We start from the raw sequence: 60,191 nt of genomic DNA, 5'->3' as shown, positions 1-60,191 counted from the left end.
AGCTTTAAAATTTCATGAAACGTAGTGCAGGTGGCAAAATCAGAAATTAGGGATTATAATCACGGGCTGGAGAGGCGGCCCCGGCTCCACCGGCCCGGGAGGAGAGACGCCAGGAGCGCTCCTGGGATTTAAACCCCTCTGCTGAGCAAATCACAGGTTTGGTTTTTTTCCTCCCATTTTCCCGAAGGCTGCGGGGATTTTTATATCCTCACTGCTCTGGGGTGGATGTTAAGTGAGGGGAACATCTCACACTCGCTGCTCCTCAGGTTTCGTCTCTCTGTGGTTGCTGCCACAGAATTCCTGCGGCTGGGGGGTTGTTTCTGAGGGGGGATGTGTCCCCAGGTCCTGCTTTCACCACGGAACCATAACCCTCTAAACCACATCGGTCCTCCGCAGCGGTTCCCCCTGTTTGTAGCAAATCAAGAGAGCTTTGGAGAGAAAATATTTGCTTTAGCAATTCCTCTTTCATCCGTTAACCCAGTTCCCATCACTGGTGTGGAGCAGGGACAGAAGAGCAGGAGGGAGGGCGGGGGGCTGGCAGGGGAAAGGGGAGGTTGGATCTGTGCCTCAGGATCCGGCGCTGCTGATGCTGAAGAGCTTTGTGATGCAGTGATTTCTGAGCCATCAGACATCCCACCCCACAGAGGAGGAGAGAGGGCTCCTACTCCTCTTCCCAAACGTAAAGAGGAAGACCAAAGGGATTATCCAGCGCTCGTGTGTGCTTTGATGCCTGGGAAGCTCCTGGAGTACGGGGGGTTTTAGATCTATTGAAGCACCTGGCAGATAACCAGGGGATGAAAGAGCCGGCGTGGGTTTGTCACATCAAACCCCTCCAGTTCCCCTCTTTGACAAGGAAACTGGACGAGTGGATGAGGAAGAAGCCACAGATGGGACATATTCTGACTTGAGGAAGGTTTTAGGCCTGGTGTGACATTTTGGGAAGGAAAGCAGGCTGTTTGGGCTGGACACAGACCCCCCCTGTGCAGCACAGCTCGCTGGAATGTTCTCTCCCGGGGGCCACTGCTGAGCCCCAGCCTTTGGCAGGGCTGTGAGTGGCTTCCCCCAACACCAGCATCCTCTTTGATCCCCTGCCTTCAATCTCCCTGGAAAAGGACATTGTTCCAAGGAGAGGGACTGCTCAGTTCCCCAAATCCAGTGCCTGTGCAGCTGCAAGGATTTCCTCAGGCACCCCCAACCCTCACTGCTGAGTGGGGAGGCACCACCTGGTTCCCCAGGCTTTGGCACACTGGGGAACAACACACTGAGGTTTGGCACAGACATGATCCACATATTCAGACCCAAATTTAGGGAAAAGGATAGGAGTGAACAGGCACTGATGGGATTTTCAGGTTAAGGTTTGAGGAGAGGAGGAAGGAGAGGAGGAAGGAAGAAGCCATCTTCAGATTTGGGGCCTTGGTTTTATTGGGGTTTCTAGAAGGCAAACAGGTGGGGGGAAAGAAAAAGGGGGTGACTTTTAATGAGTTTTATCTCCCCAGGTTGCACGAGGCTCCCATCAGGACCTGTCTTGTTCCCCATTTTAGCTTAGAAAGTTCATCCATGTCCAGATTCCCCCAGGGAAAATTGAACTTTACACCCTAAGTGACACTTTTTAGCAACTTCTCCTCAAATGATTGGGGTCTACAAGGAAAGCAGGTCCCCTGTGAACACAGCGCTGTCCCTTTGATGGAGTGATCCACAACCTGTCCAAGCACAGCACTCAATCCAGGGCACTCTTCCCTTGGGAAAGTGGCTTCTCCTACCTGCAGTGGCAGGAGAGCAGCCCCGGGAATGGGGAACATTGCATCATTCCCATGGCAACAGCCGGGAGGCTGCGGAAGGAGAATTATGACTTTGTTCCCCGTTCTGGCACAAGGAGAAGCCGAGCTTTACGGGATTAGGCAGATCCCAGCTCAAACATCCAGGGTACCACTGGAGGGAATAATGAATAGTAATAGCAGGATACATGGAGTTTGATCCAAGGCTCTGGCCAAACAGTGGGAACAACCCACCTTGTTTAAATTGGGTTGGTTTTCAGGCTGAGTGTGAACCCTGGGGGCGTTTCTGAGCTGGGACAGAAGCAAGACTGTGCCACCAATTCACTTCTTGGACACTTGGGAGGAATAAACTGGTCATTAAATGTGAGGCCAAGAGTGATCAGTATCATCCAGGGTCTCCTGAACTAAAGTTCTCTTTACGCCAGGTACCTTCAGCTCTCGGAAGAGCGGGAATACTTTGGTGGAGTGCACAGCCCTCACGTGAGTATTTAATGAGGATATTGGGGTTAATGACTATTTTTCCAAGGGCTGCAGCAGCCAGGGCGCTGGGATAAGCCTCTGGCTGAGCCCAGGGCTGTGGCCAGGGGGCACAAATCCTGCCCTGCAGCAGCTCCCCCATCGTCCTGCACCCTTGTCATCCCTCAGCCCATCCCATGGGAAGACCCTGCCATGGGACATGTGGGCGGGACCTCAGCACTGCTGGTCATGGTGGCTCTGCCTGTTCTCCAGCTTTTTGGGAATGACTCTTGCTCCCCTGCCGTGGTGTGTCCGTGCCAGGGTTCCCCATGCTTACCCCCAGTATTTGCTCCGTGATCCATCCCCTGCTGGCCCTGTGGAGCCCATGTCTCAAAAACACCATCCTCTGCTTCAAAGGCTGGAGGAAATGGGGCGCAGACCCTTCCTTTTTCCCTTTCCTTTTCCTCTCTCATTGTAATCGAACAAGAATAAGGAAAGGTGTGGGAAGGGAGGTGAAGGAGGTGCTGCCCACCTGGGGTGCAGCGTTTGCCCCAGGTAATTGCACACCCTGCAGATGTGCCTCCAACCCCAGCCCAGACAACTCTCCCCAGCAGCTCCAAATCCCTGAGCACTGCCTGATTGCCTTCCCACAGGAGCCACCATCCCTGGACAAACCCTCCTCTGCTCCCGCCTCTCCCCTTCCCAGCATTTGTTATTTTAAGCCAGCCCCTCCAGGATTCCATTTCTGTGCAGAATGTGAGGATTTAGCCACACAGCCCATGTTAATGCTAATAGGATTATCATACAATCATGGAAGCATTTAGGTTGGAAAGAGACCTCTAAGACCAAGGAGTCCAACCGTTCCCCCGGCGCTGCCAAGGCCACCTTTAGCCACGTCCCTAAGAGGGAGATTTGCACCAGGAAACTCCAAAGATTCCCTCCAGGTGCCTGATGCAGGGTCAGTGAGGGATGGAGGTGCAGCAGCTTCAAACTCAGCCCCAACCCCTGGGATTAGGCAGAGGTTAATGGCTGATGTGTGTGTGTGTATTTTCCCCTGACACTGAGACATTGTCGTTGTTTTAATGAGGATTTCGGAGCTTTTCCTTGAAAAGCCCATGGAGATGTTATTCCCTCCTGCTGCTGCTGAAAATAAGGAGTGAAAAACAACCCTCTAGGTTGAAAACATCCCCAAGTGGGACTCTGGGTGGGCCTCAGGGTGCTGGGCATCTTTGGGACCTTGGGGCCAAGGTGAGGGTAAAGCATCCAGCAGTGCCATTTCCTTTTCACATGGAAAAATAACTCCATTAGGAATGAGTGCAACTCTGAACCAACTTTCTCACCTGGAGACTCTGGGGGTGCTGTAGGGCTTTCAGTGCCTGTGGTGGCTGTGCTCCTTCGCTCCCAGTGCAGGTGTGGGGGATGGGTTTGGATGCTCCATGGCTACTGGAAGTCTCCTTCACTCTGAGCCAGGATTTCACCTCGGGCACCTCAGCGTCCCTGTCCCTGTGTCTGGTGCTGGCAGGAGCGTGGAGGAGCAGACACATCCCCTCCCCCAAGGAATCCCAGTGTCCGTGTGCTGGCAGGAGCTCCCATCCATCCACCTGAGGGACTCGAGCAAGGGATGGAGATTTCCTGCTGATGCAGCTGTTTCCTATGGAAATGCGGATTGGCTGGGCGGCTGCCTTCGGGATTTCTTATTAGGGTTTTCCTGTGTTAATCCTGCACCAGGAGAGAAGTCACTGCCTGGAGTCGTACACGCAGCCAGGGGTTTGTTCCCAGGGATTTCCCCAAGGCGAGCACAGCTCAGGCACTGCCCCCAGCCCAACAGCCCTCGGTGGGTCGCCGCAGCCCCATCCCGCAGCACAGATGGTCCCGTAATTGCTGTTTGCTTTCCCATTCTGGGTTTCTGGGCCATGTGTTTTGTGTTGTGATCCCTCCAGCCTCCCTGGTTTTGTGAATCACACTCCATAAAATAATGGCTACCTTGGGAAGGCGAGGCAGGACGTTTATCCTTCCTGTGCACGGGAGTTTGTCACTGTCTGCCAGGACCGGCTCATAAAGCAGAGTCCTCGCTCTTAATCCCGATTTTGCAATACACTGAAGCACATCCACATCCACCACACCTACATCCACCTCCATCTGTGACACTCAGGGATGTTCTTAACTCTTACTCCTGTGGTTTTCTGCTTTAACTAATCCAGTCTCACTTCCTGCCTGTCCTGGTCCCCACCAAGCTCTTCTCATTGTCCCTCTGTTTCTCTCTCCATCAATAAATTATATATATTATATATTCCTCACTAAAGCACTTTAAAGTGTAAAGGTGAGAGGTGAAATAAGAAATACAACACAGCAATTCTCTTTGTCTTGCTGAACTTCCCTGGCACTGCTGCTTCACAGACAATATCTTTGGATATAAACAGTGTCAAGTTCTCTAAAACTAAAATACATTAAAATAAATGATAAACTAAACCTTCGTAGCAGCACCAGCACTAAAAGCCTGCAGATGATTCCCTGAGACAGAAATACAGTAATCCAGGTAGATAATGAGATCCTGTGTGACACCTCCGTGCTGGCAGAGACCTCTCCTCCAACCCGAATCCCTCCTGATTTCTTCCGAAGGGAAAGGGGGAATATTCCACCCGGCTAAAAACGAGCAAGCGCTGATGTTTAAACAGAAATCTCGGAGGAAGCCGCCTGTGTAACCACAGCTGGTTTGCTGCAGACCTGAACACTCACAGCCAATTTGCTTTTTTGGTGTAATGGAATTCCAAGGCAGTCCATGAACCTCCACCAGGGATTCATTCGGCCTTCTGCAGTTACTGGGTCAGGCCTGGAAGGGGGAAGGAAAGGAGGGACCCACCAAAACCCATCTCTTTGCCACCAGAGCCAGTTCAGCACCAGCAGCTTTTCTGTGGAGGCTGGTTTGGATTTGGGGATGCTCCCTGGTGGAGGAGATGCTTGGAAAAGGTGGGAATCCCACGGGATGCAGCTGAGATGTGCCGAAATAAAGACCTTTTACCCCAGCCCTGTCCCCACAGCCAGAGAGGGGCCACACGAAGCCCCATCCTCAGGGATCCAGGGGTGGGTTTATCCCCCAAAAGCAACCAGAGGCTGTTTGGGAAGGTGGGCCCTGCCATCCTACCCCTCCCACATGTGCCAAGCTCTTCCCTGCAGCCAAGTCCTTCCCCAGGGCTGGCTCGGGAACCAGTCGGAGCAGGATCCTCCACATTGCTGCTTTTAGTGTGTGAGCTTGCTCAGACTGAGGCTGTTCCTCAAGCTCTCCATCTCTCCCATGGAATGGGAGTTCTCCATCAGTTTGGGGGTGTGCAGGAAGCTCCAGTGTTGCACTCCCAGGGATGCACTGCCTCCCCACTTTAGCTAAAACCGCACAGGCACGGGAGCTCCAGGTGGCCTTTCCCTGTCCTTGCAGCTCTGCTGGGGGATTTTTCCTCTTCTCGGATTTTCTGTGATTTTTTAAAACTCACCACTTGTTCCCGAAGGTCGGAGAACTCTAAGTGTGCCCTGGGATGTGCAGAGCAAACACCCCTTCTCCCAGCCCGACCCACAGTGAGGGGCTGGGGCTCTTCCCCATTCTCCTGTGGGACAGATTCTGCCTTTACTCCTGAAACTCAGAGTCAGGAAATGCAAAGATCCTTTTCCCCATTTTCCCCACACTGATGGTGAAATCCTCTTTCCCCTTCCTTTAGCACTGGCTCAGCTGTGTGTGTGTCTCTCCCACCTCAATATTTGTGGAGGTGATGGGGGCTATGAGGGACAATCCCTTAATCCCTGCTGGTTCCCGGCCCAGCTCCCCCAGCAACCCCTTTTCCCAACAGGTACCTCAGCAAGTTGCTGCCACAGCCCAAATTGTGAGGTGGGGACACAGATCCCTGCGGTGCTGCTGCTCAGGCAGTCCACAGCCCTGGATGTTGTCCCTTTCCCAAAAAACAGGCCAGGGTTTGGGGATCGTGTCGGGGCTTTGGTGTTTGTTCTTCCCACTCAATGAGGGGAGGAAAAGCCCAACCGGCACGGCACTGCCAGGCTGGAGCCCGGCACACACAGCCATATTGTTCTGGAATCAGCAATTAACTTCCCATTTTTCTCCCTCATCCCTCCGAGAAAGGGACGAGGAAAGGCCCCACTTCAGAATAAATTAGTTTCTCAAAAGAGAGGGAGCTCTGCAGATGGCTCCCTTGTGCTCCCCCCCCCACATTGTGCAGCTCTGGAGTACATGGTGCCCCATCCTCAACCTGCCCATGCTCCAGATGTTCTCCCATTCCAAACACCTGGAACAGGGGAGGTGGCCTCACCTCCACCTCCTTTCCCCAAAAAGCAGCTGCTAAATGATATTTATCGTTGAACTTCAGCATGAATTTTGCCCAAGTGCTTCCCTCTGGAATACTGTGGGTTTATCGCTGAAGTTGGGGGGGTGGATTTAGAAATTCAGAATTCCCAGATTCTTCTTTTTCCTGCTCCAGATGTCACTCTGTTTAGCAATGGGAGTCCAAGGGGTAGACTTTGGAAGTCACTTGAACACTTCTAATAACTGGAGTGAGCGTGCTCTGTGTTACACCAGAACTGAGCTCGCTCTGGTCTCAGCAGTGCTGTGGTTTCCCTCCCGTTCCTGTGGCTCAGAGCAGAGGGAAAACTCCCATAAAATATAATTTTTAGGGAGCACTTTGGCAGCAATACAAGCTGCCTTTGCTTTTCAGGTGGGGAGCAGCTCTGGTCTGAGGAGAGACAACATCTGTGCTCGTGCAGCAGCTCTTGGCGATGCCCGACTGCCTTAAACGGAGCCTGGAAAAGTCTCATCCAAAGGCGGCATTTCTGAAGGGAAGCAGTGAAATGGGGCAACCACAGAATATCCTGAGGTGGAAGGGACCCACAAGGATCATCCAAGTCCAACTCCTACACAGTATCAGGGTGGTTTTAAGGAGAGTTGCCCTACTGCACCTTGAGGGCTTCCAGGGGTGTAACTATTAAGGATATTTATTTTTCCCTGCTGCTTCACCAGTGACTGGTATTTCTCTGGGGAATCAGTACCTCCAAATAGCCGAATTTTTCCTCAGTCTTTCCCTGTGTAACGTCTGGATCCTGCAAAAATCATACCATGCTCTGTTTGCAAGATCCTGATGGACCAAGGACCACCAGAACAAGGCAGGAAGTATTTCAGCTCCCTGGGTTTCCTGCAGTTTAGTTAGATTTCAAGCAGACCCTCGGGGTCCCACCCTCACTTTGTGTGCATTTAGCTCCTGGTGTTCCATGGGTTGCTTGTTCCGTGTGCCAGTTCCTCCTCGGAGCTTTCCCAGGTTTAAAAGAAATTGGACAAACTGGGCACTGGAGCAGGCTCCCCATGGCAGCAGCCACAGCCCGAGCTCAGGACAAGTTTGGACAAGGCTCTCAGGGACATGGTGGGATGCTGGGGCTGTCCTGTGCAGGGCTAGGAGTGGGACTCATCATCCAGCTCAGGAGACTCCATGACTCTGTGGAAAAACCCCATTCTACAACTGATGGAGGGGCTTCAGTGGTGCTGTGGTGCTGCCAAAGACACATATTAAATAACTTCCGAGGCTTCTGGGGTCTCCTTTAGGGTTTTAAATCTGTTTTTGAGGAGAATATGGAAATTTCCAGATGTTCTGGTTGGGAAGAAGACACGATCGCTGCCGTATCACACCTCCCGGTGAGACCACGGACACATCCCGGTGAGGATGGTCTCTGTGGGGAACCTCTGGGACACCAGAGAACTCCCTGTTGGCCTTTTCCCTCCTCAGCCGGAGTGGGGTGGCGGGTCACGGGGCCGCTCGGGGGCAGCCACAGCCACGCGAGGCTTTTCCAGTGCCCATCCCCGGGTGGGAGCGATGGGCGCCCGGCCACCCGTGCCTCGTGCCTCTCCGCCCCGGCAGCTTCCCGCGGGGCTCCCGCCGAACCCCCGGGACTCCCGACTTTCCCGGAGTTTGGATGCGGGGGCTCGGTTTAAGCGCGGCAGCCCCTGGGATGCTCCGGGCACACCCGGGAGGGGCGAGGGCGTCCCGGGTGCAGGATGGGGGGGGGGTCTCTGACAGCGTCCCGTCCTGCGAGGGACCCGCGGCCACCGGGGGCTCCCCGGGTGCGCAGCTATCCCGGCGTTCCCGGCGATCCCGGTGATCCTGAGCCCCTTGCGGGGGCGCGGGCTGGGGGCTCGGGGGGCGGCCCGGGGGCGCAGGGCGGAGGCGGGCGCGGCGCTGATTGGGCGGTGGCGGCGCGGGGCGGCGGCGCTGATTGGGCGGCGCGGCGGGGCGAGCGGCGGGCGGCGCGCGGCGATTGGCTGCGGACGAGGAAGCAGGAAGGAGGCCGGAGGCGCTCGCGGCTTGCGGGGAGTTCGCGGCGGCGGCGGCGGCGCCCCGGTCCCTCCTCCGCCCTCTCCTCCGCCCCCTCCTCCGCCCCTCCCGGCCCCTCCGCCGCCCGCTCCGGCCTCCGCCCGCCCGCTCCGCGACGCCCCGCGGCCAGGGGCGGGCGGCGGCGGCGCCTCGTCCCCATCCCGCAGCCGAGGAGGCGGCGGCGCTGACGCAGCAGCGGCGCGGAGCCCGGGACTCGCCGCGCTCCCGCCGCTGGATTTCTCCCCGGGCCTGCGGCAGCTTCCGGTGAGTCCCACGCGGCGCCGCGTCGTCCCTCCGCCCCGGGAACTCCGCCGGGCCGGGAGCAGGTGCCGCCGCCGCCCCGGGGTTTGGGGGGCGCAGGGCCACCGGGAACTTCCCTCGGCGGCGGCGGGGAGGGAGCGCCGGGAGGGCACCGCGGGCTCGGGCCGGGCTGGGCCGCCGTTACCCCGCGCGGTCCTGCCGCTGCGAGGCCGGAGCGGACCCGCCGAGCCCCCCGGGCCCCCCGCCCCGGGCACTCGGAGAGCACAAAGGCGGCGGGGGGCGGACCCCGGGACTTGCGGGACTCGTGGCCCCCGGGGGCTGCTCGCCCCGGCATTGCCGGTGCGGAGCCGGTCCCCGGGAGAGCCGCCGCTGCCCGCGGCCCCGCCGGTGTCGGGGCAGAGCCGGCGCTGCCCGGCCGGGAGTTGGCACAGGACGGCCCGGCGGGGTCGGGGTTTTGGGGGTCCCCGCTGCCGGGCGGGGCCGTGAGCCCCGCAGCGGGGTGGCTGCTGGTAGAGCGGGTGCGTCCGTCGAGTTCCCGGTGGTTTCCCGAGGTGATGCGGCGTGAGCCCCGTGTCCCTGTCGGGCAGGTGCCACCGAGCCTCTCCGGGGCTCAGCGGAGCAGCTTTCGTTTCCATCGCGGTTTTCCCCACTTGCCGTGCGTTCTCCGTGGCCGTGGACACCTCTCCTTTCCTGCCGGCAGCCCCGGTGGCCGAGGGCTTGTTTCCTCTTCTCCTTTTGTGTAGCGGTGGCTCCTAATGGAGGCAGCTCCGTTGGCTCCCTCTTTTCCAGCTGCTTCTACGAGGCGCAGGAGCCAGCACATGTGACTGGGCAGAGCTCGGGAAGACGAGCAAGTGCTCCCCGGGCTCCGCTCGGAGCCAGCCCCGGCACAGGGACTCCCACCCCCGGCACGGGGAGCGGCAGGGACCCCTCTGCTCCCCGGGAGCAGCCGTGAAAACTTAAAAAATACGAGAGCGCTCGGGAGCTGTTCTGTTCGCCGCTCCCCCTCCCCTCTCTCTTTCCACGAAATGCTTATCTGAGGGAGGTTGTGGCTGTGTTTTGTTTTAAGGGATCCAGCTGCCCCTCGTGCTCCATCTGAAGTCATCATTGTGAGGAGCGGGCGAACCTCAAAGCGAGAGGCTCTGCCGGGCTTTGGCTCACCCGGTTAATTGATCTGCCCATCAGTTTGCCACAATTAGCGAGCGCTTGCTCCGCGCCGAGGGGATCACTGATGTTCTCGGGGGGGTGGGGGGGGCCGGGGGGCTGGTTTGAAGGCTTCCAGCCCTCGTGGTTGCGGGAAGGAGTGCCACGAGCTGCGTGATAGACTGATGCTTTTGAAATCTTAATGTGATTTAAATACCAGCACGCCACTGATCGCTTTAGCAGAGATATCCTGCTCACATATTCATCCCGAGCCATCCTTCACGTTTGGCATGTCCTGCCTACCTGAATCCTTCCCCAGCTTCAGCTGGAACTGTCTAAATATTTGCTGGCGATAGGAAACCGTGTGTTAGGCTGGTTTACCAGGACATTTTGGATTTAAACATTGATTTCTGTTTGTTTTCCTCGTGAATTCAGTGCATCATTTCCAACGGAGCTTTCCAGCTGCTCTTCGGGAGCAGAGCAGGGAAGTGTAGCATTGCTGATAGGTGTAAAACCAGCTGGGAAACAGCAAACCTGCGAGGGAAAATGATTCCCTCAACTTTAGGAGAGTGGATCCTTTCCAGATGCTCTGTTTGCTGGGTGTTGATGGTGACAGTTGCACAGAACAATAAAATGCCACTTAGAGATGTGGGGTTTTGGGGGGGAAAGCAGTCGCACCTTTGGGTCTTGCAGCAGAAATGTTATTTTGGAGGTTGCTGAGGTTTCTCATTCAACTCAATAGTTTGGTTTAATGTCTGTGCTCTGTCCTTCTTGCCAGTCATGCCCATCACCTTTCTGTCTCCACTCTGGCAGCCTTAGTGTTTGTTTCCCTTTTTAACCAATGTCACAGAGCCACAGGACCGTTAGGGCTGGAAGGGATCTCTGGAGATCATCCCCACCTAGAGCAGGGGACACAGGAACACGTCCAGGTGGGTTCGGGATGTCTCCAGCGAGGGAGAGTCCACGACCTCCCTAGGAGCTATTCCAGTGCTCTGCCACCCTCCATGGAAAGCTCTTCCTTCTGTTGAGGTGGAACTTGTTGTGTCTGAGGTTTTTGCAGGTTGATTTTGTGTGCTGTGATGGTGTGTCACTCGGGGGCTCCATGGGACGTGTGTGCTGGTCCAGCCTGGGGAGATCCGATCTAGGGAGCGCCTGGCCGGGATCTGGGGGAAATCCACCCTCCAGCAAATGCTTTCCTAATGCTGCTGCAGCACTGAAAATAAGCCCTTAGCAGCAAAGCTGTCCAAAGTAAACAATTGAAAAATAATTAGGAATGGGAGGCAAAGGCACGTTTGCTGCTTGGCATCGCATTCGGATCGCAGGGAAATGAGGGAATGACGATACCTGGCACTGCGAAAACAGGAGGGTGTGCCCAGATGTGCAAATATCACATTCACAAGGAGCTGTGTGGGGCTTTTTTTTTTTATCCCATCTCCCAGTTGGTTGTCCCCCATTTGGACATCAGAAGGAGTTTCTTCACAAAAAGGGTTGTCAGGCAGTGGGAGGGGCTGCCCAGGGAGGTGGTGGAGTCCCCATTCCTGGAACGACTGGACGTGGCACTCAGTGCTCTGGGCTGGGTGACAAGATGGGGATGGGTCACGGGTTGGACTTGGTCTTGGAACGTCTTTTCCGACCTAAATGATTCTGGGATCTCAGTTAACCACGTCCAAACACCCCACAGAAGTAGGGGCAGAACAAACCCAACTGGTCGTGCCCGACCAGCTGAACCAATTAAGTCACAACTCTCATGTTATTCATAATAAACAAGCAGCGGTTCAGATAACTGGGAAATTAAAAAAAAAAAAAAATTTAAAAAAAAAATTAGGTAAACAACCATAAACCTATAATAGCTCCAGACATAAGCTGTGGGCTGGCAGGGACCAGGGTGGCTGGTGTGTGACAGCAAGGGACACATGGTGGTCCCGGGGGGTGTCCCCCATCCAGAGGGCTCTGATTTGCTCTCCTGCTTCACCTCTCCGTGTATTTACATTCCTGCTTCCAGCAGCTCAGAGGGGAGCTGCAGGTTATATTCCCAGCTGCACATTTGGGCTGTCTTCAGCTATTTCTCCCCATGGAAAGCCTGGAAAACGTTGCAGCTTCTGGATGCAAACTGTGTTTGAAAGGAGGGGGTGTTTTGTGGAGGGTGCTCAGGAACTGTGCTCTGTGTTTCAGCACGAGGACTGGAGGCTTTGGGTCCTTCAGCAGTGTTCTCTGTCCAGCATGGCAGCTCCTCTTCCATTCACACCAGAGACGTGGATTGTAATGGCAAAAAATATTAAAATTCATGGCCAGATTGTTGCTCTGAGTGCATGAATTATCTCCAACCAGACCATCACGGTTTAACCCTCTTTTGCACTTGTACTGGCACCTGCTATTCTTTAAATATGGAAAACACACTTAAATGTAGTACTACTGGTTTTATTTCTTAAAAGACAGAAGGAAATGAGGTTGTGTGGGACAATGCCACAGGCCTTTGTCCAGTTACTGCCCAGATTTGCTGTTTTAGCATGAAGCTTTATTAGAAATAAAGTAGAGTCACAGTGATAGTGCGTGGGAATAAAAAACCCTTTCCATTAGAAGAACAGGACACTGGAAAACTTCATCTGGCCATTAAGTAAAATGAGGGACTGGTGTTCTTAAAGAGAATCCAAGGATGTCATTAGGAAAAATAACTATACATCTGATTTAAAACTAGTGCATTTGGAGTTTAGTTGATCTGTTCCATGTTATTTTTTCTCTTGCTGTATGGGTGAAATCCTTGTAAAATCAGGGTATGGAGAGCTGGTGGGGTGTAAGAAGTGCAGTCAGCTGAGGGAGCCAAACCTGAACCTCGTTGTAAAAGCTCTGTATCTCTCAGTATTATCCTCTGGAAATTTTACAGTTGTAGTTTGAATTAAATGATGGTGGAAGCCCCTCAGTGGGGACAGCAGGTCTACTCTGCTTCTGGTGAAAGGCAGCTGAAAAGGAGGAAAAAACAACCTGTTTTCCCTTTCTTCAGCCAGTTGTCTGTGGACATTGAATCCATTGTAGACATGCCCCATATAGGGTGGGGGGTTATTAACCCCACATGGGTCAGAAATAACACCAGGGACGCTCCTGATTTCTGCCTGGTTTTTGAGCGGTGCTTTTTGGCAGCGCTGAGCTCTTGGGGACGGGGAAGGACATGAGCGTTTCCTCAAATTAAAAAACGTGGGAATGAGCCGTGTAACAGCCCATGAGTCCGGTGGCACTGGGCAGTCCCTCTAGGAGTCCAACTGAGTGTGCAGCTAAATAAGCACCTATTCCCTGGGAGGGATGTGTGTCAGCTCCCCGGGAGCACCGTGTGCTCAGGGCCGGAGCGCTGCGCGTTTTTCCCACATGGCACGGCTGGGAATGCTGCTTTTATCACCTTTCTATGAAAGCCCTGCCTGAGATTATAGGTGGATACGTGGTCAGGTCTTGTCGAGGGCTGCTTGGAATCGTTCGGTTTGTGTGCCATTTGAAACTCCCAGTGCCTTTGGGGCCGCCCAGGAATTTGGGGGGTGTTTGCTGTCACATGTGCGCAGGCACCGTGACAGGAGCCTGACGGATCAGCCGGGTGCCAGAGTGTTGGGACCCGTGTGCCTTGTGTGTCTCCTTGCCCTTCCCAGAGGAGGGTGGTGCAGCCCAGGTGGGATTTTCCCGCTGCTGTATTCCCTGGGCGCCGTCCTGCTGGGGGTGGAAGCGCTCTGGGAAGCGGCACGTGGCGCAGGTGGGATTTGTGTTAAACGTGGCGTGCTCAAGGATAAGATGCTGCCGCCGGGTGCTGCGTTCCTCGTGTCCCAGTTCTCCCGAACAAAGGTGTGACTGAAGGCAGGGATGATTTTTTAGGTTCCCCCCCTTTGTGAGGCACATCCCAGGAGCGCTCGCTGGCACCCATTGTTCTTCCAGCAGTTTGTCTCATGCTGGGCTTTGAAACTCTGCAGCTCAGCAGCCTGGGGGTTTTTAATTTATTTTACTTTTTTTTTTTTTTAAATGAAAGATCTTGGCTTTTAGCAGCTGCCTGTATCTCGATATTTCAAATTATTTATGATGCTCTTAGGGACAAAAAGCAGACGTTTTCCTCGCATTGATTGGAATAAAACCCCTTGGCTGGCAGCTGATTTTTTTCAGCGTCTGGATTATCATCCTTGAAATAAAACCCCAGTGCTGGGGGAAGCATCGAGATCCCGGGCATTGCTTCCTCCCTGCACCGTGCCTGGCCTTCTATTGTTCCTGCCTGTGGCCTGTGGGAAGCTCGGGAAATCGGGAGCTTCGGCTGCCTTCCCGCAGCACGGCTTTATCCGCCGCTCGGCTTCATTGTGTCTCCTGGCGCCTGCGGAATACCTGGAACAGGCTTCCATAGGCAGCGGGGAAGGGAAACGGGGAGTCCCAGGGATGGGAGGAAAAGGTGGTTGAGTTGAGCTCCAGGAGCTGGAGGGAGCGTGGCTGAGTGGCTGCGGAGCAGGCGGATGCTGCCGGGGCTGGGAGCAGCCTCGCATTCCCAAGCCTTGGATCCTCGCCGGAGAAATTTGTTAACCAGCGTAGCCCCCGGAAAGGACCAGGATCCACATCCCTGGAATAACTTTGGGATGCTTGCTGTGTTAGGGCAGTGAGTGGGTTGAGTGCATTGTCACTGGTTTAGGGTTGGGAATTCCTTTAAAAAAAAAAATAACAGGATTTGAGCAGGGGTGGAGAGGAGGCATCTGTGGAGGGAGGATGGAGAGCACCTGGGAGCAGTGAGGAACAAGCTGCAATAATCACATATTGATAAACGTGGAAGGTTTGGAAGGAGGAGGAAAGTGGGAAGGCACTGGCTTGTGGAGAGAACTAGTGGGGCAGCAGGAGGTTTATTTTCAATTAAGAGAAAACCCCTCAAAAACAGAGACAAGAGGCATGTTTGAGTTCGTTCCTTTGTTCAGCTCGGCCAAAATCAGTGGAGGGATTCAAGGCTGGAGGTGGCTCAGAGTAAGGAGGTGCAGAGCTCTCTCCAAGGTGAGCAGGAATTGCAAAGGAAAAGGATTTGGCAGCTCCAATCACTTGTAGACAGAGAAGAAGGAGGTTTTCCTTAAATGCTGGCTAAACGCCACGTGGCAGGGCAGGTATGGAAATCCTGACCTGGACAGGTAAATCCCAAACTGGGAATTCCTTAGATTTCAGCAGATTGCACAAGGAACAGAAGTGAACCAGGTGTTTTGGGGATTTATTCCTTAGAAGTCCCCTGGTAACCCAAACTCTCTGGCCAATCCCTAATTCCTGGGGCTGGCACCTGCAATAACCAAGCACTTGGTGAGGGGGAATGTGCAGTAACTGCTGGCTGCCCCCCTCGTTCCCTGTGAGAGCCCTGTCATCCCATCTTTCCCTTTCTTAGGTGCTGGATTTCATCAAAGATCTCTAGGAATGTAACTATTTGGGATTTCTCATCCTCCCTGTGTTTTGGTTGGAAAGAGGTGAATCCTTTCCAATGCTGTGAGACAGACGGTGGGGTTGGGAAAGCGCTGTTTAGCCAGCCTTCCAAAAAAAAAAAAAAAGCCATTTCCATTTCTTCCCATACAGTGGGAGAGGAGCCAGGGAATAATTCCCACTTGGGAATAAATGACCAGCTTTGCTGGAGGTGCAGTCCTGGCACCTCTGGGGCTGTAAAGGTGTGGTACAAACCCTGCCCCTCTCAGGGCCCATGGGGCAGCACCGGTGATGAGGGATAACTTCAGCCCAGGGATGAAGTTAGGGAAGCGAGTGGCTTAATTCCAGTGCGGATGGAGCATCGCTGCCTGTGCTCAGCCCATGTGTGATCTGCAGCAGTTCTGCTGCCTGAAACCACTAATGAGCTTAAGAACTTCCCTGTTTTCTCAGTGCTTAACAAAAATTAAATCCTTCCCTCCCGACACAACTCGTCGCGTGCTCGGCCGGTGCTTTCAGGCAGAACAATGGGTGGGCACTGACCTTCCTGAGGTGCCTCCTCGGAGCTCCTGCTGAATAATTAGGGGATCCTTAACCTTCCCACGAGCTTTAGGGGGTGGGTTTTGCGTGGATAACGTGAGGTATCCCGAGACTCGGCCTCGAATTTCAGGCTGTTCCAAACTCCATCTGTCCACTAAGTGAATGTCAATCCAATTTAAGCTTGCACACGTTTCCAAGGAAACCGTGGGAGGCGGTGGGAAGAAGTGGATCGTGGAGGGGCAAGGGGGGAAAGCACAGCAGCAGCACTTTGACTTTTCACTGCTTAAATATGATTAAAGCCCAGTTTGCTGTAATAACCCTACGCAAAGCAGTGCTTGGAGGCCTCGAGGGTCAGATGGTTCCTCTTGGAGCAGCCGCTGTTGTGCGTAAATGAAAAACATTAAAATAAAAAAAAGGGAAAGTGGTTTCAGGTGCTGCCCCCAAGGTCTCAGTCCAACTCATAGAGCTTTGCACTTTCCCACATAGATCACAGAATCCCAGAATCACTGAGGTTGGAGAGGCCCTCCCAGACCATCAAGCCCAGCCTGTGCCCCATCCCCACCTTGTCCCCCAGCCCAGAGTGCCACGTCCATTCGTTACTTGGACACCTCCAGGGGTGGGGACTCCACCACCTCCCTGGGCAGCCCCTCCCAATGCTTAAAATCTTGGGTTTGGACAGTGAGGTCCTAATTTTCTACGTGTCAGGGTAGAAAACTCACGGAGCTGTATGAAAACTTGTGCAGTCCGTCAGCTGAACGAAGCAAGCTGTGAATGGACCCAAAGGAGTCTTTATGTGCATATAAAGAAGTGTTGGGGTAAATTTAAGATCAGACTTAGTGCTTGGTTTCTGTTCAGAAGAAACAAGAATTTCCCCCCCTATTTACAGGAATTCACCTTTAATTGAGGGTTTAAATCCTGCAGAAGGTAGGACTGTAAGTCTGCCTGGCCTTCCAGAGAGAAGTGTATTTCTACCTGTTAATGCAGCTGTTAAATAAAGTGTTTGTCTTGGTTATTGAAATGAGGAGTGAGGATCTCGCTTTGGAGCTCTGAAATGGGATATTATCTGTCATTTTAGTTTAAAGAATGCTGCTGGCTTCCAATGTTTTACTGTGACAAATAGCTGGAGCTGGAATTCTGGTATCTGGGGATACCCCACGTGGATACATCATCTCCTTGTGCATTGTAACTGCAGTGTGAGGCACAAACTCCCCAGCTCAGAGTTTTTTGCAGCTGTTGTCCAGCATCAGATCCTCTTTGATTCAAATCCCCCAAGGTTTGGACTGGCAGCAGGAACGCTGGCTGTGGGGAGCTGTGTGCTGGGCACTGGGAATCGTCCTTGGGCCGAGGCTGCGGGACAACGGGGGGTTCTGCCTGCTGGGGGGGGCTCTGCAGCACATTCCTCCTTATCAGCTGTTTACCCTTCCACACTGGGCACAGCCTGGGAAAGCAGAGCTGGCTGCAGCTTGCTTGGATCTTCCAGCAGCTCCTGGAAACTTCCTGCCAGTTCCTCCTCCGTTCTCCCGGTAGCTGTGAGCAGCTCCCACTGCCACTTTGGCTCTGCTTCAGCTGGCAGCTCATGCAGCTCAGGAATCCCTCTGGGATCGTCTCTCTGGTCACATTTGCTGTGGTTTGGCTTCACATGTTTTCTCCTTGTACCCCTCTCCTCAGAGCCTGGAGCTCCAAACCATTTGCATCTTTTCCTGCGTGGGTGACTGGGATGTGTGAGGGTGTTTTTCCCTTCCCCATCCCTCTGCCGCACGTGTCGAACATCTCAGTGTGTAGTTAATGTTCTCAAACCCTGTAGCTGATAATATAGGGGGTGATTCTGATTGTTTTTTGTTTCTCCACTTGGCAGTGCTAAGAGTTCCTCAGAAGTTTTGCTCTTTTTGTTTCCTGTTAGGAATATTCTCCTTGAAGTTGGAGGAAGCACGTGGTGGTGGTGGGAGGGGTGTTGTTGAAGTATCAGAGCATCATCTGTGCAGAACAGCTTCTGTAGCACTTGCAGCAATCTTCTCCCCAGTACTCACCACACCTGGATGTTTTGAAGCCACAGCCTGACTTCAAGGGACCTTCCTGAAAATCCAGTTGGAGGCACTTTTGGCATTTCCATAAAACTCTTTTAAAAACCTTGTGGTCCCCAGAAGGAAGCTGTAATTAGGCTCCTTTGTCAGGGATCCGATGGTTTATCCTCTGGAGTTCCCACTGGCTCCATGGTGACCTGCACTGATGTGAGAATGGAAGTGTTTTCAACACCCCCCTCTCCCCCACCAGAATTCCACCTGGAGCTCTGGGGACCGGGTGTGTGACTCAGTCATTGTTCTTAACCATTCCTGACTTTCTGAGTCCGTTTTTCCTCCCAGCTGTACGAGCTGGAACAAAAGGCAGGTAGTATTTTGGTGTGCTGGAGCTGATACCAGCCCAGCTGATTGAAGGTGTCCCCTGCCAGCCCTGGCCGCGCGAGCCGAGCCGGGTGTGTTCAATCGCTGCCTTTCCGAGCAGCCCAGGGCTGTCACGCATGTGTGGGTCCATTAGTGCACCTTAATGAGTGGATATAAACCAAATCACTGCCAGCCTGGCCTGCAAACCCTGTCCAGTCTATTTAAAGGTGATATTTGTTGCCACGACTGATCAAACCCGGGGCACGAGCGAATGTGTGTGTTTAAATGCACCTCTAATGATGTGGGTAAGGAATGAAAGAGCTGGGGCAGCTCCTAATGGGAGTTAAATGGGCTCTCCTGGAAGCGCTGTTCCGGTGAGCGGGATTCTCCTGGTCGGAGAGAGTAGAGTGGCTGAATTGCCTGTGTTTGGCTTGTGGTTCCTGGTGCTTTAACGTGTCACAACATCCAGCTCCTGCTTGAGAGTTTTCTCCCCAGGTTTCTGATGGCAGCACCGTGCCAGCTGCTGGTCCCGAGAAATGCTCCTCTGGCTCTGCTTAGGACCTTTAGCAATGCCAAATCCCTCCACTTCCTGGGCTTAAATTATCCTATTTGATCCAAATTTCAGGGATTCTCTGCTAACACCACCTTGGGAATGAAGGGACTTGTCCTTTGAGGCATCAGCACCATCCCTTGGACTGACCTCACGCATGAAACCAGTTGAGTTGTGAAATTTCCAGTGGAACTTCTTCGCTTACCTTGCGAGTTACTCATCTGTAAACACTGTCTGTGGCATTAATGAGAGGGAGGAAAGGTTTAAAGCAAGTTTAGTTAGGCTTGGCAGTTCTGCCTCGGTCATAACCATGTCACCAGAAGACTTGTGAATATACGCTGTAAGTGTGGTGGTGATTGATGCTGCATTTTGTGAAGGAAAAAAAAGAATAGTTTATTTTAAAAGCCACATCTGGACTTTTATTTCAGAAGTTCCCAAGGCATTCTGTGATTCATAGAATACCAGAGTGATTTGAGCTGGAAAGGACTTAAAAATCATCTTTTTCCACCCCCTGCCATGGGCAGGAACACCTTCCACTAGCCCAGGTTGCTCCAAGCCTTGTCCAACCTGGCCTTGGACACTTCCAGCAATGGGGCAGCCACAGCTTCTCTGGGCAACCTGTGCCAGGGTCTCACTGCCCTCACAGGGAAGAATTTGATTTTTTTAATTCTAAGTTCAAATCCAGCAAAATTGGCGTCAGATTTAAGCTCTGCTCGGGGTTCAGTGTGGCGCTGTGGTTTATAGGACATCGGGGAAGGAGAGGGTTTGGTTCCAGGGATTCCAGGGGGAAATATGAGAGTTGTGTAAAATCTTTCTTTGACTTGAGGTCTGGGTTGGGACTGAAGCTCTCAAATGGACAAGTGCTCAGCATAAGTCGTCCCGTGTCACCTTTGTCCTCAGCCAGGGCCGCATGGGCTTTTAATTCTGGTCTTTCAAGTGATGGTCAGAAAGTGAGAATGAAGAAGTAGAAAGTCTGTTTTTTCTTTTGAGATGTCTGTTAAACTTTGAATAGAAAGAGGAATCAAAACCTTTGATGGAGGAAACGTGAAATCCCAGAGAGCTGTTCTGCTGCATGGGCAGCTTGTAACCCAGCTGAGGGTGAAGTGACGTGCCACTGCTTTTAAAACCACATAGAAACAAAAGGTATTTCCAGATGAAAGCTGATACTGCCTGAAGAACTTATTCTAAAGCTGAAAATAATCCAGATTGCAGTTCTAGTCTGAAGAGGTGGTTCTGGTCAGTGTATTTCAGCTGGGGATGAGTCAGAACACAAGAATCCTCGAAAATACGACGTGAACTTGTTCTTTTAGCAGAGCCTTGTTTTGCCTGCTTGGGTTTAAGGCTCCTTTAAATTTAATTTGAGGTCATAAACATGCATGTGAGTTAAATTTTAAAATGCAGGCTGTCCTCTGCACTCCTCTCAGAGATGATAACTCCCAGAGTCCATACCTGGAACTGCAGTGCCAGGGATTAGGACACTAAGGTGGAGCACAGGCAGTTTTGAGGGACACTCTGAGGGGGGGAAAATAAGATGAAGGGGAAAAAAAAAAAAAGTCGTTGAAGTGGCATTTTTGGGTCAGAATTCAGGATGATTAGTGGAATGTTACATTGAAGGGATGCCTTGCCCTTCCCTGAATTTCCTCCATGCTTTTTTCCTCCCCTAAAGCCACCTTTGAGCTTGTTGGGTGGGAACATGTTGCCTTTGGATCCCGAGGCAGATCCTACTGGAAAAGGGAGTGAGCAGAGAGCTTTGTGGAGGGAGATGTACCGGAGAGAGGAGAAGGGGAATCCGGATTCAGGGAGACAGGACAGCAGCGACAGCTCCGTCACACGGAGAGGAGCCGGTAGGGATGCACCTGCCCTTGGAATTCCCACCGGCAGCACAGTTTGCAGCCACACGTGTAGTACACGGAATCACGGCACAGCCTGAATTATTTAGGCTGAGCAGCTTGGAGGAGGCTCCTAAAGCAGCCATGGAAAGGTGTGAGTATAATACGTAGAAGAGCTTTAATATTTACTAGAGAAAAACCTCACACCTTGTTCTTCAAAATAAAGCCTTGGGAATAATCTGTTATTCCATTTTCTGTCTGCGGAGCAGGAAGGGTGCCAGAGCTATCTGAGCAAAGTGACATGTGATTGATATTTTACCAGACTCAGCCTTCTGCCGCCGAGGAATCCAGTTTGCATTTTGCATGTATGAAAAATCAGATGAGCAGGGCTTGTGTGGGTTATATTTTATTTTGTTTTTTTTTTAAAACCTTGATTAACTTGATTGGCAGAGCTGGTGCTCCTTCTATAAACACGACTGCAAAACCTATCCCGGAGTATTTTTGACTTGGTTTTTCAAATTACTCATAGGGATCTTTTGGGGTGTTGTTCATGTTGCTGTCACATGGCAGCTTTATACAGAACCTATTTAAACTTGTAACAGGCAATTCTGTGTGAACGGGTGATGCTTAATATATCTGGTATTTTATGCAATCACACAATGCTGGAATGGTTTGAGTTGCAAGGGACCTTAAAGACCATCTCATTCCAATCCCCTGCCGTGGGCAGGGACACTTCCACCAGCCCAGGTTGCTCTAAGCGCCGTCCAACCTGACCTTGGACACTTCCAGGGATCCAGGGGCAGCCACAGCTTCTCTGGGCAACCTGTGCCAGGGCCTCCCCACCCTCACAGGGAAGGATTTCTTCCCAGTATCCCATCTAAGCCTGCTCTGGTCCAATGGTCAGCCTGTGGTGATGAGTGAGAGAAACCAGCCCTTTCTGCAGCCTAATGAGCTCTGTGTAAACAATCTTCTCCGGAGCGTGTGGATGGTGGAGCTTTCGATGGGTCTCTGGAGAAAAATCAGGCTGGACACAGGGAAGACAAATTGCAGGCTCCAACAGTGACAGATTTTCTGAACGTTTGAGATGGAAGTGGTGTTTCCACTCTCGGGACGTGCACGGTGTTTGGGTAACTCAGCTGGGGATTCCTGATGCTGCTGAGGTTTATCCGGATTTCCCAGAGCTCCTGGGAGGCTTCCTCCATGCAACACGTTCCTCAGAGCTCTGGGAATCAGTCTCCTGTGAAAGCAGCAGGGAGAAAGAAACCAATCCTCCAGACACTCGCAGTAGTAGGGCTGTTGTCACAGCGTAGGCTGTTCCAATGGAAGTGGATCGATGGGATTCAAGCAGACGGGGCTGGGAGCCGCCGGAGCGGTGCCGTGCACGGAGAGGGGGTTGGTGTTGTCGTAACTCTTTGTGTATCACTGAAGTGCCAAATGGATTAGGAGCTTTAAAAGCTTTAATTTCTGTGCTTTTGGCACCGTCTCCTCGGAACGTGCGTCTCCGTGGTGGAGCTCTGGAGAGGAAATGGGGCTTGAAGGGGTAGTCCCAGACTAGTTCCTTTAATTTCCCTTGCAATCAAGTGCTGGAGAGGGAGAGACAGATGCTGCAGCTGCGTGATTACAGAACGTGCAGCTGTTATCACACTTGCTCCTTTTCCTGCTAATGAGGCATCAACTCTCTCCTGAGTTTGCTGTTTGGGTCGTGGTTTTATTCTAGCAGAAAATTGGAAGTGGTTTTGATTTTTCTTTATCCTGATCTGCTTTGGGTTCCACAGCTGTCAGGGGTAGTTTTTCAGGACTGTTTTGAGGTTTAGTCCAGTTTGAGGAAGGAGTTGCCAGGGGACGATTTCCCAGAGAAGCTGTGGCTGCCCCTGGATCCCTGGAAGTGTCCAAGGCCAGGCTGGATGGGGCTGGGAGCAACCTGGGCTAGTGGAAGGTGTCCCTGCCCGTGGCAGGGGGGTAGGAATGGGATGAGCTTTAAGGTCCCTTCCACCCCAAACCATGCTGGGATCGTATGATAAGGAGGCAGCAATTCCAACTAGCTTGAAAATTCCTGGTGGGCTCTGGATGCAGCTGCTTGGAACTTTAATTTCCCGCAGAGTTACACCTCAGTGTCTTCTCCCCGTTAATCCAGCTCCTCAGCCACGAGCAGTAAAGGGGGGGTTCTGGCATCAGCACCTTCACTTTCAGTTCTCCACTTATCTTGGGCTTTCTTGGAAGAGCTGTGGGCACGGGCAGCTTTTCTTTGCTTTGTGCAGCAGTACAAAGGTGGAGAGAGGATGAAGAGCTCCGCCACCCTCCCTTCCCAGCTGGCAGGAGCACAATGCTTGCTGGAGGGAGGCTCGGCAGGGCTCTGATTTGAGGGATGATGCACTTGCCTGTCAGATTGCTGAGCTTTGAGCAGCGTTCAAAAGCTCCGTGTCTGTGTTGTGCCGGGGGAAGAGAAGGGATTGCTGCATCACAGGTGAGCTGGCAGCAGGAGGATCCCCCTCCCAAAGCAATCCACGCACTGCAGGTAACTGGGGAGGTGTGGGAAGGCTTCTAGGAACTCCAGCGTGCTAAGGATGGGTTTTGTTCCGTAGGTGCCTGCAATGAATCGTAGAATCCTGGAATGGTTTGGGTGGAAAGGGACCTTAAAGCCCATCCAGTCCTACCCCTTGCCATGGGCAGAGACACCTTCCACTAGCCCAGGTTGCTCCAAGCCCCATCCAACCCGACCTTGGACACTTCCAGGGATCCAGGGGCAGCCACAGCTTCTCCGGGCAACCTGTGCCAGGGCCTCCCCACCCTCACAGGGAATGATTTCTTCCCAATATCCCATCTAACCCTGCCCTTGGCAGTGGGAAGCCATTCCCCCTGGTCCTGGCACTCCAGGCCCTTGTCCAAAGCCCCTGTCTGCCTTTTCTGTTGACCCCTTCAGGCGCTGTGAGGCCACAGTTAGGTCACCTTGGAGCTTCTCTTCCCCAGGCAGAACAATCCCGATTCTCTTAAACCCCTTCCCTCAATCTCCCCCAGGCTTTTCCTATCTTTAGAGCAGCCGTGGTGTGAACAAAGTCACGTCTATAGTGCCCGGTTTTTAATGAGTATTCTGATTTATTTGGGCACTAAACCTCAGGATGTTGTGATGCCAGGGCAGGCCAGGCTCCTGTCTGCGGAAGCCTGAGGAGAACGAGGTGGCTGCTGCTGGGTTAGGAAAAACCATGGCTATTTATTTTGGGGTTTTCACCTCTGCCAGAGGCTCAGGCTCTCATTAAGGATAACAGAAATTAGGATAAGAGTTGCAAGGAAACCACTGGTCCATATAGCCCGGGAAGAGCTGTCCTCCCCAGGGCATGGATCTGCAGGATGCCTGGTGTGCCCCTGCCAAACCCTGCTCTGCCCCAGCCAGTTCTTAAATTACAGTCCTCTTCCAAACTCCAGAGGAAGTGTGCTCAGCTTGACCTGTCGGGCAAAAAGAATTCCAGTTTTGGAGGAAAATCTGTCTGACTTGATCCTCCTAATTCCCGAATTTCTGATAAGAAAAGCACGCTGGTGCATCAGTGTTTGCTCCCCACCGAACTCTCCTGTCGGGGCACCAGCCTTGGGAAATATCCCGTGGTTAACAGGGTGGAAGGATTAAGTCACCCCAAAACCCTCCAGGAAGGGCCTGACATCCAGGAGAGCACTGTGCAAACCCCAGTGGGTTTCAATCCCTGAATTTCCCTTAGTTAACACATATATAAGCAAGTCAATTAAAACACATCAGGCTTATTTCAAATAGATAATCTAATTATCAGCTTGATTAAACCATATCAAATGAACAGTTCTTGTAATTCGGGAGCTTTGTTCTAATCACAGCCAAAGCAGTAGGAGCTTTAATTAAAAGCCTCAAAAATGGCAGACCAATGTCAATTGAGGGGAGTTCCAGCCTAAATCCTGATTCAGGGATGAGCAAACCCCTCCTAGGTGGATGCTGCTACAAAGATCAGCTCTTTGGTGCCAATAAATGAAATTTGACTGTTTTGTAAATACCATTGAAGGCAAGTAATTGTCCTTTTCTGCTGTTTCTGATGCTCAGAGACAGACTTAATTAAATCTATTCCACTATCACTCATTTAGATTGACATTTTTAATGTGTATGGCTTGGCATCACCCACTCATATCCTGTCTTAGCACTGGACCTGCAGCTTCTTATGGCAAGGTGTGCTCCTTCGCTCTGCAGAATTCTTGGATTCCTTCATTAAGAATCAGGTTTGCTTTGCTGGATAACTTGGGAAGCTGGGCTTTTTTTCCTCACACTGAATGTATCTTTGGGGCCTCCCTGCCCAACGTGATTTGGTGTTAATTGTCCCCAGCTTCTCTAAAACACGATGACAGGAGCAGCGTGCAACCAGGTCCCAACCTGCACAGGGATTTGCATGGATTTAATTTATTAATGTTGGCAGGTCTCTGTTTAATAGCCCAAGTTTTCTTTTCCCCCCCAAGTGGGTGGACTTTTTGTTTTTCTTTTGCCTGCTTGTCTCACAAAACAGCACTGGAAGAGCCTGCCTGTACCAACATGCAGGAAATCACAGACTGGGCTTTATTTCTGCTCCATGCCCTGTACCAGCCTTCGGATTTCGGAGACTTGATGGGAATTTGTAAAGCATTGGGAACAGCACCAGTGTAAGAGGGAGCTGGCTGATCATCTCCCTGCTCTTCCCAGCTGCTGTGGCATTTGCCATCACCACCTTGCTTTTAATTACTATCATGTTCCACGACCTGATATTAAACCACATCTAATTGTGTCCTGTCTCTTAATTGGCTTAACTGGCCATCACCCAAACGGGCCGTGCTGTCTAGAGACGAGCTTCCCCAAATGTCCCCTGATTGGCAGTGGGTGCTGTGTGCGGAGCCGGGTCCCTCTCGGCGACATTAATGGCTGTTTTCTCCTGTCCGTTCCCAGGATTGGACATTGATCCTATGACGCATGCCCGGAAGAAACAGCTTTTCCTTCTGAAACACCCAGCTGGTTGTGCTGGCCAGGCCTCGGGCAGCAGGAGGATGGACAGGGCCGGCACAGAGCGCGGGGAGCAGCGGGACGGAGGCGCCTCCGAGGCTCCCAGCGGTCCCGGGGGCTTCGTGGGGACTCACAAAGGCAAGAGCCTGCGCGAGGTGCGCAAGACGTACCCGCTGCGCCGGCGCCTGCTCCCCTCCGTCAGCAAAAAGACCTGCAAGGTGCTGCTCACCCGGCTGGAGGATGTGGCCGGGTCTCTGTCCAAGCAGAGCCAGAGCTATAAAAAAAAGCACCTTCCCAGCTGGATGGAGGGTTTGTTCTCCGAACAAGGGCAGCCCGTGGGAGCGGGGAAGAGCGATCCGCCCGGGGAGAAGGGCTCAGCGACTTCCCCGGGGCCGGAGCAGGAGCTCGATGCTGCTCCCTCGGAGCCCAGGAAGCGCCGCCTGGCCTCGCTGAACGCGGAGGCCGTGAACAACCTGCTCTTCGAACGGGACGATGGCTTGTTATCCGGCAGGCGCTTCCGCAGGGACTCCGGGAAGCCCTCCGGGGACTGTGCCCTGAAGGGCTTGCAGTGCAAAGCTGGGGACAACTGGCCTGCGCTGGAGAAACCAGCTGTGAAAGCTGGGAAAGGAAAGAACCAGCCTGAGCCCAGTCAGAAATGCAACAGCTGTGAGCATTCGCTGGACGAGGTCTTTGACGACGGGACAAAGAGGGAGGACGGAGCCGTCTCCTACCATCCCACCCCAAAGAGACTGGCCAGCCTCAACGCCGTGGCCTTCCTCAAGCTGACTCACGAGAAAGACCAGCCCCTGAAGCCGCGGAGCAAACCGGACGGAGAGGGCAAGTCCGAGAACCACTGTTCGAAATCCACGCTCAAATGGGCCAAAGCTGGGAGGAAGAACTGTGTCAAATCCAAGAAGGAAGCGGCCAGCTTAAAAATGGACGGGCAGCACGGCTGGCAGGGCCAGGCCCTGGGCACCTTTGGGAAGGGGGAGCAGCGGGACTCCTCCAGGCTCTACGGGGCGACAGAGCCCGTCCCCTACGAGTCGCTGTCCGGCTCCTACGCAACCACCGAGGGCTTCTACCACAGACTGCCTTTGCTTATGGGAGGACAAGCTTCCATGAAGCCGGAGTACGGAAGACCCGGAGAGAAATCCCCGACCCCCAAACAGGAATTCCATCAGCCTTCCTTTCCCGTGCAGCAGTTCCCTCCCTTGCCCGTGCCCGGGAATCACGCGGATTGTGGATGCCTCTACGAATCCTCGGATCTGACCCCGTTGAACGGGTTTTACGTTTATTACGGCCAAAGCGGATACAGTGGCTACTCCCCCTGCTCCGTTTACCCCAAGGACGAGCTGTCGCAGGCTGCCACCTGCGAGGGGCTCCTGGTGTCTCCCGGGGCGCTGCCGTCGGGCGCGCACCTGCAGCCGCTGCACTGGTGCAGCTCCCCGTACTGCTGCGGGCAGGGAGCGGCGCTCGGCACCTACAGCCTCTGCGGGGTGGTGCACGTGCCCGAGGGCCGCGTCGGCAGCGTGCACGCGGGACGGAGCAGCTTCCCCTACAAAATGCCTTTTGCAGCAGGTAAGGTGTGCCAAGGGCAGGCGAGACCCGGGCCGGCGTTCCCCCCACCCTGGGCGGGGAGAGGAGGAGGGCTGGCGGTTCTCTCTGCGTGTGGTGCCTCAGTCTCCGAACCCGCCTCCCACCTCCCTTTCCCTCGTGTTTAGCCCCGGAGGGTTTTTCCCACTGAAAGGTCTCGTTGGTGTGGAAAGCTGGAGGATCGGGTGAAGGGTTCGGGCAGCGAGGTGGGTGACTCACGGCTTGTGGTGCCGGGGCTGCCGCTGAGCTTTGATCTGTGTGAAACCAGCAGGGTTTAGTTCCTGCCCGCGCCGGGAGGCACAGCCATCCCACTGCGCTGCTCCAGAGCCCAGGGTCAGGGCACACCAGCCAGAGTTACTCCTCCCATCCCAAAATCTCGCTCTGGGGGGGGGGGCTGGACATCCTCACAGAGCATGAGAAGAAGCAGGAGTTGTTAAACTCTTACGGTGCTGGCTGGGGGGGATGCTGCAGGCTCTTTGGATTCCGTGGATCAGAGGTGGATTCCGTGGAAGTTTCACTCAGGTGATCTAAGTGCCAGGCATGCTGTTAGTTTGGGAATTCTTGGTCCCATCTTTGCTCCCAGTGTGTAACAGTGAAGCCCTGAAATGAGGAGGGGTGAGGGTGCCCAGTGAGTTGTTATCTGTCCGGCTCTCCTGTGTCCCCCGCCTGCTTTTCAAACTTCCTGCTTTTCCTCAGAGCTTTGCCTCTGCTGCTGCTGCAAAATAGCTTTTTAAATATTTAAAATGTTGTGCTGTGTGGGAGTTATCAGACACCAGCACTTTGTCTAAAGCCATCAGGCTGGACAGTGCTGTGAGCAGTCAGTCTGTAGAGGAGGCTGCTTCTCTGGCTGCTGGGAAGTGCCAGCGCCGGATCTTCCCGCTAAAACCTCGTGTCCCAGCCAAGAGCTGGCACGACTTACCCACTGAAAACAGATTTTCAGGTAGGTGGATGGAGTTTTGGTTCGAGCAAGGCTTTTTTGTCATCCTCCATTGTAGGAAGCTGATGGAACTGTGGAGCCTTTGGTTGAAGTGTCATTTCCGTGCTCCCGAAATATCCCTGCTGCCGTGGTGCTACTCCCTAGGGCAGCAGCCAGCCAGGCTTCTCTGGTGGCTTCAGAGCTCTTGCAAGTGGAATGCTCACAAGACAAGCAGCTCAGCAGAGTGTTCTGGCCTGACAGTTTCCGTGTAGTGCCCCGAGGTCATACCAGTCTACTTTGTTCCTCACGTGTCGCGCGCTGGTGCCTCTGATTTTGTGCAGCCAGAAGGATGCAGACGGAGTGTTTCCCAGAACTCAGCCCTTCCCGTGGACTGGTGGTTCCCCACAGTGCTGGCAGGGGCAGCAGCAGTGGATACTTACTAGTGTGTCACCCCACTGTTGTGATTTCCTTCCTGTGAGCAACATGGATTTCAAATCCTACAACACCGGAATCATTTGGGTTTGTGAATTGGTGCCTATAAGGAGGTCTCTGAAAATATTAACAGGGACTTATGCCTGGGGATTGATTTTTGTATGATTGTGCACCTCTGAAATATTTTCCTTTCCTAGAGTGGGGTATTTTAGTGAACTGAAGGAGCACTTTGGCTTCAAGAGCACATTCCCATCAGAGAGCAGTGGGATGAGGGATCCAGCTTGACATGCCGTGTGTTACCTCTGTCTGATTTGGTGTGTTCCAGGTGTTCATGTGGGAATATCAGTGTCTGTGTGGTCCAAACTGAGGGATCAGGCTGTGATCTAGAGCAGGGTGGAGGGGGCGAGGCGGGACAGGCTGTGAGAGCTGCTTTAGACCTGGTGCCATCAGGGAGGCTGGAAGGGGTCCAACGAGAGCAGCTCTGCACCACTGACTGCCCTGACCTTCAGTACATATTCTTGTGAAGCTTCATCCTGCTTTGGCTCAAGCTTAAAAACTGCTTTTTTCAAGCAGAGTACCTGAGAGGTGATTCCCTGCTCCGTGGTCCTGTGGGCCTGCCAGTGCCCACATCCCGATGTCCATGCTCTCCAGGGAGTTCCTGTGGCATTTACTGCCCAGGGTTGGTGACAGTGACAATGGTCCATGGTATCCCTCACACAGCTCCCCTGCAGCCCCTCAGGGAGGGTCAGGAGGAAGCAGGAGGCAACAACTTCCTGTCTCTCCGAGGGCTCTCAGCAGTTTTTCGGCTTGACTCGGGATGGATTTTCCCCTTCACATTTGTAAGCAACTCTGCAGGGACACGCTCCGGTCTGAGGCAAATCCTGGAGCCTGCCTGGAGCTGCCCTTTGGTCACCCCGAAAAGCACACTCAGGGGTTAGGGAACAGGGGTGCGTCACACCTGGGTCCAGGAGGTTTTTTCCTGCTGACAGGAGGTAATTCCAATCTGACTGGCTCTTCCATCGGCCTGAGTTGAGGCTTGTTTGTGAGTCCTGAACGGAGCGAGGCGCTCTGGGATGCTCCGAGAGGCAGTGTCAGCCGAATTCCAACCTGTTGTGGTTCCTGTGCCTGCTGCAGGGACGCAGTTTTGCTGAGGGTGCAGCATCTTGCAGTTGTGTTCCACCTTGTTTTGCCTTTCTGGGCTTAATTTGGAGAACCGTCTCAATTTTCCCTGATTAGTAGGATTTGGCCTTTTGGAAGGAGCTGGCTGCTGCTGCTACTGCGACTTAATCCTTCCCATCATTCCCATAAGCCTTTTATTTCTTTTATACATATTGACAGGCTGGAGCTGCTTTGGACACTGGCCAGCCTTGTGTGTATTCCTGGCTGGCGTTCCTTGGGATTCAGCTGGGTTTGTTGCGGTGCAGTGTCATCGGCAGACACTGGAGCACGCAGGCTCGGGAATGGCTTTGCTCTTAGGATCCAGTGACAGTGCAAAATGGAATTACAGCGTGGAGAGTCTTCACTGCTGTAATGCAATACGGGGAATTTCAGGGGAACGCGGCTGTGGTTTGGGACGGTCTTGCTTGTGTAGTTGCTTTATGTTTCAGACGAGACCCGTGTCTCTTTTCTTCCCTCCCATCAGAAGGCTGCAAGTCTCTGGACCAGCTGAACCTCACAATCCCGGTGGCAGGACACCCCGCCTCTCCTGCCCACCCGCTCTCAGGATGTCCCGTTCCCAGCGTGCCACCGGCTGCAGAGCCCGTCCCTCACCTGCAGACCCCCAACTCTGACCCTCAGACCATGGCCCGAGAATGTCCCCAGAGCTCCAAGCCCCCCAGTGGCTCCAAGTCCGGGCTGAGGAACACGCCGGGCTGCCTGCACGCCTCCAACAGCAAAGCGGCCGGAGCGCATTCCCACCCCAAGCAGCAGCGGATCAGCCGCCGCAGGGCCACCAACGGCTGGATCCCCGTGGGCACCGCCTGTGAGAAGGCCGTCTATGTTGTGGTAGGTGTGGAGTGCTGGGCCTGGGGGGGGGCTTGTGCACCCTCAGGGATTGAGGGCACAAAGGCTGGAGGGGTCTGGGTCTGGCTTCGGGCTGGAGGTGGTCGCTGGGTGCCAGCCGGATCCTCCCGGAGGAATCCCGAGCAGGAGCAGGGCTGCTGCTGGCTTTGTTCTCTTGAGTGCTGCGTTGCACAGCGTGGCAGGGGTTTGGAAAGGGAGGAGAACCTGCTGCTCCTGTGCTGGGCTCAGCTGGAACGCCGAGCTGCTGGATCCTCCCGGCTCTGGCATGTGCAAGGGTGGCACCTGTGGCACGTGGGAGTCCCTTCTACAGGGATCATCCTCCTTCCTCCTGGGTAGGGCAAACCTGTCTGAGAAGGTGAAGGATGTTTTACCCTCATTATGAGGGGTGGGCATCGAGGCAGGTGGTTCTCACTGTTTGGTCTGTAGCCCCACAGGAATATCCCTGAGCACAGAGGACTGGGGCAGTATCCTGTCTCCCTGATGGAATTTTTCAGCACCCCAAAATCCCCTTTCTTTTAACATAACATGGTGGCACAGCAGGTCACTCCTCTGGGGATTTCTTATCTGTACTTTCCCGTTTGTTGTGTTGAGGGGCAGAGGCTGGCTCCTGTAAGATGGGAGACTTCCTGCCAGGGAATTCAATTAACTCCAGTGAAGTCCACTTCAATTGAGGGAGAAGGCAATATCCTTCATCTTATTAAAACAGAAGAGCTTAAAAATGCGGCCCCACGTGGTGTCTGGGAAGGTGGGACGAGGCGTGGACGTGCAGTAAATGCCAGCAGGAGGGAGAGGAAGGGAGAGCTGTTGGCCAGGCAGGCTTTGGAGCTGTGGCTCTTGGGGCTGAGTGCCGGTGAATCCGTGAAGGGCAGGGACTGGTCTTGTGCCTCCCCAAAGGAGCAGCGTGGCCTTAATCTCCTGAAAATGCTGCCAATCCTGCCTGGGAGATGTTGCAGGAGGTTAAACCATCCTGCTCAGGTGCTCTGAAATGAAATTCAGAGCAAAAACAAACTGAAAGCCCCCAGTTCACAGTCCCAAAAGTGGCTGTTTTGTACTGTCGGGGGCTACAAAGGAATGTTCAGTAATCCCACTAGGGAAAGCTTTGTGCCACGGCCTCCCTGCCAATCCCTGCCCTGTTCGTGTCAAATATTTCATGTTTTATTGGTTTCCTGACAATATTTGTGTCAGACAAACACACAGCATCCAAAACACACTTGCCCTTAAATGGAAAGGAAGAGCAGACCTCCAGACAGGCAGATGGAAAGGTGATTTTCCTGAAGATTGTGGCTTTTCATACAGAACTGAAGGAGCAAATGTGCTTTAATTTGAAATAAGAGTATTCATTTCAGCAATAAGGGCTTCTGTGAGAAGGGCTGTCCTGCTGGTGAGGTGCTCCTCACTCCCAGCACAACGTAGGAGGAATAGCTGGGGTTTGGTTTATGTGGAAGCAATGGCCATGTATGGCCTGGAGCCCTTGGATGCTGGTCCTCAGTGACCTCCCTTTACCTGGGAATGCCCAACCCATTGAAAAAGTAACTCGTTTGGCCTGATCTTTGGTGTTTATGAACCAACCTGGTGGGAATAGAGATGTCACAGGTGGCATCTTACGCTGTGTGGCTTCTCCTGGGGACCTGTTTGAGCGGGAGCGCTGAGCCCTGAGGAGGCTTGGGTTGGAATTCACAGGAGGAAAAAGGAGTCCTGGACTGGGGGAGCAAACCCCGGAGTGGCTCTGTGCCCGTTCAGTGGGAGGGCTGTGGTTTGTGTGTTGCAGAACGAGCCCGAGCCAGCCATGCGCAAGAGCTACCAGGCCGTGGAGAGGGACGGGGAGATCATCCGGGTGCGCGACACCGTGCTCCTCAAATCCGGGCCCCGCAAGAAATCCATGCCCTACGTCGCCAAGATATCGGCTCTGTGGGAAGACCCCAAGACAGGTACTGTGCCAGGAGAGCCTGTGTTGCCTCTGTGCTCCGCAGAGCGGGGTGGAAGCTGGGAGGGGATGGATCTGGGGAGAGCTGCAGGCCTGGGAGGGTACCAGGGGATGGAGAGGAGATGAGCTCCGTGAATTCCATTTGGATTGTTCCGGGAACTGAAATGCTCCTTAATCACTAGTCTGGGACTGATAATGGAAATCTTGCTGGATGTGAAAGCACATAATATCTGCCAAGTGCCCATCTGAGCAGCCATCTCCCTTATTATTCCATTGCAGCAAACTTTGGGGAGCTGCTGTTTGCTCCAGTCCAACGTCTGGGCTGGGAGCTGGTGGGAGCAGGGGCTGTCCCACAGCAGCTCCTGGTGGCCCCCTGTAGAGGTGGTGATGGGAGTAGTGGGGATTCATGGTGAGGGCTGGCAATACCTGAGCCAAGGAGAATGAGCTAAATGCTGTAAACTACAGGTCTTCCTTAAAAAGGAAAAAAAATCCCAAGAAATTCCATGTAAAAGACATAAATCCAGGTGTGGTGAGGCCCATCCGGTTATGTCATCCCAGCAGCAGTTCTGGCCTGAACCTGGGAGCCAATGCTGCAAGTTCCCACCTTTGCATGAGCGTCTTTTCCAGCTTGTGTGCTGAATGGATTCTTTTTCCAGGTGGAGATGTTTGATTTTTTTTATATATATTTATTTTTTCTTTTTTTTTTTTTTAATCCTCTGGGTGTTTTTTGTGCCCAACTGACCCCTCTGGGATGTTGTGACCCAGGAGGGAGGAGGTGAAGGTGCAGTGGGAAAGCCACGTGACCGACCCCAGCCTGTAACAAAAGGGCACCCATTTCAGCATGAAATATTTATCACTCGCAGCTGCCACTCCCTGAGTGCTGTGGGAATGGGGGGAGCTGGGAATCGGCGGGAAAATGCTCCCAGAAAACTGCAGGCTGACGTGTTTGGATGGGTGTTGTTGCAGGGGAGCTGATGATGAGCCTCCTGTGGTATTACAGACCAGAGCACACTCAGGGAGGCCGCAACCCCAGCATGCACCAGGTGAGTCCGGATCCGGGCCGGGGGCATCCCAGTGTGGCTGTGTTCCTGTGGGAATAGGGGATCCCCCCAAACATCTCCCTGCATTCCTTGGTGGCCTCAAACTGAGTACAGCAGAGCTCTCTGGGCTGTGGTGCAGCTGTTGCCAGATGTGTCCAGTGGTGGTGTCCTATAGATGGGCTTTTCCCCCCAAATTTAGGGTCCTGTGGAGAAACTCTGGGCTCTGGCAGGAGCTGTTGTGTTCCTTACGTGGTCTGCTCTGCTGAGTTTTAGTGTTTCTCCCTTTAATCTGAGAAAATTCCATGTATTAACTGAAAAGTCACTTTGGCTGTAACCTTAGGAGTAAGGAAAAGTGAGTTTCTACTGAATCAAGATCAGGTGCTGTTCCAAAAGGACGTTCTGATGCCCACAGAGCTCAGTGCTGCCTTTTGCAGGACACTGGAGTGCCTGTACCATGTGCTGCCTTTTAATAAATCCCTTAATCTGCTTCTGAGAAGCGAGTTAGTTTTGTGCAGGAACGTGGGTGCATCGTCCTTGCCCTGCAGAGGTTTATGAGGAGAACTAAAGTCTGGCTCAAGGATGTCATGCCAGGATAATGGAGCTGCTTTTCAAAGGAAAAACCTGTGAATCACTGTGACTTCAAGCCTTGCTCTGCTTTGCATGGGCTTGTGCTGGGTGACAGAACAAGCTAGTTTTAAATAGGAATGGAGAACTTATTGCTGTTTTCAACACAGTTTTAAATACTTGGTGCTTTTTTCCGTTTTTATTCCTTTTTTTTAGATAGAAAGGGAGGGAGGGGGGAGAGCAGGACTGGGGACTTGCCAGGGAATTGCACCTGCCTAGTTTGCAGGGCACAGGTGAGTTTCTAAACCCAAATGTGGCACTTTGTAAATGAAAGGTGACTGTATCCAGTTGCATTTTAGTCCAGGGAGAATGCCAGGAGGAATTAAGCCAGGTTTTTGCAAACCTGCTTAATTACACAAGCCTTCAAATGAGAGAGAGCTTGGGCTGAGGGCTGGGCTGGGCTGGGCTTGCCAGAGGTGACTCAGGGAGTTTTGATTCAAGGAGCAAACCAGAACCCCAAGGTGCAGAAGGAAGGTGTGGCATTCCCAGTGTCCCTGATCAACCCTGTCCCCAGATGGTCACACTTTTGTGAGTCTTCCCTTCCAGCCTCCTTCCTCGGGGCTGGGAGCAGAAATGGAGCCTGCAGGGAATCCTTATTCCCAGAGATCATCATCTCTGCTGATCTAACCACACCTGGAATTCTTTCCAGTGGTTCCATCCAGTGGTTGCCCCATATTTAACTAATCCTGCCTGCAGCAGAGCCAAGTTCCCTAAATTACTCTGGGAAAAAATGAAGGGGAGTTTGGCCAGAGAAGCTGTGGCTGCCCCATCCCTGGGAGTGTCCAAGGCCAGGTTGGACAGGGCTTGGAGCAACCTGGGCCAGTGGAAGCTGTCCCTGCCCATGGCAGGGGGTGGAACTGGATGGGCTTTAAGGTCCCTCACAACCCAAACCATTCCAGGATTCTGTTCCATGATTCCAGAAAAGACTGTTGCTGTTTTCTCTCACTAAACTAACCTTTTTAATTGAATTGGGATGAGGAAGGGATTCCTTTAGCTTTGATAGTGAGATGGATTAGAGAATCCAGGAGGACAGGGAAGGCTGAGGGGTGCAGCCGGCTGTGGCCTGGCTGCTGCAGAGCTTTGTGAGATTGGAAATACTTGTGGGATTTGGGCACCAGGCCTCACAGAGTGTGCTGGGCAGGGATAAGTGGTGGGAGACTCTGCTTTGCTCACGTGTTGCTGGATAAAATTCTGGTGCACGGGAACACCTGGAAGGTGTCTGGGTTATGTGGAATACTGGCTCTAAAGAGTATTTGCTCTGTGTGTGCTTTGACTGCCCGGTGGGGTGCTGGGGGAGTGTGTGGGGCTGGTCCTGGCCGGTGGGGTGACCTCTTCCTTCCTTCCCTCCCTCCTGCAGAATGAGATCTTTGCGTCCCGGCACCAGGACGAGAACAGCGTCGCCTGCATCGAGGAGAAGTGCTACGTGCTGACCTTCGCAGAGTACTGCAGGTAGGTGGAGCTCTGGACTTCCAAAACCTCCCCTGCCTCCAGCTCCTCTCGCTCTTCCAGCCATCCCGAGTGTCCCAGCCCTGCAGGCTGTGGTGGGGCAGGGCTGGGGACTGACACTCGCTCTGCTGCAGGCTGAGGGCTTCTCCCACTGCGGATTCCTTGCGTGCGGGTTGTGTAGAATCATGGAATTGTTTGGGTTGGAAAAGCCCTTGGAGACTGTCAAGTCCAACCGTTCCTCCTCGTGGCTTTTATATCCCTCCAGGGATGGGGACTCCACCACAGCCCTGGGCAGCTGTGCCAGGGCTGGACAGCCCTTTCCATGAAGGGATTTTTCCAGTATCCAACCTGAACCCTCCCTGGCACAGCTTGAGGCCATTTCCTCTTATCCTGTCCCTTGTTCCCTGGGAGCAGAGCCCGACACCCCCCCGGCTCCCCCCTCCTGTCAGGGAGTTCCAGAGCCAGAAGGTCCCCCCTGAGCCTCCTTTTCCTGGAGCAGCTCTGCTGTGAGGAAAGGCTGAGAGAGTTGGGATTGTTCAGCCTGGAGAAGAGAAGGCTCCAGGGTGACTTAATTGCCCCTTCAGTACCTGAAAGAGCCAACAGGAAAAATAGAGAGAGACTATTTACAAGGGCCTGGAGTGACAGGACAAAGGGGAATGTCTTCACACTTATGGAGAGAAGGGTTAGGTTGGATATTAGGAAAAATTCTTCCTGGTGAGGCTGGGCAGGCCCTGGCACAGGTTGCCCAGAGAAGCTGTGGCTGCCCCATCCCTGTGTCCAAGGCCAGGTTGGACGGGGTTTGGAGCAACCTGGGCTAGTGGAAGGTGTCTCTGCCCAAGGCAGGGGGTGATCCTGGATGAGCTTTAAGGTCCTTCCAACGCAGACCATTCCATGATTCCGTGATAACTCTTGTGTTCCGCTTGCCCTGCAGATTTTGTGCCTTGGCAAAGCGTCGAGTCGAAGGGATCCCGGGCAGGAAAACCATCATGGTTCCTCCCTCGGAGGAGTATTCCACCCCTCTGCATCGCAAGGTGCCCGAGGACACGGACCCCGAGCTGGTTTTCCTCTGTCGTCACGTCTACGACTTCAGGCACGGGCGCATCCTGAAGAACCCCCAGTAGGAGCCTCCTTCCGCCGGAGCGCGGCGGGAACGAGCCGATGGCCTGGGACCCCTGGGCACTCCCGACTCACCTCGTGCTGCTGCAGGTGGGAGCGCCCAGCGCTCCGCCCTGGGACTCGGGAGCGCGCGAGGAGCGGAGCCCGCGGAGGGAAGGCAGCGGTCGAAAGCACAGCACTTCGTTTCAAAAGCATAAATGAAAATATATACGTATAAAATAAATATATGTATATAGATATAGGGATTTGCATACGTAAATCTATATCTATATATGTATCTAGAGATGCATCTATTGGCTAAAGTTTGCAGGGGATAAAAGGCAGGAAGCGATGCAGAGCCAGGGTTGGAAGAGGCGGAAGGTGTGCAGGGGGGATGTGGCGGTGCAGCGTCGAGTCTGGCTGGGACAGGTCGGGGGGTTTCGGTGGGAACTGAGCCCAGTTCCTTGGCAGAGCACAGGAGAGTCTCCTTTGTTGTGCAGGATGGACTCTGAGGGTTCCCAGTGGGTGAGAGCTTCTTCAAAATACAGCTTTGGGAGCTGCCTGGATGCAGAGTGGCCTTGTGTCATGCTTGGATAGGTGTTGCTCCGTCAGGGGAAGAGGTGGCCCCTGTTCTCCCTCATCTTTCTCCTCCCCTCACCTCTCCACTCCAGGATTCACCACTGGACTGGGGCTTGGAGCAGAGGGAGCTGCCAGGGTCGCAGGTGTTACACCCCAGTGCAGGGTTAGAGCTGGGCCTGTCCCAGGTGTCCTGACTGTGCCCAGAGGGTCTCATGCCCCATTCCCAAAGCCCAGCGCCCACCGGTGCACATCACCTGGAAGGTTGGAGCTCACAAAGTGGGCTCTGCCAGTGGGAACCACATTTCCTCTTCTCTTCTGAGTGTTACTCTTCCTCTGATGGCTCAGGGGGCCATGGGTTTTCCCTCCCTTCCCATTTTGTTTCCTGTCATGTCATTTACAGTCTTTGCTTATCCCTGTGCGTGTGCAGTGGGAAGCAGCCAGAGGGGGAAGTGGCAAACCCTTTTCGTGTGTGTTTTTGGCTTCTTAAAATTTCTCTCCCTCCCCATGTGACTGTCCTGATCCTGGGCCTGCTGTCGAAGCCATTGGCAGCCTCCCTGCTCCAAACTCATCCTGGTGTCCGAGCAAGCTCACCAAAGTGGCTTTGTGGCTCCTGAAAGGACCTGAGCATCGGGAAAGGTTCGCATGGATCATGCGGCCCAAGCCCCGCAGGTCCTGCCTCTTGCCTTACCTGTACAGATCCCGGGCGGCACTTAGATCCCAGACAGACAGCCCTTAGCTTATCTCAACACAAACTTGGAGTTAATCCCAAAGCAAACCAAAGGACAGCGTCAAATCCCGGGGAGTCCCTGCCCCAAGCTGGGAGCCCAGCCCGAGATTGCACTACCGGACAGGAGGAGAGCCAAGCCCATGTCACCCAATTCCTGCTGGCTGGAGCTGCCCACTGAAATGAGGGATCTGCGTTTTCCCAGTCTCCTGGGGCTTCTGAAATGATGTTCCGTGGTGGAAGTGTCCATTCTGCTTTAATGTTGTCCTGTCCGTGGAAGCAGCATTCCCTGTATTCCCTCGGGATGCAGGGCTGGTCACCTTGCTCCGACAGCCACCCGCCTGCCCGGCCTGAAGAGAGAACCCCACAGCATCCAATCCCTTACCTGGAATAGTTTGGGAATGCAGGAGTTCTCCAGAGATTTGCTCTACATACCAAAGAGGGGACCGTGTCCGGAGATGATGGTTTGAGGGGATGACAAGCCTGGAACCCACTGCGATGGGCGGGCATCTCCCTGCTGCCAGTGGGCAATTCCTGCTGGAAAATTCCTGTTTATTCCCTCCTGCATAGCCCAGGGGGAACACCCGGCTCTGGGAGGTGGGATCCCAGGTGTGCAAGCAAAAACCGGCAGGTGAAGCGTCTTCTCTCACTTATACCTCAAGATACTGTTGGTGTCAAAGGGATCACCTGGATCTCTCCTTAACAATTCTCTTGGCACTGGGGGTCTCTTGGAATGACAGGAGGCTCTGTTGGGGTGGGAGGTGGCAGCACTTTGGGGACACTCAGATGAAGGGGTGCAAGGAGGCTTTGGAGAATGTGGTCTCTGCTGTTTCTGGGGGAGGATATGGAATGGTTTTCCACCGTGGCTGGGAGGGAGGAGGCTGGAGAAATGGAGCTGCTCCTGCCCGTGGCACGGAGGGAATGGGCAGAGCAGTGAGGGGAGAGCGGAGCAGCTGCACTCTGGGCTGGGTGGGAGGTGGGAAACCGTAAATCCACAGTCTGGCTCCGTGGGGACTCCTTTTCCCCTCAGCCTGAAGCAGGTGAGCTGCCATGGCCATTTCCCTCTGGCAGTGCCATTGGACATGGAATACTGCGAGACCCACCGGCTGGGAAAACCTGAGCACTGCTGCAGTCAGGGCCTTGGAACCTCTGAAATTCCTCCTCCTGCCCCCTCTCTCCCTGCTCCCACCCTGCCCTGGCTCCTCTCCAGGTAGCAGAGAAATTATCCTTGCCCTTGGTCCGGAATGGCCTCCGACCTGGCTCTGGAGAGGACAAACCTGGCTCTTCTCATGCTGAATCTGCTTCAGGCCATGGACATTTGAGGTTCACGTGGTTGCTGATGCTGTTGTGCAAACAGCATGTAAATGAATTGAAATGTCTTATCCCTAATGAAAAGATTTCCTGCTTTTTTAATCTATTAGATATGGAAATATTTTTTGAAACTGAAAAAAAAAAAATGCAGTCGGTAGAATTTAAATCGAAGCGTTAATACATGTAAAATATATTTTAGTTGATAATTTTGTAAAATGCACTTTTTTGTGTCTCTTCCCTGGTTTCCCAGATCTGTATTTCAGTGTTTACAGATGGAATGAGAACATTCCCTATTCCCTCCTTCTGTGAAAAAGATATATTAGAAGTAATTCTTAAAAAATAAATTTGAAAAATCGTATTGATTTAGAAAACAAACCGGTGCTGGGCTGTTATTCCCGTCCCTGCCTGAACTTCCCCCTGGATCCAGTAGTTGGAGGAGTTAGGAGTGCTTGGGAGCAGATTTGGGTGCTCCAGGCAGCAGGGTGAGCAATCTGTTGGGTCTTCCAAGGAAATAGAACAAGTGGCAGCAGGATGGGCAGGGACTGACTCGCTTTTTCCAATCTGCTGTTGACAGCTGCTGTCAGTGGAATATTTGAGTTTTCTCAGGCAGGGAAGGTGGTGGTGACAAAGCTTGTTCCAACTGGGCTTTAGGAAGCATTTGGGAATGTGGCTTTGGAAAAGCATCTTGTTTGGAGCGCTGTCTCCATTGGAGTGTCCCAGCCCCGGGCACCAAGTGCCACACGCACCCCAAGGACGAGCATTCTACGCAGACGTCCCAAACAGCCAGGAGGATTCCAAGTGGGAAGAGAGCAGGGAGGAGTCACCCCGCTCGAAAAGGTGCAGCGAGGAGTGGGATAACGGGATCGGGATTGCCTGATGGGAATGTCTGCAGCTGCAGCCAGGTGAGAACTGTCTGGGGGTGCTCACGACCACAGCAGCTCCTGTGACCCTGGATGGGGAATACCCCAGGGAATTCATCCCAAAACCATGGAGACTTTGGTCAGGGCTCGGAGCCCTTCCTGTGCCCAGGCTGTGCTGGGTGTCCCTACATGTCCAAGCAGTGGGGAGGTGACATAGCCCTTGGAATTGGCTATTCCTATGAATAATGCCATGAGTGGACCCTTGGACTCCTAGGGTGAGAGGGGATGAGTTCTGGGAACAAAATGAGCAGAAGAAAAGAGTAACGTCTGGCGTGGAATTAGCTCCTAATTACAGAGAAATGAGTGAGGGGCACATTTGGCTTGTGGGGTGGGGACAGGAGCTGCGTCCATAACTTGCCTCAGATCCTGGCTGCATCCTGGATTTGCAGCATCTTTTGCTCCCAGGTCACCTAGAGCAGGAGATCCTGAGCTGGTGCCATGGGGTGGCCTGGGGCTGCTCCGAAGCTGCCTCGATGCCTGTCCCATTGCAGCCCTGCTGGCATCACACCAGTTCTTAAACTCCCGGCTGGATTTCTTTGTGGGATTAGGGATTTTGCTAGATCCCTGTCTTTTCCGTCCTGCACCTAACCATGTCACAGCACAGCTCCTTGCAGGGAGCTGCCAGCAGAGGTACAAACCTGGAAAGCCAGATAAAACCAAGAGAATTCCTGAAAAAGGAACCCACTGCGGTGATGAAGTGAATTAAACTGGGAATTATCCTCCCAAGGAGAAGAAGGAGCTTGACTGGGGACGTTGATATTTGTGAGGCAGTGTGGGGTCACTGAGCACGATATTCCTGACTTTGTGGTCTGAGATTTCTGCTGAAGAACTAATTTGAGATTTTCCAGATGGATTGAAGGTGATTCAGCTGCCCTGAGGTGTCAGTGAGGTGGGTGCCAGGAATGGAGTGGAAACCCGTGCCTGCCCCACGGCTGGATCCGGCACTTATCTGGGTGTGGATGTTCCCTTGGAGGGGTCTGTTGGAAAGAAACCAAGAAAATGCTTTTCCTTCCCAGCTCTTCCCGCGTGGCGAGCCACCACCGAACGGATAATCTGTGGCGGGCTGAAAAGTTGGGATTAATGTCAAACAAAATTGGATTTACTGTTGAAATCTGCCACCCGAGGGAGCTGCGGGAGCCGTAGCCTACTCTCCTGGATCCCACCTTCAGCAAAGTGCTCCTGTGTCCTGACTGATGCTGCCAGGAATGTCCTGTCGGAGTGACGCGGTGCGGGCTCAGCCGGCTGGGAAGCGGGAGGGATGTGGCCACCGGAATCCCACCCGGCTTTGGCCAGCTGGGGATCCCGCGGGGGCTCCGCGGCTGGTTTCCATCTCCAGCGGTGGTTCGGGTCCCTGGCAGAGCCATCCTCCTGCGTCACGTCTCCCTCGTTTCCACGTGCGGTGTCTGGAGGTGACAGAGCACTGAGGGAATTGCAGGGAGAAGGAGGCACTTGGGGCTCTGGGAAGGAGCAGTCGGAGCTGTGGGCACCTCTGGAGGCTTCAGATAAGGTCTGGGCACTGGGATGAGCACACTGGGGCGGGGGGTAGGAGATATTTTAAGGTGCAGGGGCTTCCCCACCTCACTCCCCAATCTCCCAGCCAAGCAGATGCAGAGCAGCATCCAGGACTGGCTGGAGTGTCTTCCCCCTCCGGAGCGAAAGCCACGAGCTCCTGGTTGTGTTTAAGTGCTGCTTTAATGCCACTAATTATAACTGAGTGTAATTGTGCCAGAATCCATCAGAGCCAAGGGACGGGAGCGGCTGGAGTGTCCCATTAAGGTGACAGAGCACTCCAGCGCTCGCCTGGCTCCGTCCCTGCTGGTGGCTGAGCCGTGCCGGGCTCTGCGGGGGCTTTGTGCCATCACCGGGGGCAGGACCACCCCTGGCACAGTCAGTGCCACACAAGGAGAAGGGATTTCACATCCTCATTTTAACCCGGTGGCTCCAGGGACCCGAGCGTGGGCAATTCCCTGTTTTACTGTGCCCTTCTCACCCCATCCATATGGGATAAACGCCTGGCTCGCCGAGCTGGGGGTTTAGGGGGAGATAAGGGATAAATGCTCACTAATCCCTGCGTGCCAACCTTGGCTCTGCTGCTCCAAATGCTGCACTGGCAGCACAGTGAGCCCCTGGTGCTGCTGGCACAGGATCCATCCGTGGGAAAGCAGCCGCAGCCTCGCGGAGCCACTCTTGGAATTGCTCCCTCACTGCCTGTGTCATTTGAAGTTAAATAAAAATGAGGTTGAGCTTTTCACATTCCTCTCCAGCTGCTGCTCCTGCCCTAACTGTGTATCCCTGTGGCTGCATTCCTGTGACCTTGGGATCCAGGAGCAGCAGGACCCACAGCCCACCTGCATGGCTCTGTTTTTCCAGAAACATCCAGCTGGACATTCCTGGGGGCTGTTTCCTGTGCTAACAGCCCTCAGCAGAAAGGTAACTCCCATTCAGGAAGGGAGCTGTGCTGGGGGACCACGTGGTGGGGACTGGCTGAGATTGCACTGCTCCAGCCTCCTGCAACCCCCCAAAATCCAGCTAAGTCAGACCTTCATACAGGAATTTTCCTTAAGTTCCAAATGCAAGCCTGGAACATGGATTGAGAGGGATGGCCACCACCAGGGGCAGGAGCCACCGCAACTGTGAGAGACTGAGGATGAAGGAATAGAGGAAAACGATCAGCCCAAAATCAGGGGAACTGAGGAGGAACCAGGTGAGCTCTGGGTTGCACCGGGAAAGGTATCCATGTGTTCCATATGGGATGGGACCCACCGGCACAGTGTGTGTGAAGTCACAGCGCTCAGTGCCAGCCTCGGGGTTGTAATTAATAATGGGAGATGGCAATTATTTATTAGAGATGGTGATTAATAACAGGAGGTGCCATAATGGGGATACCTGAGCTGGGATGAAGCCCAGGGCCTGGCGTGGAGCGAGGGGCTGCCGGAGCGCGGCGTTGCCATAGGGATCCAATGGCTTCTCCGTCAGAGCCTCCAGTGAGAGCAGTTAATCCATTTTTAAGAGGAAAGGATATTTAATAAAGGGAACCATTTAAACTGGATTTACAAGACACGCTGAATGGAGGCACCATTTATTCCACGGCTCCGTATTTAATTTTAATATCTCTATAAACCTCTCCGGAGTGTTCCGTGAAAACAAGCCGGAGCCTGAGCGGTTCGACCGCCCAGTGGTTCTTAAAAGCAAATCAATTTAACAAGGCTGGAAAAAACCCTGCATCTCCATGAATATCTTTCCGCTCTCGGAGCGGCAGGAGCACTGGAATATCCGTAGCAGAAAACAACAAACAAGCTGTTCTGACAGAGAGGGGCTTTCGGAAGGATATGGAGCAAAAGCTCGGCAAAGCGGGGCTGGGGTTGTCCGGCTCTCCCACGGAGCCAGGCTGTTTGGAGTTTTCTTTGTTGCTCTGCTTTCTCTGCACTCATAAGTAATGTAATTAATAGGATAACTTCATCAATAATCCAGCTTTTTCCCGAGCTGTGCTCACTGCTTTTCCCAGGCCGCTGCCTGAGCCGGGATACAGCAACTGCAGGAAGCCCTCAGGAAAGCCAGGATGGGGACGATGGCACCTGGCAGCATTTAGCACTCCATAAACAAGAAAATCCCAGGAACTCAGCCAGATTTCCCAGAAGGAAGCAGTTTGTGACTGTTCCCAGAGCGTTTCTGCTTCCCGCACTGGGAATGTCGTGGCTTCGGAAGCATGAAGTGCTCTGGGAAGAGCTGGTGAGAAAACTCCCCTCCTTGTTCTGCAGCAGGTAAACTCCCCCTGCTCCTCAGGGCCTGGCTCAGGGCACAGAGCAACTTCCCTGGGATTCCCTTGTCCCCAGAACATCCCATTCTTATTTTCCCTTGTCATACATAGGGATTGAGGTGCACGAAGCCGGATCCGGTTTCTCCTCCATCTTTTGGGTGGTCCCTGAACCCGGATTTAGGGAGCAGACCAGGTGCATTTGGCCATCCCATCCTGCTCAGCCTGAGCTGTGGTTTGTGCTCTCAGATGTTTCCTTACCTCAGCTTAATCCCTTTTTCCCTCTTTTCTTCTGACCCTCTCAGCAGGGAACAGCATCCTCTGCTGTCCAAGGAGATGGATTTCTCAAGGAGAGGACTCTGGATTGCTCAGGATGAAGGTGATTTAGTGATTAGATGTTCTTTCCCTCTCCCAGGCTGGGGGATGTTTCTCCCCATCCCAGCCAAAGATCCATGAGTGGGGTTGAATTTGTACCACATCAGGTAATTAGTCTATAAAAAGGGAGTTATGTGGCACGTTAATGAGCACGGGTGGGTTTTGTTCTCACCTGCCCTGTGAGATGAAAGCTGGGACACCCCGTGGGAGTTGATTTCCCAAAGGGATCTCCCTGTTTCGGGGACATGATGTCACCTGACAGCAGCTGCAGGGAAGAGTGTGGGTTTGGAACCCGGGATCCAGGCAGGCAGCAGCCCCCCTTTTCCAGGGACAAGGACAGACCCCTTGCTCCCAACTCATTTTTTTTTCCTGATATTTGAGCAAATTTTCCTGTAATTTAGCTTCGCTAATCAGTTTTCTTCCATAATTTGGAAATAATGCAATGGGATTTTTTATGGATAGAGAGGGGGAAAAAGCCCTTTCTGCGGCTTTCCTGCAGAAAGCCTCATTCCTTCACGGTCCAGAGTGAGAGGAGGCACAAATCAACTGATTTATTTCATTCTTCCTGATGTTTATTTTAAATCAATCCTTTTGGGACAGATGTCAGGCCGGAATTCTTGCTGGAGTCGCTTGTGCTCTTTGATATAATTAACAACGGCCCATGTTTTATAATAACTCATTTTTCTAATAATTAGTTTTTCATGAGGGATGAGATTCGCTTGCTCTTTGCCTTTCCCTTGATTCTGGGTTTCCTTCCTCATTGTTCATCCCTAGATCCTGAGTTTCCTCCCTTGTTTTTCTCCCTTTCAATGCTCGTTTTCCAATTTATGTTGAGACATTGAAGGCTTGAAAACATTGGAAACAACCTTGTAAATACGCTGCATTTAGAGAAAACTTAAGACCAGTTGTACATGTTTGTTCACTAAAAGCACCAGTAGGATCCTGCTGTGCACACACAGGGAATTTAACACGGAAAAATGAATGGAGTGTGTACATCAGGAGTAAGGAAAGGAGGCTTCCAAAGCAGGAAGGAGGCTGCTGTAATTCATGGACTCAGGATTTCCGACTGGCATTTACAGTGGGCTTGATGCTAAACCCTCAGACTTTCCTTGGAAAGTGCCTCTGGAATACTCAGGAAAAGGCTTTTTAGGGATTACGTAGCAATTCAAATAACATGCTGCCCTTGTATGGCCTGAAGGCACAAAAGTTCCCCTTCCTATAAAATCCAGGTCACACACAGAAAACCATACTGAGAAGAACAACAAAAAAAATCAGGATATTGGGAAGTTTTCACAGACACCACAACTGAAGGTCGGACTTGATGATCTTAGAGGTTTTTTCCAACCTAACTGAGTCTGGGATTCTGTAAGTCAGCCAGCCTGAGCTCCACAGAGATGGCACAGCTCCTCCAATGCCCGACTGTCCTCTCAAGGATGAATTTCTCCCTATTTCCAGCCAGATCCCATCTCTTTCAGCTTAGTCCCCAGATCTCCTGGCAGCCATCCACCACTAGTCTCCAACATCCCCCTCAAACAATTTTCCTGAGGCAAAGCGTGTCCTTCACAGGCTATTTGTTGTTCCTGACACATGGAAGGATGTAAAAAACCTAAACAGGGCTCAGACAAACAGGTCCTTATTAGTCCCTTCCCATTTTTTTTTCTCTTGGAACAATGATTTGTGTGTCAGGGACAAGATGCTGCAGGTTTTGGAGGTGTTGGAGCAGGTTCAGTCGTCGTCCTGCTGCCTGTGAAACCACAGAAACATTAATTGGACAGATTCCAGCAGGAACCTCACACACACACTCACAGGTTCATTACAGCCCCGCAGGAGCCACCTGGGAGCCTCAGGAAACTCCGTGTAAAGAGCGGGAGATAGACCTGGAATGAGTTAAGAGACCTGGAGACTCTCCTGTGACACAGGTTTGAGCTGTGCTGGATTTAGTGTGTGTTTGCGCTGAAAAGTGGTGGTAAAGCCCCAGCTGGCTCTGACTCCGATGGTGTGTGAATCCAGTAGCCCTGGGCTGAGAGGGATCAGTGGGATCAGGGATGGGTCAGCGGGAGGATAAAGGGTAGAACAAGGGAATTGTGGTTGTTACTGACTTAAAATTGGATACACTCAGCTTGGGAGGGGTTTTGCATGTCATCCTGGGTTTTGGGGGAGCAGGAAAACACCAGGAAAGCTCCGAGTGAGACACAGCCACCGAACGCCATCCCCATTGTGCCGGTGCCTGCGGTATTCCCGAGTGTTCCTGACCTCACTCCGACCCCCCACCCAGCTGGAGCATGTGGAGTGTGCTCTGTATGGAGTGTGCAGCCTGGGGGAATGTGTATCCATGCAGTGCCTGCCAGCTGTGCTGGCTCCCTGCCCTGCAGCTTCCACTCCGGGTCTCGCTGCCTGTGTAATCTCTGGGGACCGGGACATGCTCTCAATCCCCCTCCCTGCATCCTCATCCCAAATCCAAAGGGGAGGAGCTGTCACGGCCTCTGCTGAGCGTGTAGTGCTTGGTGGTTCTCCTGGTACAGAGGAGCTGAACCTCCCAGGATGGCTCCATTCCAAAGCAATTCCAGAGTCATGCCCAGCGGAGCAGGGAGTGAGGAACTGAGCTCAGAGTAAGCTCTTTGCAAGTTCAGCCAACTGCATATCCATGAGTTTATAAGCAGGTCCTCCAGCACAAAGTTTTCCCTGAAAACAGGGCTGTTTCTGTTCTGACCAAGCCGATCGTGACCATCTCCTTGGAATTATCCAGTGCATTCATTTGGAGTGTTTGACTGTGTTTAAAAAGGCTCTTTTCCCTAGAGATAAGAAACTCTGCCTTGGTCATGAGCTGATTGTGGAGCAGCTTCTGTGCTTATCCCCTTGGATAAGAGGCTTTATTATACCAAATTACAGGATAATCTCCGGACACGGAGCCACAGCATCGGATCTCTCCTTCCTTTGCTTGTTTTACCTTTTGATCCGGAGCTGCTCAGACCCATCCAGGGGGTGTCCTTTGTTAGGAATCACCGTGCTGGTGCTTGTCTGGAAAGTTGGCATCAGCCCAAACTGGTTTTGTTTTGTTTTGTTTTTTTTAAAGAAACCTCCTTTCTCTGGCTCAGCTTTTCCTGGGCCCTCACACATTCTTCTTTTTTGCAGCTCCTGAGCCCAAAATAAATGTCTCATCTCAGCCTAAGGGGCAGAAGAGCCTTGGCAGGGCACTGGTGATGACACAGTGTCCAGCCTCAGTCCGAGCAGGATGGACAGGGACGTCCCTGAGCCTTTTCCTCCATCCCTTCTGGCAATTGGCCCTTTCCTTGTCAGACTGATATATATTCCTGATCTCTGACAGCCCAGGTGAGTTCTGCAGCCTGTCTTAAACCTGAGTGCGCATAAATGCTGCTGGGAGACTGGCTCAGTGTAATGCAGATGATATTAAAATGTGATATTATAATAATAATAATAACAGTAATGTATTTTAATGTTGGTTTTCTGCTCGTGCAAGTAAACATTGAGGAAAAGGCCCAAAACCTTACTCCTCCAGTTACCCAGGGGTGGAGCCTGTGGTGCTCTTAAGGTGACTGTTGGGGTTTGGAAGCATCTTGAAAGGGGCTGTGAGTTACAAAAATCCCCCTTTTATACCTGTGAGTGGGAATTGCAGGGATGAGGCCTGGCAGAGCATCTGCTGGGAAAGGCTGTGTGGGTTTCCCTTCTCCCTCATAAGAGAGAACCAAAACCTTCCATCCTTGTGGTTTGTTGTATAAACAAACCACAGGAGCCTGACGATTTGTTTCCTCTGTGACATTTTATTTGCTAAATATACCTTTCCTGAAGGAATGGATCTGTCTGGGAAATACGTTCCCGGAGTTTTGCACACTCTGAACGTGAGGCGGCTTTTAACTGCTTTGAAAATCAAATTACTGCTCACTCTGGGTGTTAATTAGGCACACTGAGTGTAACCACAGTTAATTTTCCTCAGTGACATGGGGTTTAACCCTGCGAACCAGCCCCTGAGCCGTGTATTTGCTTGGCTGTGTTGTTCCCATAGGGACTCTGCATCCTACCCTCTACCTGTGCTCTTCAGAAAATAGCCCCACTGGCCTCGTGGGCAGCCTCCTTTTTCTCTCTATTTCCAGAACCACTGTGTTATCATATGCAACTGCTCCTGACCTGGAGATATTAGGGGAGAACGAGAACAAAAAGGGATGAACGATGCCAGACTAATAAATAGAAATACCCCTTGGCTGCTTTGGAGTTTGCTGCAATGAGGCTTTTTTTTCCAAGAGGAGGGATTTCCAAGAAGGCCTGATTTTTTGCCTCAGTGATTAAATATGTTGGCACAGCTTCGGTTTGAGATCAGATCAGGACTTGCCCTCTGCAATCAGAGCAGGAATCTGGTATCACCTCGTGTGTGCAGCTTTGCTGGTGGCAGGGTAGGATATCCGTGTCTTCCTACAGCTAAAGCTGTATTTACATCCAAATAAAACTGGGAAATGTGAAATAATGTAGCTGCAGGCTCTGGCACTGCACTCCAAGGGCTTTTTCTGCCTTGGCTGACAAAACGCTCTTGGCTTTTCATCAAAGGCAAGTAAGTGGAAGCTGGTTTTCTCTTGATGTTAAAAAAGCTCCTGACAGAGAGTCCCTGCAAGGCTGCTCAAGAGCCCAGGCCCCGTGGTACGCTCGGAAAACTCGTGGAAGGAAAACTGGGAGAACAATGGCAGCGTGGAATGATTTCTGCTGGACGAGGAAATGGCATCCTGATGGCCAGGTTAGTGCTTTGCCTTAAGCAGAGGTGGTGGAACAGCTGGAGTCACTCAAAGAGGTGGTTTGGGGGAAATGCCTACCAAGTGTTGGAAAATCCCATCCTTTGGCTCTCAGGTGGTGGCACAGCATCCTCGGCTCTGCAGGCAACGGGTGTCTGTTCCTCCTCCAGGTGCTAAACCTGTGCAGGGATTACAGAATTCGAGAATAATATGAAGTGTGGCACAATGGCTAATTATGGTTGGCTTGGCCTGGTACTGCAAAAACCACCCATTATCACAGGGTGCTGGTGGGGATCCCATAGGTGGCTCCGGGCTTGCTCCAGAGGGATGGTTAGTGGGAGTCAGTCCTAGGAGGGAGCTGAGGAGCTGGGGGGGGGCTCAGCCAGGAGAAAAGGAGGCTCAGGGGGGACCTTCTGGCTCTGCAACTCCCTGACAGGAGGAGGGATACGGGGGTGTTGAGCTCTGCCCCAGCGAATGAGGGAGAGGACAGGAGGACACAGCCTTGAGCTGAGGTTTAGGGTGGACACTGGGAAGAAGTTCTTCACAGAGAGAGTGATCCCACATTGGAATGGGCTGCCCAGGGAGGTGTTCAAGGAACAACTGGATGTGGAACTCAGCGCTCTGGGCTGAGTGAGAAGGTGGAGATTGGGCCCAGGGTGGACTCAATGATCTTGGAGCTATTTTCCAACCTAAATAATTCTGGGATTCTGTGATTAGAGGGCTGGAGCGGCTTTGCTCTGGAGACAGGCTGGGAGTGCTGGGGGTTGTTCAGCCCAGAGAAGAGAAGGATCCAGGGAGACCTTAGAACCCCTTGCAGTGCTTAAAGGGGCTCCAGGAGAGCTGGAGAGGGACTTTGAACAAGGGCCTGGAGTGACAGGTCGAGGGGGAATGGATTCAAACTGAAAGAGGGGGCATTTAGGATGGATGCAGGGAAGGAATCCTTCCCTGGAACGGAACCCTGGCACAGGTTGCCCAGAGAAGCTGTGGCCGCCCCCTTCCCTGAGAGTGTCCAAGGCCAAGTTGGACGGGACTTGGAGCAACTCGGGGTAGTAGAAGGCAACCCTGCCGACGGCAGGAGCTGGGACTGGCTGGCGTTTAGGATCCCTCCCACCCCCAATACTCCGGCACTTGGTGACTCCCCTCTCCCCGCCCCGGCCCCGGGCGGGGCGGTCGCAGCGCGGGGCGGTCCCGCCTCGTCCTCCTCCCGCCCCGCTCCGTCAGCGCGGCCGCTCTGCCCGCTGACCCCGCGGGCCGGACCCCCCGAGGCCGGGCCGGCCCGGGAGCCCCCCGGCCATGCAGCCCCGCGCCCCCGGCCCCGCCGAGCCCCGCCGGGTCCCGCCGGGCCGCAGCCGGGCGCGCTCCCGGGGCGCGGCGCTGCTGCCCTCCATGCTGATGTTCGGCGTCATCCTGGCCTCCAGCGGGCTGCTCCTCATGATCCAGCGCGGCATCCTCGCACAGGTCGGGCCGCCGCCGCCGCCGCACCCGCCCGCGGGGTCGCCGTCCCGCCGGGAGCCGCCCGCGGGGCCGGGGCTGGAGCTGGAGGTGCTGCGGGACACCCGGAACCGCACGATCCGCGCGCTGTGCGGGCAGCGCTCCATGCCCCGCAGCGTGTGGGACCTGCCGGCCGGGCAGCGCCGCACCCTGCTCCGGCACCTCCTGGTCAGCGACAAGTACCGCTTCCTCTACTGCTACGTGCCCAAGGTGGCCTGCTCCAACTGGAAGCGCATCCTGAAGGTGCTGGACGGGGCGCTGGAGAGCGTGGACGTGCAGGGGAAGATGGACCACAAGAGCGACCTGGTGTTCCTGGGGGACATGAAGCCCGAGGAGATCAGCTACCGCCTGAAGCACTACTACAAGTTCCTCTTCGTGCGGAACCCCATGGAGAGGCTGCTCTCGGCCTACCGGAACAAGTTCGGGGAGATCAAGGAGTACCAGCAGAAGTACGGCGTGGAGATCGTGCGGAGGTACCGCAAGAATGGCGGGAACTCGGCGGGCGATGACGTGACCTTCTCCGAGTTCCTCCGGTACCTGCTGGACGAGGATGTGGAACGCATGAACGAGCACTGGATGCCCATCTACAACCTGTGCCAGCCCTGCGCCGTCAGGTACGACTTCATTGGCTCCTACGAGCGGCTGCGCGACGACGCCAACCACGTCCTGGAGCACATCCAGGCGCCCTCCTTCATCCGCTTCCCGGAGCGACAGGCCTGGTACAAGCCCGTCACGGCCCAGACGCTCCACTACTACCTGTGCAACACCCAACGCCGGCTCATCAAGGAGCTCCTCCCAAAATACATCCTGGACTTCTCCCTCTTCGCCTACCCCCTCCCCAACATCACCAGCGAGTTCTGCAGGCAGTGATTTCAGTGGGAATTCCGCCTTGGCTGCAAGGATTTGCTAGCACAGCCGTTGCTGCTGTGTGAAACACGCTCTTCTATGCAGTATTTCCTAATTTTATACTTCGCAAACCCTGTTTTATATGAAATATTCTATATTGCCTTTGCTATTTAGGATACTTTTCGTACGGCTCTGACTTTCCCGTGTACATTTGCCGCTGACTCGAGCACAGTAGCTTTTGTATCTCTGTCTTGCTCTTCTAAATCTTTCTTTTTTTAGTGGCAGGACATGGAAAACGCCTGTAAGGAACCTGAGAAATTCATATATTTTCAGTATTTTTTCCTCCTTTCCCATGTTTTATATGAAGTGGTATGTGGTTGAATTGAAATCATAACCTGGCAGTTGATGCACTAAAAATCAGTGCTGTTAAACCGGTCCTGGGTCAGACAGGAGATGGGGTTTGGGTATAATATAGACCAGGCCCCATTTATCCTTTGTTTTCTCATTGTAGATGGTGCTTAAATGAGACTGGTCTTTTTTTTTTTTTCTGTGTCAGTAGTACCTCTGGGTTTTATTATTATTATTATTGTTATTATTATTGATAATAATTATTATTTACCACTGAAATAGAACTAGGGATAATATAATACTCCTTTTCTGTGTGATTTTAAGGTTTGAAAGTACAACTATTTACCCAGCGTCACATATCAGATGCAATATCAAACCACACTCTGCTCTTCCCTGTGAATTAAAGCAATACAGACTTGGGCTAAGATCAAACCCCATCCTGGTCCTTAGGATGGAAAACCAAATCCCACAGGCAGCACGCCAGCTCACAGCCTCGTGGGCCCTGCGTGGAAACCACCGTGGAAAAATCCTTTCCCCGGCCATGTTTAAAACAATGGCATTCTGGGGATTAGTCCTCCTTCCTTTTATAGCTGTGCACACCCTTTTTGTAGCTCTTGTATTTAATTATGGCTCTGAAATTGTACGAGTTCGGGAGATAACGCAGGATGTTGTTCCTGGGAGGCCGTGTCCTCGTTTCTAATAAAATTTTTATATGAATTACCCTGTGAGTGCTTTTCCTTGGGATTGTGTTCTTGGAGAGGCCTCTGCCCCTCCGTGGAGGTGTGATGAATTGGCTATTGCTGTTGGGATTAATTAGTGTTTTAGTTGCCAGAGCAGCAGTACCAAATGGAGAAGGGACACATCGGAGCTGAACGCCGAGACGGTAACGGGACACGGGGAAATGGGGTGAAAAGCACCCACATGGGCTCCTCGTTGCTGTGGAGTTGGTACAAAGTGGCAGGGATGGGTTATGGAGCTGGTGGCTTCCTGGGATTCATCTCCTAATTGTCCTTCCCTCTTTTTAAGGTGTTCCCTTCAGGATGTGTAAAATTGTCCGGAAGAAGGGCCTGGAGCTGCATCTGAACCCGCCGTTGGATTGAGTAGGACAGTTTGGGCTGAGGGATTTCTGCCTTTCATAAGGGGGATCGTGGCTGGGCACAAGAGCAAGGACTGGTACATTCATGAATTTGAGCTCCTGGTGTGTCCTGAACCTGCAGCCACCAATCCTGGACAAAAATGGGTGAGAGATTGGCTTTGCTCTCCTTGTGCAACATTCCTGTCTGTCCCCTGGGATTTTGGTGCCTGGTGCTGGAAGAGCTGGAGATCTGTCCTGGGAATCGGATTTTATTTCGTCAAACAGATGCTAATGGGGGTGTGGGCTGAGCTGTAATTAAACCTGACCTCCAAGTCTCCCTAACTAGGAATAAGCTGGTGAGATTTCACTATCTTTGGTTCTGGGAAGCTGAGGGAACATTTCCCTCTTGTTTGGTGATTGGGTTTTTAATTAAATGTTTATTTCTCAGTAGTTTTCAAGGTTTATGCTGCTTGTTTGTTTATCTGCTGCAGCTTCTGTTCCCTGTATTAAATTTCAGTCTCTTGTCTCTTTAATCTAATTTATTGTGCACAGAAGGATTTTGCTTTTCTCTGACTCTCTCACTCCTTTTCTGGTTATCACTGGTCACTTTTTTCTTTTTAAATAAAGCAAATAGACTCCCACCTCCGTTTACCATCCATTGAGGAGGATTTTAATGGAGGTGGAACCTTGTAGCTTGGGCAGAAGTTTGTCTGTAAGTCAGCAAAAATGAGAAATCCATCAGGTTTCCATTACTGGGGCTTCACTTTATCCATGGCCAATGGCACAATTCCCCGAGGAAGCTTTGGACAAGTGGGAAGAAAAATAAAAAGTCACAGGCAGCTATATCATTTCTTTCCTTTGTCAGGTGTTTCTCCAGGGTAGAATAAATCAGGAGGAGATTCCACAGCTGCCAGCAGGTGCTGGAGGTGGGAGCAGGATGCAGCCATCCTCTGGAGCACAGGGTAAGAGGTGATGGCTGCAGGAGCAGGGAGGAGGGGATTCACAGCAGCTCAGGTACAAACGTGGAGCCAAAGGAGAATGTCTCCGACGGATCCGTTGTGTGTAGAAGTATTTTGGTATTCACAGAATCATGGAATGGTTTGGTTTGGAAGGGACCTCAAAGCTCACCAAGTTCCAATCCTTACTATGGGTGGGTTTGACAGAACCGTGCCCCAACACGCATGTGGTGGGTCCCAGAGTGTCCCTGGATGGGGCTCTTTCCCACTGTAAACCATGGAAAGGAGGAAAAGCCCAAAGGCTGCCCCCCCCACCCCTCTCCACACCATACCCCTCAGCTTTTATCACGGCTGTTTTGCATGTGAATGAGAACTTCCCCACTTCCTTCTGGGGCTGGAATTGGCAAACGGGGAGTTGTTAAAAACCTCCACGTCTTGAGCCCCGACAGAGGACGGTTGCCATGGAAATAATGGAAGTTGCATCCCGAGCAAACTATCTGCGGGCCCAGTGCCAGCGGGAGGGAGGAGGGGACACCTGTCGGTCACGCACCTTCCGCTGGGCCCACGTGCCTCCCTCCACGTGGTTTTCCTTGGATACCCTTATCCTTGGCAGTCGGATCCTTTGGGTTAAAAGAGGAGAATTCAGAAATGTCACGGTCGGATGGGAAGGTTTTGTAGAACCTCAGCTGCTCTCCCTGCAGCGCTGGTGCCACCAAATTCAGCAGGGCTGCCCCGCATTTGGGATCTGTAGCAGAGTTGGGAACCAAAGCTGGAATCCTATCTCAGGTAACAGGCAGGAGTGTCCTGCCTTGGTTATATCTGACCTCTTCTCCATGTCGGGGCGTTTTCTGGGTCTGTTTTCCATTTGCCTATAGAGACATTTGAGGTGGCTTCCTTTTGTTTGAGGGGGAAAAAAATACACCTTTGGATTTAAACTTACCAAAAGCTTTTCCTTTGCAGACCCAGAATTATAAACTGCATCTTCTGTTGCTTTTAGCAAATCTTAACGTGATTTCCAGGCAAGAAACTCGAGGAATTTGCTTTATGCCTCCCCAAAGTGCTAATGGGAGCCACAGGACCCTTGCTGAGCTATGAGAGGGACTACAGTAAATCTCCAGCAGGGTTTATCCATGAGCTCTTCAGCGAGGCCTGGGACCAGCATGGGAACTGCACCTTTCCCTGGCTCTGGTGAGTGGTATTTCCTGGTGGGAGCTTGGAATGGGGAACAACAGGACACTTTGAGGCTTAAACACATCCTTTTCAGCAACGATAAGGTTGAGTGCCTGTGGACCAAAATCAGGGGGAAGACCAACAAGACTGACATCATCATGGGTGTCTGTTACAGACCGCCCTACCAGGATGACGAAGGGGATGAATTATTCTACAAGCAGCTGGTGGATGTCTCAAAATTGTCAGCCCTTGTCCTTGTAGGTGACTTTAACCTGCCGGATATCTGCTGGGAGCTCAATACTGCAGAGAAGAGGCAGTCTAGGAATTTCCTGGAGTGTATAGAGGACAATTTCCTTCATCAACTGGTAAATGAACCTACCAGGGGTAAGGCCCCGCTAGACCTGCTGTTTACAAACAGAGAGGAGCTGGTGGGAGATATAGTGGTTGAAGGCCACCTAGGAAATAGTGATCATGAAATAATAGAATTTTCAATACTCAGAGATTCAAGGGGAAACAACAATAAAACCTCTACACTGGACTTCCGGAGGGCAGATTTTGACCTATTCAGAAGTCTAGTCCAGAGCATACCCTGGGAAACAACCCTTGAAAACAAGGGAGTCCAGGAGGGATGGATGTGCTTCAAACAGGAAGTTTTGAGTGCACAGGAACAGGCTATACCGGTATGCCGAAAGGCAAGCTGGCAGGGAAGACAACCAGCCTGGTTAAACAGGGAGATTCTGAAGGAAATCAGGGATAAAAAGAGAGTTTATCGACTATGGAAGAGAGGGCTGGCTACTTACGAAGAATTCAGGAAGACAGCTAGATCATGCAGAAAGAAAATCAGGGATACAAAAGCGCAATTTGAAGTTAAATTGGCCACTTCTGTTAGGGATAACAAAAAGTCCTTCTATAAATACATTAATAACAAAAGGAGGGGCAAAGAAAACCTCCATTCTTTGATGGACTCGGAGGGAAACATAGTTAATAGAGATGAGGAGAAGGCTGAGGTACTTAACACCTACTTTGCCTCAGTTTTTACCAGTAAGACAGGTTGCCCTCAAGGCAACTGGCCTCTGGAGCTGGTAGACAGAGAGAGGAAACCAAATAGCCCCCCTGTATTCCAGGAGGAAATAGTTAGTGACTTACTGAGCCATCTGGATCCTCACAAGTCTATGGGACCAGATGGGATCCATCCTAGGGTAATGAGGGAGCTGGCAGAAGAGCTTGCCAAGCCGCTCTCCATTATCTTCCAACAGTCCTGGCTCACTGGGGAGGTCCCACATGATTGGAAGTTGGCAAATATCACCCCAATCCATAAAAAAGGCTGCAAGGCTGACCCTGGTAACTACAGGCCTGTCAGCCTGACCTCGGTGCCTGGCAGAGTTATGGAGCAGATCATCCTGTGTGCAATCACACAGCACCTACAAGATGGACAAGGGATCAGACCCAGCCAGCACGGGTTTAGGAGAGGCAGATCCTGTTTGACCAACCTGATCTCCTTTTACGATCAGGTGACTCACCTGGTGGACGAGGGGAAGGCTGTGGATGTGGTCTATCTGGACTTCAGCAAAGCCTTTGACACTGTCTCCCATAATATACTCCTGGAAAAGCTGCAGCCCATGGCTTGGACAGGGGCACTCTGTGCTGGGTTAGGAACTGGCTGGAGGGCCGGGCCCAGAGAGTGCTGGTGAACGGGGCTGCATCCAGCTGGCGGCCGGTCACCAGTGGTGTCCCCCAGGGATCAGTGCTGGGCCCAGTCCTGTTTAACATCTTTATCGATGATCTAGATGAGGGGATTGAGTCCATCATCAGCAAATTTGTTTGTCAACCTACCAGAAGGCAGGAGGGCTCTGCAGAGGGACCTGGATAGACTGGAGAGATGGGCTGACTCCAATGGAATGAAGTTCAACAAGGCCAAGTGCCGGGTCCTGCACTTTGGCCACAACAACCCCCTGCAGCGCTACAGGCTGGGGACAGAGTGGCTGGAGAGCAGCCAGGTGGAAAGGGACCTGGGGGTGCTGATCGACAGGAAGCTGAACATGAGCCAGCAGTGTGCCCAGGTGGCCAAGAAGGCCAATGGCATCCTGGCCTGCATCAAGAACAGTGTGGCCAGCAGGAGCAGGGCAGTGATCCTTCCCCTGTACTCTGCGTTGGTGAGGCCACACCTTGAGTATTGTGTTCAGCTCTGGGCCCCTCAGTTCAGGAAGGATATTGAGGTGCTGGAGCAACCAGGCTGGTGAAGGAACTTGAGCACAAGTCCTATGAGGAGAGGCTGAGGGAGCTGGGGTTGTTTAGTCTAGAGAAGAGAAGGCTTAGAGGTGACCTCATCACTCTCTTCAACTACCTGAAGGGAAGTTATAGCCAGGTGGGGGTTGGTCTCTTCTCCCAGGCAACCAACAACAGGACAAGGGGACATGGGCTCAAGCTCTGCCAGGGGAAGTTTAGGTTAGATGTTAGGAAGAAATTCTTTACAGAGAGGGTGATCAGGCATTGGAACGGCCTGCCCAGAGAGGTGGTGGATTCACCATCCCTGGAGGTTTTTAAAAAGATTGGACATGGCCCTTAGTGCCATGATATAGTAATTAGAGTTGGATCAGGGGTTGGACTTGATGATCTTGGAGGTCTTTTCCAACCCAATCTATTCTATGATTCTATGATTCTATGATTCTATGATTCTATGATTTTGCTCTCCTGGAAGCACCCAGGGCTTGGGAAAAGCTCCCAGCAACCAGCAGAATGCTGTTTGTAGGGGAGCATCAGGTGAGGAGGAAAACAGGGGTGTGGGAACCAGCAGCAACACGCAGGTGCCTGAGGAAGCCCCTGCTGAGGGACTTTTAAGGTGCCAGAGTGAGGAGTAAAGGATAAAGAGTGTGGCTGGGCATGGGCTCGGGTCTCCTGTTGGCAGAGGAGCGGAATTGTGGCGGCCCAGGCTCATTTCTAACCTGGGAAAGGGCTGGGCAGGAGGAAACAGCAAAGGTTTGAGATTTAAAATGCAAACCCACAATAAATACATATAAATATCTGGATCCCCACACTGCTTAGTCATCCCACACCTCCATCCCACTGCCCGATCATTAGCAAGTCCAAGTGAGCGTAGAGCTGATGAGAACCCAGTGAGCTGGACTTTGGGGAGAATCCCAGAGTGATTTGGGTGGGAATCATCCAGTTCCACCCTGTGTCATGGGCAGGGGCACCTTCCACTATCCCAGGTTGCTCCAAGCCCCATCCAGAATCAAGTTGTCCTGTGGGATTGAGAGGCGTTTTAGAGCCAGGGGGGATGTTTTGGGGCTGGGGGATTGGAAGGAACCAAGTGGCAGCTGCTGGGGATGAGGAGCTGGGGATGCTCTGGGTGGCCACAAAAACATCTGGTTTGTGGCAGAACCCTGATGGGAAAGCAGGGCTGGGGGCCCTTCCCTGGTGAGTGCTCACAAAGAGCTCCTTGGAGCCAGGACTGGCTCCAGCAGCAAATTCCCGGCACTGACAGGATGGAGCTGCAAAGGCACAAAGTCTCTGCACAGCCCCATCCCGGGCCGTCACATCCCTCCATTCCCTGCTCCAGGCTGGAATGCTCCTGCACAGCCCATCCCTGCCACCCCTCTGCTCTCCCAGGGCTCGGATCCGCCTGGTTTCACGGTGTTTAACACAGCCCCATCCCCTCCCCTTGGCTCCAAATTCCAAACCTGCTCTGTCAGAGCGTTATTTTTCCGGGTGGGCGGGGGGGAAGCTCTGCCAGCTGCTCCCTCCCATCCACACGCAGCCCCTGAGGTCTCGGCAGAATTCCCCATCCCACAGGGACTGCCGGCAGGAAGCAATCTGGCAGACAACATGTTAAGAGGAGACTGATGTCTCGGAGCCACTGAACCATTTAATTGCCAATAAACACAGCCCACATGTAAATAATTATGGAGACCCAGGAAGGTGGAAGGAAGGAGCTGCCAGCCTGGAAACGCCCCGTGGCAAAGAGAGAAATTACGATTTCCTGTTAATAGAGGAGGGATGAGCATCAGTAAACCTGCCTGGATATCTCCAGGCTTTGCTCTGGGCTCGGGGTGGCCCGGGAGGTGACAGTCCCTGCTGTGGTGAGAAGGACCAGGCTGTGCCCTGGGCTGAGTTTGAGGGTAAGTCTTAAAAATTCATCTGTTTGCTTCTCCAAGTTCTTGTTGCAACCCAGTGGAATAACTGCAATGCCTTTTCTTGAAGTGTTTTTGGGATAAAGAGCTGCAAGGATCCAGAACTTTGGAGCTTTGTCAGCATCACGCAGAGGGTCAGCAATGGAGCCCTGGTAAAACCTGCAGGGGCCTTTCATCTCCCTGCCAGGGCAGCCCATCCCATTCACTCCTTGCAGGGACACCTTCCACTGGCCCAGGTTGCTCCAAGCCCCGTCCAACCTGGCCTTGGACATTCCAGGGATGGGGCAGCCACAACTTCTCTGGGCAACCTGTGCCAGGGCTTCCCTACCCTCACAGGGAAGGATTCCTTCCCAATATCCCCTCTGGCAGTGGGAAGCCATTCCCCTTTGTCCTGTCACTCCAAGCCCTTGTCCAAAGTCCCTCTCCAACTCTCTTGGAGCCCCTATAGGGCCAGGAAAGGTCTCAAAGATCTCCCTGGAGTCTTTGGCATCCCCACCCCTATGTTTCCCCCCCTGAGGCTGCCCTGGTTCCATTCCTGGTTCCTGGAGCAGGAGGGGTGTCACCAGGCAGAGCCCCCCACTGCCACCACCGAGGAAGCCGACTCGGTCCAGCAATTTGGCTTTTCCCAGGGGCTGAGAGGTTCCTATGGCAACCAGGAGCCGCTCGGCAGCTCTTCCCTGCGTGGCAATCACAGCGCTCGCCTCTATGGAATTAGTGCCGGGCACCCGCACGCCGCGCACGTGGCCTTGGCCTAATTGCCTTAATTAGAGCCGGGAAATGGGCTGGAGTGATCTGGGGGTGCAAACAACCACCCACTGCCCCCTGCCTGGGACCCCGCTGTGGTGGGACCCCGAGGGGGGTTCTGGAGCATCACCTCGAGGTCTTTGCTGCCAGGGGATGTGAGATGACCCTGCCCCTGCTGCAGGAAATGTCTGGGACTCCCTCATCCCTCCTAAAATTGGGTATTAATACACAGTAAAAGTGATGCTTTGGGTGTGGGATTTTTGGGGTGTCTCCCAGCCCT

The 60,191-nt window shown here is 53.0% G+C and overlaps 2 protein-coding genes across 3 annotated transcripts; both read left to right on the top strand.

Annotated features, from left to right (window-relative positions):
* Positions 1–2,200: 2,200 nt before the first annotated feature.
* Positions 2,201–39,741, top strand: BAHD1 (bromo adjacent homology domain containing 1). Of its 2 annotated transcripts, XM_050336103.1 has the most exons (7): positions 2,201–2,255; positions 25,607–27,238; positions 30,244–30,605; positions 32,392–32,551; positions 33,514–33,590; positions 35,569–35,660; positions 36,589–39,741. In XM_050336103.1, the coding sequence occupies exons 2-7, from the start codon at positions 25,624–25,626 to the stop codon at positions 36,776–36,778; spliced, it is 2,496 nt and encodes an 831-aa protein (XP_050192060.1). In that variant the 5' UTR covers positions 2,201–2,255; positions 25,607–25,623; the 3' UTR covers positions 36,779–39,741. The 2 variants fall into 2 exon arrangements, with proteins under 2 accessions (XP_050192060.1, XP_050192058.1); XM_050336101.1 differs by lacking the exon at positions 2,201–2,255 and having other exon boundaries at positions 24,555–27,238.
* Positions 39,742–50,522: 10,781 nt separating this feature from the next.
* CHST14 (carbohydrate sulfotransferase 14) lies at positions 50,523–52,553 on the top strand. Its single transcript, XM_050336921.1, has one exon. It carries the CDS (start codon positions 50,538–50,540, stop codon positions 51,510–51,512), a length of 975 nt encoding a protein of 324 aa, XP_050192878.1. The 5' UTR covers positions 50,523–50,537; the 3' UTR covers positions 51,513–52,553.
* The last annotated feature ends 7,638 nt before the right edge of the window (positions 52,554–60,191 follow it).

The sequence above is a fragment of the Myiozetetes cayanensis genome, unplaced genomic scaffold (genome assembly GCF_022539395.1).
Source record: "Myiozetetes cayanensis isolate MyiCay16 unplaced genomic scaffold, myiCay2020 scf6-25, whole genome shotgun sequence".
Taxonomy (NCBI): Eukaryota; Metazoa; Chordata; class Aves; order Passeriformes; family Tyrannidae; genus Myiozetetes; species Myiozetetes cayanensis.
This window is presented reverse-complemented; position numbering and strand designations above follow the sequence as displayed.

Excerpts from the sequence above, each read along its gene's own strand:
- BAHD1 (XM_050336101.1), top strand. The coding sequence starts at position 25,579 with ATGGCTGTTTTCTCCTGTCCGTTCCCAGGATTGGACATTGATCCTATG. Across the intron at positions 27,239-30,243 it reads CAAAATGCCTTTTGCAGCAG|AAGGCTGCAAGTCTCTGGAC; the intron begins GTAAGGTGTGCC and ends CCCTCCCATCAG. Across the intron at positions 32,552-33,513 it reads GTGGGAAGACCCCAAGACAG|GGGAGCTGATGATGAGCCTC; the intron begins GTACTGTGCCAG and ends GTGTTGTTGCAG.
- CHST14 (XM_050336921.1), top strand. The coding sequence starts at position 50,538 with ATGCTGATGTTCGGCGTCATCCTGGCCTCCAGCGGGCTGCTCCTCATG.